This window comes from Tachypleus tridentatus, chromosome 8 (genome assembly GCF_004210375.1).
Source record: "Tachypleus tridentatus isolate NWPU-2018 chromosome 8, ASM421037v1, whole genome shotgun sequence".
Classification (NCBI taxonomy): Eukaryota; Metazoa; Arthropoda; class Merostomata; order Xiphosura; family Limulidae; genus Tachypleus; species Tachypleus tridentatus.
In genome coordinates, this window is record NC_134832.1 from 152880332 (window position 1) to 152941279 (window position 60948).

The 60948-nt window shown below is 31.9% G+C and overlaps 1 protein-coding gene across 2 annotated transcripts; it reads left to right on the top strand.

Annotated features, from left to right (window-relative positions):
• Nucleotides 1–26828: 26828 nt before the first annotated feature.
• LOC143223764 (BCL2/adenovirus E1B 19 kDa protein-interacting protein 3-like) lies at nucleotides 26829–60574 on the top strand. Of its 2 annotated transcripts, XM_076452167.1 has the most exons (6): nucleotides 26829–27054; nucleotides 32384–32558; nucleotides 36410–36479; nucleotides 38395–38477; nucleotides 47963–48106; nucleotides 58757–60574. In XM_076452167.1, exons 1-6 carry the CDS (start codon nucleotides 27012–27014, stop codon nucleotides 58827–58829), a joined length of 588 nt encoding a protein of 195 aa, XP_076308282.1. In that variant the 5' UTR covers nucleotides 26829–27011; the 3' UTR covers nucleotides 58830–60574. The 2 variants fall into 2 exon arrangements, with proteins under 2 accessions (XP_076308282.1, XP_076308283.1); XM_076452168.1 differs by lacking the exon at nucleotides 47963–48106 and having other exon boundaries at nucleotides 26854–27054.
• The last annotated feature ends 374 nt before the right edge of the window (nucleotides 60575–60948 follow it).

The following is a 60948-nucleotide window of genomic DNA, read 5'->3' on the forward strand; positions in this document are numbered from 1 at the left end:
GAAGTGATAGGGTTAGTTGTGAACCATGTTTAAATCAACTCATCACAATACAGAACCAGGATCTGTGCTACACATTGGTTAGCCCAATAACGTGTCACTAGTTTCAGAGCATCAAATTCTTTATTGGAAAGGCAACATGCCATAAACGATTAGCTAGTGCTTTGGTGGAGGTAACATCATTATATGCAGTATTGTCACAGCTTTGTTCTGCTTTACTTTTATACATTGTATTATATCAATTTAAAATCATCACCTTCTCTTCTATAAATTGCAGATCCATATTATCCTCTTACACTAACAACACTGCAGGGGTTGTGGTCATTTATCACATGTTCATTAACACTGCATGGAAAACTGAATGTGTAAACTGGCAATCCACACTTTGGTCCAGCTACCAATTCGACAACACTCTCAACATACAATCTTCGCTTTCAGGTAAATGGAAACCTAATCAACAGATATTTTGTTTGGTCGTAAACAGTAATTGTTTCAATCACTCTTTTGTACAATATTAGAAATAAGACTACCTGGAAACTGGCAAGTAACATATTTCGAAATAATTTGGTGACAATTTCTTCACATGTGATTTTATCCAATCACAGAAGCACCATTTACCCAAAGCAGTTGTTGAACATTTTGTTATACCTCTTTCAATTTCCTAATATTTCTAAGTAACAGTCAGTTGTTAACTTCTGATCCAGGCAAATAACTTTTACTTTGTGAAAAATTCCACTATATAGTTGACACATGATGGCGATAGTATGATGAAGATGGTAAAACAGAAATTGTTGATAACTGCTTGCAGCATGAACCTAGAACAGGTTCATTAATATGTAGCATTTGATTAAGATTGTTTCCTTTTTCTCACTTGGAGCATGTAGTGTCTGTATAGTATAGTCCTGATACACTTCTGCTTCCTCTTCTGACTATGGGTTCTCTGTCCTACAACTGTTCACAATATACCTCAACAGCATTCTTGGGTTCTCTGTCCTAAAGCTGCTCACAATATACTTTAACATCATACTTCTGTTCTCTGTCCTAAAGCTGCTTACAATGTACTTTAACATCATTCTAGGGTTCTATGTCCTAAAGCTGCTCACAATGTACTTCAACATCATTCTTGTGTTCTCTGTCTTAAAGCTGCTCACAATTCACTTCAACATCATTCTTGAGTTCTCTGTCCTAAAACTGCTCACAATGTACTTTAACATCATTCTAGGGTTCCATGTCCTAAAGCTGCTTCTAAAGCTGCTCACAACGTACTTCAACGTCGTTCTTGGGTTCTCTATCCTGAAGCTGTTCACAGTGTACTTCAACGTCATTCTTGAGTTCTCTGTCCTGAAGCTGCTCACAATGTACTTCAACATCATTCTAGTGTTCTATGTCATAAAGCTGCTCACAATGTACTTCAACATCACACTTGTGTTCTCTGTTCTAAAGCTGCTCACAACGTACTTCAACGCCATTCTTGAGTTCTCTGTCCTGAAGCTGCTCACAATGTACTTCAACATCATTCTAGTGTTCTATGTCATAAAGCTGCTCACAATGTACTTCAACATCATTCTAGTGTTCTATGTCATAAAGCTGCTGTACTTCAACATTCTTGAGTTCTCTGTCCTGAAGCTGCTCATCATTCTAGTGTTCTATGTCATAAAGCTGCTCACAATGTACTTCAACATCATTCTAGTGTTCTATGTCATAAAGCTGCTCACAATGTACTTCAACGTCATTCTTGAGTTCTCTGTCCTGAAGCTGCTCACAATGTACTTCAACATCATTCTAGTGTTCTATGTCATAAAGCTGTTCACAATGTACTTCAACATCACACTTGTGTTCTCTGTTCTAAAGCTGCTCACAACGTACTTCAACGTCGTTCTTGGGTTCTCTATCCTAAAGCTGCTCACGGTGTACTTCAACATCATTATAGGGTTCCATGTCCTAAAGCTGCTCACAATGTACTTCAACATGAATCTTCAGTTATCTGTCCTGAAGCTTCTCACAATGTACTTCAACATCATTCTTGTGTTCTGTCATAAAGCTGCTCACAATGTACTTCATCATCACACTTGTGTTCTCTGTTCTAAAGCTGCTCACAACGTACTTCAACATCATTCTAGGGTTCTATGTCCTGAAGCTGCTCACAATGTACTTCAACATGAATCTTGAGTTATCTGTCCCAAAGCTGCTCAAAGTGTACTTCAGCATCATTCTTGGGTTCTATGTCCTAAAGCTGCTCACAATGTACTTCAGCATCATTCTTGGATTCTATGTCCTAAAGCTGTTCACAATGTACTTCAGCATCATTCTTGGATTCTATGTCCTAAAGCTGTTCACAATGTACTTCAACATCATTCTTGGATTCTATGTCCTAAAGCTGTTCACAATATACTTCAACATCAATCCTGAACTATTACAATTTTAGTTTCATTAATATCAATGTTGGGTTATATGGTAACAAATCAGTTATTCTTTGGTCTAATTCTCAACCTGATATCGATGTTGGTAAATAATATTTTCATTGAACTGAATAATTTCTGTCGGCTTATGCATTTCAATTATATACTGCCATAGTACATTTTTACAACTGGGTATACTGCATTCTTTAGGTTCGTGTAGCCCTTTAAAAATATATTGCAAGAGCAAAGAGAAATGAATTTGAAACCTGCACCTTGTTAACCATGCGACTAGATGGTGGTAGTTTTCTGTCATCCTCATTTTGGTTAAAATCTGGAAGGTTTGTATCCTCTGAATCAATACCTTTTCATATTTATTCGGATGGACGGCTTCTGAAGGGAACAAGTCAAATGGTAAAGTATTTAACATTCAAAATGACAGAAGTATTCCTGCACGGTATCAGCCCTTCTGACACCATACAATATATTGATTATCTTCGTAAAGTTACGATAATGAGGCGCAAGGCAATGTAAAAATAGTATTTTAGAACCGCAAGCATTTGAATCAAGGTGTTACAGTCTGTTGTACTTCTGTTGATGTGGATCATGCATATCCGACAGTGTACAATCACTCATCTGCTGAAAACATTGCTTGGCTTCCAGTGAAGTACACTTACCAATGTTAGTGAATATGGTGCAAACATCCTCAGTTACTTAAGACATGAAAAATTTGCACAATTCACAATACATCCAAGTAGCAGCCCAACTCCCACAACCAACCATTGTTGTATAAAGGAACTTACTACAAAGAACATTCTCACCTGTTTCAAAGAAGCATTGAAGAAAAGTTTATGTTTCAAAAAATTGGTTGTATAACCTTTATTTTGTATTTCACTGCCAGAGATTACTTGACAGGCCTTGCAAAATGATGCCAATACCACATTCCTTACATTTTGAAATGTTTAAATGAATGCATGCTGGAAAGTCTCTAGACATTCCAAGGACAAATTTTTATCAAATATTGTTCAGTAAGATGTTTACCTGTAATGACATTTTTCTAACTAACTAAAATACATACTTGGAATATTATTCCGATTCAATGCTTGTCTAGCAGTTTTTTCACTTGATCTTATATATGTCTGTCTTTTCTTGCTTTTGAATCCTCACAGTCAGGTCTTAATGGTAGGCTCGCTTCATCCTAGCATGTGCAGAGTTATAAAGATCTGGGCCAGGATTACTCTTAATGTGCTGTATAAAGATCTGGGCCAGGATTACTCTTAATGTACTGTATAAATATTTGGGCCAGGGTTACTCTTAATGTACTGTATAAATATTTGGGCCAGGGTTACTCTTAATGTGCTGTATAAATATTTGAGCCAGGATTACTCTTAATGTGTTGTATAAAGATCTAGACCATGATTACTCTTAATGTACTGTATAAAGATCTGGACCAGGATTACTCTTAATGTACTGTATAAAGATCTGGACCAGGATTACTCTTGATGTGCTGTATAAAAATCTGGGCCAGGATTACTCTTAATGTACTGTATAAATATTTGGGCCAGGGTTACTCTTAATGTGCTGTATAAATATTTGGGCCAGGATTACTCTTAATGTGTTGTATAAAGATATAGACCATGATTACTCTTAATGTACTGTATAAAGATCTGGACCAGGATTACTCTTAATGTACTGTATAAAGATCTGGACCAGGATTACTCTTAATGTACTGTATAAATATTTGGGCCAGGGTTACTCATAATGTAGTGTATAAAGATCTGGACCAGGATTACTCTTAATGTGCTGTATAAAGATCTGGACCAGGATTACTCTTAATGTACTGTATAAATATTTGGGCCAAGATTACTCTTAATGTGCTGTATAAAGATCTGGGCCAGGATTACTCTTAATGTACTGTATAAATATTTGGGCCAGGATTACTCTTAATGTGCTGTATAAAGATCTGGACCAGGGTTACTCTTAATGTACTGTATAAATATTTGGGCCAGGGTTACTCTTAATGTAGTGTATAAAGATCTGGACCAGGATTACTCTTAATGTGCTGTATAAAGATCTGGACCAGGATTACTCTTAATGTACTGTATAAAGATCTGGACCAAGATTACTCTTAATGTGCTGTATAAAGATCTGGACCAGGATTACTCTTAATGTACTGTATAAATATTTGGGCCAGGATTACTCTTAATGTACTGTATAAATATTTGGGCCAGGGTTACTCTTAATGTGCTGTATAAATATTTGAGCCAGGATTACTCTTAATGTGTTGTATAAAGATCTAGACCATGATTACTCTTAATGTACTGTATAAAGATCTGGACCAGGATTACTCTTAATGTACTGTATAAAGATCTGGACCAGGATTACTCTTAATGTGCTGTATAAAAATCTGGGCCAGGATTACTCTTAATGTACTGTATAAATATTTGGGCCAGGGTTACTCTTAATGTGCTGTATAAATATTTGGGCCAGGATTACTCTTAATGTGTTGTATAAAGATATAGACCATGATTACTCTTAATGTACTGTATAAAGATCTGGACCAGGATTACTCTTAATGTACTGTATAAAGATCTGGACCAGGATTACTCTTAATGTACTGTATAAATATTTGGGCCAGGGTTACTCATAATGTAGTGTATAAAGATCTGGACCAGGATTACTCTTAATGTGCTGTATAAAGATCTGGACCAGGATTACTCTTAATGTACTGTATAAATATTTGGGCCAAGATTACTCTTAATGTGCTGTATAAAGATCTGGGCCAGGATTACTCTTAATGTACTGTATAAATATTTGGGCCAGGATTACTCTTAATGTGCTGTATAAAGATCTGGACCAGGGTTACTCTTAATGTACTGTATAAATATTTGGGCCAGGGTTACTCTTAATGTAGTGTATAAAGATCTGGACCAGGATTACTCTTAATGTACTGTATAAATATTTGGGCCAGGGTTACTCTTAATGTAGTGTATAAAGATCTGGACCAGGATTACTCTTAATGTACTGTATAAAGATCTGGACCAGGATTACTCATAATGTGCTGTATAAAGATCTGGGCCAGGATTACTCTTAATGTGCTGTATAAAGATCTGGGCCAGGATTACTCTTAATGTGCTGTATAAAGATCTGGGCCAGGATTACCCTTAATGTGCTGTATAAATATTTGGGCCAGGATTACTCTTAATGTACTGTATAAAGATCTGGGCCAGGATTACTCTTAATGTGCTGTATAAATATTTGGGCCAGGATTACTCTTGATGTACTGTATAAAGATCTGGACCAGGATTACTCTTAATGTGCTGTATAAAGATCTAGGCCAGGATTACTCTTAATGTGCTGTATAAAGATCTGGGCCAGGACTACTCTTAATGTGCTGTATAAAGATCTGGGCCAGGATTACTCTCAATGTGCTGTATAAAGATCTAGACCAGGATTACTACAAATGTAATGTATAAAGTGCTAGACCATGGTTACTATAAATGTACTGTATAAAAATCTAGGTTATGGTTACTCTTAACGTACTGTATAAAGATATGGGCCAGGATTACTCTAAATATACTATATAAAGACATAGATTAAGGTTACTCTTAATGTCCTCACAACAACGAAAAACACCATCAAAAATACTCACTACTATAATATCCCATGTGTATGGCATACAATAATCAACTGCTATACCATGATGGTTGCAAGTACAAAGTTTAAGGAAACTCTAAAGCTTCCAATAGTAGCCAGCCGTTACTCAATAAAATTTATACTCCCAGTATGTGATATCTGCAAATAAAAACAGCTAACTACACACGTATACCTTTGTTATACATGTATTTAACAACAAAAATATCCAAGCTAATGTTAGCACTGGACATAAACAATAAGTTAATACCACATTTCAACTGTAAGTAACGATCTAAAGTTAGACAATTCTAGCCAAAACCACTTACAAAACTTTTATATTAGTTGGACAGTAAACACATAGTGAATAATGAATAATACCGGAAGACAAGCAAGTCTTATGGTTACGTAGCTTGTGCCAGTGAAGTGAGCACAAGTAAATTGGCTTATCTATACGAAAAATAAACTAAAGAATTAATTTTACAAACAAATCTAGTAACTTGAATGACGAAGTAACGGTTGTCAACAAACAAGTATAACTCGTGAGTCTCACGTGTTTATACAAGAAGTCAGTCTAAATTCCACCCACTGGCGTGAGCTACTCTAAGTTTTATAAAGTATGGTACACGAGAAATAAGAAAATACTCGTTAGAACTCCACGAAATGTTCACAAACAACACTAATGGTGTTGTTTATTCAACGTGTTATTCTTTAACTATCTTTCTTAATCTCGTTGATCTAATTATTCTATAATTTAATTCCAATTTCTAAAAACTCCCCTACCACTGGGCAAGTATGCTTTAAACGTCTTTAACAGGTGTTTTAGGAGCTTCTCCAAACATCAGTTGAACTTGTCCCTGGTATGTGATTCATTCTTACCCTAAAACTATCACACAGATACAACGAATACACCTACTGCATTAAATATATTCCCGGTAACTCTAACCCTTAACTATGCTAAGTAATTAATCTCCGCATTCAGCGAGGCCCAGCATTCCCGAAAGGTTTGTTAGCCAGGAAACTATCTGTGCTGTACCACCATAAGTACTGAAACACAATTAGTGGTATGAGCCAATAAAGGACCTTCCTTAAACAGTTCCTTATAGTTTTAAATTAGTTCTCATCACTTACAACTTTCAACATCCTTCCCTCCAACACCCATTACAAAAAAAAAAAAATTATTATAGAAGTAACTTAACTGTTAGCATGTTGTCATGTCCTACATTTTAGTACCAGCAGATAAATTCTAGTCCTAGTCTTTCCTACTACAAATAACTATAATATCCTATATTTTCGTAAATGGTTGGTTAAATTATAGGTCTAGTCTTTCCTATTACAAATAAATATAATGTCCTATATTCTAATATCCGGAAGATAAATGCTAGGGCAATTTTTTCTTATTACAAATAACGTCCTATATTTTAGTACCTGACAGGTAAATTTTAGTCCTAGTTTTCCTATTACAAATAATATCCTATATTTTAGTAACCGGCAGGTAAATTCTAAGCCTAGTCTCTGCTGTTACAAATAAATTTATCAGTGTAGTTGTGCCCTTCGTTATATAAGCCTCTCAATCGTCTTTTTACTCGCGGTAAGAAACCGCAGTTTCAAATCTATTATGCTTGAACGCCTACCGAATCCGCTTCAATATTACAAACTTTATTTACACCATGTGCCCTATGTGCAATCTTTAACCTAATTTTCCCTATTTCCTGTTTTGTTTTTTCTTATTTTTCTTATCATTATAAAACAACCACCTATATGAAGTGTTGAAAACTTGACTAAGATCGTTATTTAGAAATATTTTATATCTTGCCTTTGATCGAAATAAATCGTCACGTATTTTATAAGATGACGGGTAATTTTGTCTAGATCTTCACGTAGTTTGTTAGATGACAGGTAGTTTTTCCAGAACGACAGCCTGACTCTAGTGCATTCTTAAAATATAGGTCAACATGTTTTACATGATTCATGTTAACCTCATTTCTTTTTACAGAGAACCTTTCATTTGGATAACCACAACTCTATCAAACATTTAAATTCAGGATAGTAGCCATAGATAATGAAGTTATATTTTGTTTATTATTAAGTTTGTTATTTCAAGTTTATTAACCTGATTTTTAATTTGGATTGCCATGAGCGTATCCAATCACATGGCTTATTTAACCACTGCAGCACATAAAACTGAAGAAATAAACAAACTTGTAACATATGTGAAAACATGGTAAGTTTATTTATGGCTACTATTTGGTTAGTTTCGCGCAAATCCATTCCAGATTTTTTATCCGCGCAAGACATCTCTAATTTTAATGATAAACTAGAGGTAAAGCAGCTAGTCAATACCACCCACCTACAATTCATGGAATACTCTAATTGCAAAAATGAGTTTAACCATCACTCTTATAACGCGCCCTCGGTCATAATTATTTAGTTTTTGGAGGTGACAGGGCAGCTCCAATCCCAAAGCTTCAGGTTCACAGTCCGGCACACTAACCGTTGCGTTATGGAATAACCGTCATTCTTCAAACAGTAACACTGTTCAAAGATAAACAGTCTGGATTGTCCAGATGGAGAATGGGGTTATTTTAGTCCCAAGCCCCAACTGTAAAGCTCCCACCCCTAAAAACTACTTATTGTTAAATAAAAAACTTGAAGAAGACAAATTTCAATGAAAAACAAAGAACATGAATCATATAAAATAGGGACCACTCGTACATATCTGTAAAGCTGTCTTGACAACTGGGATTAGACGAGGTGCCAGCTAGAGAGTACTTTTACCACAAATATTATAAACTGCCTCCCAATGACAAACCGCTGTGTCTGCGGATTTACAACACTAAAAACCGGACTTCGATACCCATGGTGGACAGAGTACAGATAGCCCATTGTGTAGCTTTGTACTTAAACTTCAAACAAACAAATATTATAAACTTATCTTTGCTGTTATGCAAAAACAAAAACAAAAACAAAACACAGCAGTTTAATTAATTAACTAATTTTCGTACACTAAATGTAAGACCCTATAAAGTGCACATATCACTTGTGTATAGACCCTCCATATTATAAGTAAGCCCTAGGCACCCTCTAACCTTTAAAGCAACCCTGTGTAGTGTAAATGTTAACTCACGCATAGAAATTATTAACTCGGGACTTATTTATTTTTATGATACAGCTTTCACTTTTTATATTCTGTACATGTGAAACATCTCTATATCACAGTTAAAATAAAACAAATAATTATACATTTGTATTACAAGCCCACCAACAGCCACAACCACCTTGATTTTTACCTTCGGCCACCCACATGTACAATTTAAACTCCACACGTCACAGTTCGCCCGTCTCCACCGTTTAATTACGCAGAATGAAATTGATTACCATTGTAGTGGTAATAACATGAAAACCTATATTTCTCCAAAGGTGGTTACCCAACCAGTTGTTAAATATAATGAAAAATTCACTACCCCTTCTAACTCTCAAAATGCAAGCGCTCGTAACATTGCTGTTAAAAAACATATTTTTTGGTGAAGGATCATCTTGTATTTTAGATATTTTATAAATATCTCCACAACAATATTAGGAGTATCTCATAAATATTATATTAAAACATTACTCCATGAGATAAAGGCGATTGTTCAAACTCATATTATAAATTTGTCTTATTTTAACTGGTAATTAAAATAATTTTCAACGTTAATATTTTCACAAAATCCAAGTACTTTGCTTTGTAACCATTCAACGAATAACACACATGGTGTACTAAACACATGTTCGCTAAATCTATTATACATACCGTTTGCTTATCTACATGTCTAACAATTTGTTCCTTTTTAATTTTGCGCAAAGTTACACGAGGGCTATCTGCGTTAGCCGTCCCTAATTTAGCAGTGATAGATTGAATAGAAGAGCGATAGCTCGTCATCACCACCCACCGCCAACTCTTGACCAACTCTTTCACCAACAATAGTGGAATCGACCGAACATCATAACGCTCCCACGGCTGAAAGGGCAAGCATGTTCGGTGTGACAGGAATTCGAACCCTCGACCCTCAGCTTGTGTGTTGAGTAACCTAGCCACCTGGTCATGCTGGACAATTAACAGACATCGTCTTACTGTAAGTGTTATTATTTAGAATACATGTACAACACTTATGATTTGAAATACTATTCAACAAACATTACTCATTGTTATCATAGGTGTTTGTCTTCTTATAGCAAAGCCACATCGGGCTCTCTGCTGTGTTATCATAGGTTTGATACAGTCGAGCACATTTAAGTTTGTTTTTCAAAACCTGTGGTGTATGTTGGAGGAATTTATTCAATATTTTGACAACATGGTAAAAACAATGTGATCTTTACTCTCCATATTTCGTCCTTTTAATGCAGTTCAATGTTTCATCATTGCAACTTCATCGGGGCTAATGTCCCTGATGAAGCCACAGCAGTAATAACTGACTGATTTTGTTTTGACATTATCATCTTCAGTAAAGGTCGATTTTGGTTTACTTTATTGCCGAAATGTTCAAACCTGTAGTGTTACGTCAACCTTTACGTCATATTGTTTTAAGTGTAGTTTCAAAACGTGGTGTTTGTTTTGTTTTGGAATGTCGAACATCACGTCATATACAATAAATGGAATGCTATACAGATGATGGAGGATTCAAAAGTAGCCTAGGTCCAACAAGGCCAAGCGTGTTAAGGCAGTCAACTCGTAACCTGAGGGTTACAATCAATCAAACAATCAAAAGTAGTCTGTTAATATATATCATATAAATGTATAGAAAGGAATATTATAAGTTCTTAATAGCACTCGTAAGTTGCACTTGGATTAACATTTGTTTGTTTTTTGAATTTCGCACAAAGCTACTCGAGGGCTATCTGTGTTAGCCGTCCCTAATTTAGCAGTGTAGGACTAGAGGGAAGGCAGCTAGTCATCACCACCCACCGCCAACTCTTGGGCTACTCTTTTACCAACGAAAATTGGGATTAACCGTCACATAATAACGCCCCACGGCTGAAAGGGCGAGCATGTTTGGAGTTGAACCCACGACATTCAGATTACGTGTCGCACGCCTTAACACGCTTGGCCATGCCGGGCATAAAAATAAAGTTGGATTAACATGCATGGTACTATTTTTATGTATCAAATATGGAAAATCCCAACAAAAGAACATTATGAATAACCATGATCTTTTAAACTCGAAGTCAGAATCCCATTATATATTGTATATCCCGTTTTTTCATTTATATGTATAAAACACCCAGGGAACTATCTACCTACACTCAACACGTCATAAGCTTCAGAAATTTGTCTAAATATGCGAGCACTGTTGGCGACATGATTTCTTTGTGGATGAAATTTTAGATCCAAATTCCTATACCTGAAATAATAAGGTATTATATGACACACAGTAATAGAACTAGCAGAAATCGTAAACTTAAAAGAGTTGTTTCATTAATATGAAGATTTGTAGCCAGAAATTTTCTAAGAATTATATTAATTACTTTAAATTGTTCACTACATACAGTGGCTTGTAACATAATTCTGGTGGAGGCATTTCGTATTGATTTGATACAAAAATGCATTTAAAATAACAAAAAGTACTATATTTCCATTTCACATAAAATATTCTTTCAACTTGCTTTATTTAATGCAATAAATTCAAGATTGTTTTTTGTTTCTTTTAACGTTCATGAAAGTTGCCGAACTGGCGAAGAATTAAAAACCTGTAGGCCTAACTTTCTAACAATGATCGCGTTAACGTTTAGTGTTCACATCCGTTAATTATTCAACTTAAGCTTTAAACATACGAAATACAAAACGTAGTCTCGTAAAGTTAATTTTGCAATATGATTCTCAACTTTTTGTCCCTTGTTTGAATAAATTTTATATAAGCTTTATTATATAAATATGGGTTCACTGTGGTGAATATAAAAGATCATATATATAATAAACAATTCACCAATATAAATAAACTAGTCCTGATTATTTCGAGTTGCCCTTGTAGAGGGAGGTAATATTTGTTGAAACAGTTAGAACTCAGTGACAAGTGGTGAATGGAATGAAAGATTTATATTTAGTAACATTTTGAGGCTGCCAACCTACAACATAACACCTACAGTCTGTCAGTACATAACCAGGTACACTGACTCTTTAACAGGTAAAGATAGAAACCTATTCTCAACAGAGGTTCCGCTCAAAATGTAGTGTGGTGTTTAAAGAGAATTCTGACCTGAGTGAATCGAAGAAATGGAATGGACAAGAAATTTAACAGAAAGACGAAATTACTCAATACATCTGCAAGAAAATAACCCACCTAAGTGACTTTACTAATTCATAGAACAAAGAACAGTAACCTTTCTTTCTTGAAGTGTTTGAAAGATCTATGATCTAGATAAGAATGAGATTATAAACTACAATGGTGAAATCTCTCAAAATACAGGGTTGCCCGTAAGTCCCTACCCATCCATATGTCATTATGTTATAATTGTTATAACAACGTTATAATACTAATGATGAGTTGAAGGTAGCTGTTACCGCGGCATTTGGAACAATAACCCCTGCTATGTTGAGGAAAATGTCTCACAGAACATGGCGTCGCATAATATTATGCAGCGAGAATGAGGGACAGCACACAGATACACTAGATACATAAGATATATGGATGGGTAGGGACTTACGAGCCACCCTGTACATTTGTTACCCACATCACCTGGTCACCCCATACAAAAAAGTAAGGAAAGCAGTCCTATGGTATTTCTAAATATCTACAGTGTTTTCACGACGGATGTTACTAGATAAGATAAATCTACGAAATTATCCAGTGTTATATTTCTTGTGAAAGTACATCCAACACTTGAATTGAAAACTAATAAAGGACATACACTCAGTAAATAAGAGGTACGTGAACTTGGTTTCAAAAACTTTTATCAATCATGAAACGGTTAAATGACGATACACGGAGCTACAACATACAGAATCTACGTGTTGATCAACAATCACTCAGTGAATTAACTATATCATGTGAATCAGTTTATTAATCGGTAGTAGAGAAATAAATGTTTATCTCTCTAAATTGCATTTTACTGTTGAAATTATTGCCTGAGAATTCCACTTGTTGATTTTATTTGTACCCCAGACTTTTACATAACCGCACATGCACGTAACATTGTAAAGTTAACTCACTATAACAATATGCACAACTAGCAATCTGTTCAGCAAGGGTATGCTAAATAACTTTCACAATATTAAAGCCAAGACCTCTGTTAATTAATGTTAAGTTTTCATTAATTAAGAATTTAAATGCAACACACTGCATATGTCAAATTTTTTAAAGAAAAAATCGCATATATGTGTTTAATAAAATACGATTCGAAATGTTAAGTGAATATGTTTGTTTTGGGACATTAGTATCCTAAACTAATATAAACGTCTGAATTAATTTCACATAAATAGTTAGGCCTACTGCGAGATCCTACTTAGCATCAAGTTAGTTATTCGAAACTTGTGTTTATTCTTGCACAATCTTAGGGGAAAAACGTTAACTTCTCGAGGCCTCTAAATTTATTATGTGGTTTTAATTTATTAAGACAAATTTTATATATTAGTTTGTTTGATTTTTGAGATAAACTCGTTCTCCTTATTAGTTTATCCATCTTTAATTGAATTCAAGTTTAGCCTAAATAAAATATGCTTAATTAAAATAAGTTCTATTTATTGTACCGTCATCGAGCACTTACACTTTTCGGGGGCTTTGTGGAAGGTTGAGCCCCCCAAATATTGTTACCTACATATATTCATAAAATATGAAAAACACAATTGTCGTTGTTCCTTAACAATTAACATCAAAGAGACATAAATCTGTAGAAGTCAACGTCTTCATTAAGACGGAAGTATGTGTCATGCATCCCATAGCAACGTACTGAATGCAGTGAAACTCATGCGCTGTATTGCCGCTCCCTGTGTAATGCCATTCTATCTTGAGCTTTGACGAAGATTCGACAACCACGTTGATTTCAAGTTACAACAGATTATCAGGGATTTTACTTGATAAACCAAAGGTTTCACAGGTATTTACCCATTAATTTCATTTGTATTTTATTAAAAAGTAAAACATAGCATGCATGTATAAGTGTATTGTGTATAGGTCAAAACTATGAAGCATTTAGCCGGTGTTGTGTCCTCTGTGAGATCATTTTGCATTGTGTATCAGCCATCTAATATTGTACTGATGATTGTGGCATACACTTAAAATTGTGATTTACAATCAAAATAATGTTATACTTAGATTAGATAATAACCTTACATGTTAACTGACCAAATAATATTTCTAAACAATTCATGAATGAATTTTGAAATTGTCATTGGACTATTTAGAAGTGCCTAATTTAATGTAATGTAGTAGTTACATTATTGTAACAGGTGCTTGTCACACTTATGATAATAAGAACAATATCACAGTTTGACCTGTATGAATAATGTGAAGAAACCAGCCTTTCTGTGAAGGTCGACTGAAATTTAGACATTTTGTTTTGGTGTTATTATGACCATTCAATATCCAGGCTGTGGGTTTGCTTTGTTCGAGTGAGCGATTCCCGCCTAGAACGCCTTAAACGTATGATCACCGAGCCGCTGACCATGGTGTACACTCTGCGTACGGCTAACGATCGGCTCAGCCCGATCGAGATCCAGATGCTAGCTGCACGTCACACACACACACACCTCCTGCTCACTCCCATTAGCTGACCACAGTTTTACAACATGCCCTATTTGTAATAATGAATTATTAATCAGAGTATGAGTTTCCAATGAAAACTGCATTGAAAATGCAGTTCAAAATAGCACATCTTTCTGAAATGTACCTTGGTATTTACATTATTATAATTTATCATCTATACTTCATATTGATGGAATTTTGGGAAGCCCCTTCACAGTTTGCCTCAGCTTCCCCAACGAATATATCCTGGCGCCGCCACTGACACTTTTTTAATATCACTATCTGTCGCTGCACGTGTTACTCCTAATATTCCATAATAATCTAATTCCATTTCATTAATCTTTGTCTTAATTCAACGTACAGGGTGGCTCATAAGTCCCTACCCATCCATATATGTTATGTATCCAGTGTATCTGTGTGGTGTCACCAGTATTCTTCCGCTCGTGTACGCACGTTCTTGTCACAATACGCTCTTCAAGTGTAAATGGGTTTACATTGGCCATATTTCTCTAAAAAAAAGAAACAAATTTATAATACATTCGTAATTGAATATAACATAATAACATATGGATGGGTAGGGACTTACGGGCCACCTTGTATATTATCTACAAATACGTTTTTAACAAGTATAAGCAAATTTCCACAATCGCCTAAATTTACCCTGAATTGGTCCAATCATGTTTATTACGTATAGTTGTGGCATTCTAAGCTTATGACGTCATTTGGTTACTGTTCGCTAAGATTTATTTATTTTATAAAAAATATAAAACAAATAAATATAAAATCTATATGATATAGGTAGAGGCCCAGATGATGGAAAAGGAGACGATATTTAGAGAAAAGCATTAAGGGATATTACGCACGTAATTAATAATCTTTCTGACCAAATCTATATCATTTTTTAAGATATAGCTTTCATAAAACTGTTGCAATTATTATAATTTTTCATTACACAAAAGAACAAGTACTGACTTATATCACGTCGCAAGACCCGGCATGGTCAGGTGGATTAAGACATACGACTCGTAATCTGAAGGTCGCGGGTTCGAATCCCCGTCGCACCAAACATGTTCGCCCTTTCAGCCGTGGGGACGTTATAAGTTGACGGACAATCCCACTATTCGTTGGTAAAAGAGTAGCCCAAGAGTTGGCTGTGGGTGGTGATGACTAGCTACCTTCCATCTAGTCTGACACTGCAGAATTAGGAACGGCTAGCGCAGATAGTCTTTGAGTAGCTTTCCATGAAATTCAAAACAAACACATATGATGTCACTTTATTCACTTATTAGTTTTTTATTTTTAAATAAGCTGAAAATTTTGAACAAACACAAGAGCTAAACCAGTTTTGTTACGTCAGTCAATACTTGATCAATGATTTGTAACCATTAGACCAGTTACCAGGTGTGAAAGTTTAAACGATATAATTACAATACAAAACTGACTGAGCTACTAATTCGATCTCTTATAAGTCTAATTCAAATGCATTTGAATATTTGCATATTTAACTTAAAAACTTATTGAACTACGTGCCCATACGTATGTTCAGATTATTAAGTACATTCTGCAAAACTAATATTCATAAGTTTGGACAAAGTCACCCTTATGTATTACAAACATGAATTAGAATACAATTAGTCACCAGTGCTCACCGCCTGAAGCAGCTACTTTTAACCGAACAGCGGGATTGACTGTCATCCTCTGTACACCTCCTGAATTCAACATTCGACCCTCCCTTGCTGTACATGTTGTTCTGGGGTTTGTCGATGTTTATTTTTTAGGGTGCTAGGTATGGATCTGAGAATCCAAAGATTGAGTTGCGATATGCTATTGAATATACTCTACACTTTCAGTTGTCGTAATCATGACACTTGTTCCCGCTATTTGGTTAAGAATATCTCTTTATTTGACAAACTCTAGAAATTAAACTTTTCTTTGGTTATAAAACAATTGTGGCTATATCTGAATGTTGAGATTTTTTATCTGGTCGTTCAGTCCATTTACTAGTGTGGTATAGATTTAAAATACCAACTACCTATTGTTTGTTATTTTTATAGGTTAAAAAAATTGCTTTTACGGGTGAAACGGGACTATGTGGTCAAAAGTAGATAAAGTTAAAGCCAAAGAAATTATATAAGTTAAACTGATCATCAGAAAAAGTTCCTATGCTAAATATATGTGTGTGACAAGCATAGAAAATTCACTATTTCATAATTCGTGATAGAGAACAGTGTAGTTTCTTTTAATTACCACACTTAGGGTCAAACGTCAGAAGTGTTAGGAAGGCCAGAAAGATCAAGTAAAACTTCAAGAGAATCCTTCCAATATATCAAATAATTGTGGTGCTGCTAAGTATAATTTCAATTATTTGAGAATAGGAAATATACTACTGGCCCTAATGCGAAAGTAAACATTCAATAAAAATACCTTCTTTGCAAAAAGAGACGCCCTGTTGTCCTTACATAAAAGTTTATTAATTTCCATAAAGTTTAAACTAACATTCTCTAACGAAATTGGCAATCTGCAGAAACCAGTTAATACATCCGAGATCATTTCAGCCAGAAACGTTTATCTACCATCTTCTGACGGCAATTAATAAAGCTTGGGGATCACGAACAAGAATTATATGTGTGGTCTGTGTGATTTGTGGTACTAGACTTGTTTCCTACCTTATGAAAGTAAGAGAGGAAACAGGTTCCTACCCCAGTCCATAGCTATTATAATGTTCGTATTTCTATAATTTGGATATGACAGATGATCTTCAACGTCAACATTATTTTAAAAAGTGAGAAATTCGTGTAGGATGAATAAACAATTAGAACAGTAAAATTAGGCCTATTACATTTGTAAACACTGCATTTTTATATTTAGCTCATTGTGGATTTTCATAAATTAGGGAAGTGTATCCAACCTTCTGAATTTTGAACATCCTTACGGGACTAGATAAAGACTAAATGCAGTGTTCAGAATATAATAGGCCTAATACTGATGTCTTATGACAATCAGGACACACGTGTCGTGCAGCTAAAATAATCTGCAGGACACACTATGTATTATTAACAGAAGTGATAATTTAGTATGTTATTAACAGTTATGATAATTTAATGATTTTCCACTTCCTACAGCTCGGACTGTGATTATCCAATCTTTCACATATTTTCTGTGGTTGTGTTTTATCGGATTACATTCCATTAAGTCACACATTCACTTCTTATTTGGTTGTACTTTTTTCTTTTCACACCTAAAGTGTTTTTGATTAAATCATAATCGCACTTGATCAGCTTGTAAAAGGTTCCACAATATAACAATTATAATAGTACAATGATCAAACACAAGTAACATAAACAATTACATTACATATTAAAATACGAACAGTGTAAACAATTACAACACTACATGTTAAAACACAAACAGCGTAAAGATTTACTACGTTACCAGTAAAATATTTCATCTTCAAACATAAGTATCGTACATAATTCCAACACTGTATACTAAAACACAAACACCAAACAATTAAGCTTGTGTTCAAACAGAAGCAGCATAAAGAATTATAATATTACCTATTTTACAATACTAATGCTGTAAACAATTATGACATTATCTATTACCACACTTGTACTGTAAAGAATTATAACATAACCTATTACAACACTAACGCTGTAAACAATTACAACATTACCTATTACAACACTAACGCTGTAAACAATTATAACATTACCTATTACAACACTAATACTGTAAACAATTATGACATGTTAATCGTAAGCTTGTGTAATATCCTATAAATCAAGAAAATCATGACAGTTAATACAAAGGCTTTCTTTTTAACATGGAATCATGAAAGGATATACAATTATATAATATTCTATGAACTACCAATTTAGGACAAGGAAAGATAAGAAGGCGTGGGACCCAAACGTTTAACCACAGAACACGGTATATAAAGATGTGATACTTAAAAGGCCAACCGGGTGGAAACTAGTCACAAATACCGGAAATTCACTGAAACGTTAACAGATATGTGAATTCTCTGTCAGATATGACCAACTAGTTTTAAATTCGTACACCACTACAATGCAACCCTTACAGTTAAACATTAATTATACAAACACTGAAGCTTTATATTTTCTGTAGATAAATTTTTACACCACTGACTCTCAGGGGTTGTCACACTTTCTTGACGTTCATAGTAACTAGAACTCTGTAAGACAACTTATGCGCTCTTCAGTACTTAATATTCAAAAAAATATTTAAAATGTTTGGAGGCCTTTATTAATTCAGAAGATTCATGTACGTTATCAAACCTCGTTCTAACCAGGTGCTTAGCTAACCATATCATCAAATTACTCCACTTATTTTGATTTCACTGTCGACAATATCAGGTGTTACTACTAGGCTTTAAATTATATAACTGACAGATTAACGTAATATTTCATATAGAAATTATATTTGCTGATTATAAACTTCCCTGGTTTGGGAATGAGGCTAACGTCGCCGTAAATTACGATAAGCTATTTTATTAAGCATAACTCTTAGCTTTTTAGGATTACCAATACAACATCCATTAAAAACCATACCCGGCGATACTTGTATAATGTATACCTTAATTAAAGTATGTCGCGATACCCAAGTTGCTTTTCTTGTTGTTTTTACTGTTTAGTTACGGAGCAAACTGTTTCTGCAAGGGAGTCAATCCCTCATTCCGTAGGTAGATTTGTAGCTGCATCATGGCGTCTCATAGAACTGACCTGAGTTTGTTTGTTTTACAGCTACATACTTTTAGCTTATGGTTTCGTCATCTCTTTAATGATTTGATATATAATTACAATTTTGAACCCAGAAGGTTAAAGCCTCTCTGTTAATGCATTTGACCACGCCTATGGTCTAATAGATTAATTTACTCTAATCCCACGGTCAATCCCGCTATTTGTTGGTAAAAGAGTAGCCCAAGAGTTGATGGTGGGTGGTGATGACTAGTTGCGTTCCCTCTAGTCTTACACTGCTAAATTAGGAACGGCTAGCGCAGACAACCCTTGAGTAGCTTTGCGTAAAATTCAAAAACAAACCTTTTTTACAACCAAATTCAAGATAATAGGTAAATACTTATTTTGTAGAGTTCAGTAACTGGTGTACATCTACTGAATGACTTGGCTAAACTTTCTTAATTTTTATTTTAATTATAGATTTGTTTGCCATATGTTACTTACAATAACGAACAAGTTTGTTTAGATCCATTCACGACTCAATGAAGTTTGTTTTTTTTCCCTCTGCTAAAGCGCGTAAAACTTAGAAGTCTAATATCATACTAAACATTTAGTCGTAAAATAAATTTTACCATATAAGTAAAATAAAACTTGCTCTCTGTCGGTGTTTCATTACACAAACCAAAACCTGAATACACTCTTCGACTTCCAACAAGTTGGTACACATACTATCATGAAATACAAACAAGGCATACTTACACATACAAATACTTGTTTTCCTTCACTATAGAAATTTATGTTGCACTGTTTACTAACAGGTTGTGCACTAGAGGGAGATCCCATCTTGTTTTCTGTGTCCCTTCAAGTTTATTTTATGAAGACTCAAATTAAGTGCTTAACAATTATTTAAGGAATAGTTTAATCACATCCACCATATTTACTCACATTTATTTCTGCTCTTCTGCCTTCTTGCTTTCACAAGATCCCCTAAAATACCCCATTGTGGATTTTGTGATAACTGAACGAGGCTGGTATTTTGGAGTTTATCAAACTCTCAACTCTGGTGCAGTTGTCAGCTTTTATTTTTCTTCTACTAGATTATTTTACCTTCAATTAAACTAGGACTTTTCCATAACCACAGACATATTTAAAGTTAAAGTACGGCTATATGAGAAACATGTTTTTCAGCGAGATATTTCTGGATATCTGTGTTACCTACACTAGAATATTAAGAATCTGTCCATTCTAAATTTAAGAGATATTCTTGTTTCTTTGGGAATATTCACGAAATATCCCTAATTCTGAACTGATAATGAAGAGATAAGGCAACTAGTCAACAGCACCCACCATCAACTCTTGTTTGACTGAATAGTGAGATATGAGTACCACCTTTACTCACTCACAACCCCAAAGTACAGTGTCAGTTGTCTCTGCAGTACGAGAATATGAATAGCAGACCTACAGTCTAAGCTCTAAGGACTATACCATGCTTAGCTTCCCATATCAGGATGAACATCAGTTTATCGTTTAGTGAACTATGTCTTCATGATGTCCAGCCCTCTAGTGGCACAATGGTTTGTATATGGAGTTACAACTATAGAAACAGATAGTTCATTGTGTAGCTTTGTACTTAACTTTAAAACAAACATACTTTACGTACTTCTTTCACATCAGAACTGGGTGTGTTATAATGTTTAGTAAATAGAGCCGAAAATCAAAGGGTCCGAGGTTGAAGATGTGATGTAGTCGAAAAACCTTTTGTTTTTAATTATGACCTTTGTAGTATTGGATAATGCTGACTGGTTTTATTTTGCTTTGGCCAGTACTTAATAACTAAGGATATCTATTGGATGATGCTGACTGGTTTTATTTTGCTTTGGTTGGTACTTAATAAACAGGGACAACTATTTTTCATCTTAGGAGTCTCTGGACTGTATGGTATTTTTTTCTCACGAATTTGCATCAGAATAGTAAGTTATAATCCGTTAACTGAAGGTTGAAGAGATATGGAGAATGGATCTGTTTATCTCTGAGTTCGTCAGGAAAAGCCCCCCGCTAGTACAACGGTAAGTCTACGGATTTAAAACACTAAAATCAGGGGTTCGATTCCTCCTAGTGAGCTCAGCAGAGAGCCCTATGTGACTTTGCTATAAGAAAAAGCACAAAGCACAAAAACTCGTCAGAAAAACAATGACAATTCACGGAAAGAACACACGATCTACTCTTATAACAACACAAATAAAACAGCAAAGAGCAAGAGGGTCTATGTTGAATCAGCAACAGGGAGAGAAAAGGAAAGTTAGACCTTTGTGGGCTTCTCTCTCTCACTAGTCCAGGGTGTGCCACCCTCTGCCCCACCTGTAAATTAAACTAGAATCATGTAATATTATATTAATCCCAAATTTAAGCTCAAGTAAAACAATGTATCTCACTATGAGTTGAAATAAAATTAGCTAAAAGAAAATAATAGTTATTACAAAAAATAAAATATTTATTTTCTGGATTTAAGAAAGAAACTTGTCTAAATGTCAATCAACATTCAAGGAGGTCTTGAAACAATCTCTCAAGAAGCAAAGTTGAGAGATTATGTACTTGAATAACTAATTTTCGTGTTTAAAACTCTGAACTGGACAAAAATATAGAAATTTAAAAAATCCTGTGCCACCCTTGTCTATTTAGCCTATTGCCATATAAAGTACCATTGACCTTGAATATTCCAATTACTTTACCTGACTCTTTAGCTAAATAGCTGAAAGATTCAAAACATGTGAGTTTACCAGAAATTAGTAAACACTTTTCATGTGTTTCTACATGTTACTTTTTTGCGTGATTAATTATGAGCAGCCACAATAATTACAAATATAAGTATATAATTTCTTTACTCTTCGACTTCATCATTTTCTTCAGTAACCAGTCAAATGAGTGCCATTGACCAGTATCTTATTTCATCTTTAACTCAGGTTGGTTATCTTCTATTCGGTAAGATCAGACTTACAGGACATGGCCTTCAATCTCTAAACTGTTCTTCCAATCAATCTTTAAGACACAGGATAGTAAGGAGCTGCCTTCGTCTTATCAAATAAAATACCTTCCACAACTCTTTGACAAAAGGCAGCCCACGAGATGCACATCACAGACATGAAAGATAAACACTGGGTCTCATGGTACTTTGAGCATCAAACTTAATGTGAAAGACATTATCATATGGAGGGATGAATCCCATGGTTTATTTCTCTTTCTTCATATCAGTAAGTCAGAGATTGGCTACAGTCTAAAAAAGATTTGACGTACAACTGTGGCTCATAATTGTGAAGAGTAATCCAGGGTAATAAAGTAGGCTTGGTCTTTCTTTCTCTGTTTAAGCTTTTGTCCACGGATAGTAGTTAAGGAAGTTATGAACCTTTTGTCATATTGTAATATTCTGAACAATTTCCTTAAGCACGAACATTTTTCATTTCCAAATTATGATCACCAATGGTTTCAGTCAAAGAAGTGTCCTTTAGTTATCTCAGAGCTTCTATTTAAATAACTGAACTGAAACATTTGGAGACATTCAACAGAAATTAAATATTGTTCATCTTTACTGAATGTATAACTGAACTTGAACGTTTGGATATATTTGACAGAAATTAAACACTATTCATCTTTACTAAACGAGCCAGTTAGTACTGTAAATGTTACCCATGATCATCATAAGTGCGAACATTCAGTTAGTACTGTAAATGTTACCCATGGTCATCATAAGTGGGAACATCCAGTTGATACTGTAAATGTTACCCATGACCCTCATAAGTGCGAACGTCCAGTTAGTACTGTAAATGTTACCCATGACCATCATAAGTGCGAACATCCAGTTAGTACTGTAAATGTTACCCATGATCATCATAAGTGTGAACAACCAGTTAGTACTGTAAATGTTACCCATGATCATCATAAGTGCGAACATCCAGTTAGTACTGTAAATGTTACCCATGATCCATAAGTGTGAACAACCAGTTAGTACTGTAAATGTTACCCATGACCCTCATAAGTGCGAACATCCAGTTAGTACTGTAAATGTTACCCATGACCCTCATAAGTGCGAACATCCAGTTAGTACTGTAAATGTTACCCATGATCATCATAAGTGCGAACATTCAGTTATTACTGTAAATGTTACCCATGATCATCATAAGTGCGAACATTCAGTTATTACTGTAAATGTTAACCATGGTCATCATAAGTGCGAACATTTGTATATCTTTGTAACTATAACGATAGAGGTTTCGTAATTTTTTCAGGCTTTAATTGTCTGTTATAATTTATAACGTGTAGCTTGAGATTTCGAAACTTTTCCAAACAGGACTGAATTAAAAGGGTGGTCAAATAAGTACAACCGCCCTGGATTGTTCGACTGTTTTGTTTGTTTTCCTAAATTTGCGCAAAACTACACGAGGGCTATCTGCACTAGCCGTCCCTCATTTAGCAGTGTAAGACTAGAGGGAAGGCAGCTATTCATCACCCATTGCCAACTCTTGGGTTACTCTTTTACCAACGAATAGTGGAATTGACCGTTACACTATAGCGCCCCCACGCTGAAAAGGCAAGCACGTTTGGTATGACGGGGATTTGAACCCGCAACCCTCAGATTACGAGTCGAGTGCCTGAACCACCTGGCTATGCCGGGGCCCGACCTGGATTAAAGAGGCCCTTTGATTAAGAAAACATATTAAAAAGATAATTAAAACTGGAAATCTTATTAAAACACATGTTTCCTATTGTTCATTATTATAACAGTAATCTTTGTCGTTTCTTACTGGATGCATTTTTTAAATTATTTGCAGTGCGTTTTACAATAGTGAATTTAGTTATTTCTCAGATAAACGTTTAGAGCAGGTTACGTTCACACAGATTGTAGACCTCAGTCCATAAAAGCGTTTGAACAGAAATTCTGATACCAATGGTACACTTAACTCACAATACAAATCAGCTGACATGTATAATTCCAAAAATATATAAGCATTTAATATGGACAACATCCACAGAAAGTGTAGGCCTAAATTCACACACACGCACACAAAACAAAAACGTTTGAACATAAACATCAAGACCTAACTTACAATACAAATTGATTATATCAAGTTTAACATGTGGCCTTTCACAACGCCTGCGTAATTTTGGAGTTCATCCCTTCTTTTGGGGCCCGGCATGGCCAGGTGGTTAAGGCAGTCAACTTGTAATCCGAGGATTGCGGGCTCGTATCCCCGTCACACCAAACATGCTCGCCCTTTCAGCCATGGGGGCGTTATAATGTGACGGTCAATTCTACTATTCGTTGATAAAAAAGTAGCCCAAGAGTTGGCGGTGGGTGGTGATGACTATCTTCCTTCCCTCTAGTTTTGCACTGCTAAATTAGAAACAGCTAGCGCAGATAGCCCTTGAGTAGCTTTGCGCGAAATTCAAAAACAAACAAATCATCTGTTTTTCTTTCTAATGTTTTACCTCTTTCTTCTTGGCCCTCTTTAGTTGTTTCATCTCTAATAAAGCTTCGATCTCGCTTCGTGATGAGGTTGTCATGTTAAAATTTGTCAAAGTTCTATTCCATTTTCACCGAAATAATCCATTTCTGTCATCAATGTTGTAATATAGTCTATCATTGGGCGGGTTTTTGAATAATTAGGTGAAAATAATACGAAGTCTAGGCCACACAATGATAACGAGTGTGTTCTTATAACAAAGCTACATCAGGCTATCTGCTGAGTCCACCGAGGAGAATCGAACCCCTGATTTTAGCGTTGTAAATCCGTATACTTACCGCTGTATTAGCGGGAGGCATTTGTAATGAAATTATTTATTTTTTCTATAATGTTTGCTACCTGCTGCATTAACGTTGATACAAATTGAAGGTCTAAGCTCCAAACAATATTTCAATAAAAATTCCTCGGTAATGTTACCTAACTTAATTATCTGTGATCGATAATCAAATAGACATAGCTGTCAACACTGAACCGAAATACTCAGTGATTTTCTATTAGTTATTAGTCACACTTATAATGTACCTATGTTTCTATGTAATTTATAGGTACTGAATAGTCACAAATATTCTACGTATTACATCATCATGATTTAGCAGGTCTCGAACCACTTATTTTAGCTTTATAAATATCCACAGACTTACCGCTGTACTAGTGGGGGATTCTCTCTTTATTAAATGAACACATAAACCAAAACACTAAAAATACTATATAATGTATAACGTTATTATAAATAGTATAATTATATTCTGTATAATCTATCCATCGCTGTTGTTTGCTCAAATTAAGTTAATAAACAGCATTAAATTGTGTATGAGATACTTATAGAATTCAGTTATGAGAAATCCCACCCCTAAACAAATTGTTCATCATTCAAGAGAACGCCAACTTATGGTATTATTCGACATTCAAATGTTTCTTACCCAACTTTCTCATGAGAAAACAATGGTAATTTCTCAGTCTTGTATATTATTCATTAAAGTTAAAAAATTTCTTTTTTTTCCTCTCTTCTGTCCCTGACGGGATATGTGTGTGTGCTTGAAATTAAGTGTTGTTTTTTCAAGTTGTTTGTCATTAGGTGCAAACCCACAAATTGATCTATCTTAGCTTTGCTAACAAGAATTCTTATTGTTATACATTATCAGACGTATCGTTCAGTTATTGTCACAGTTTGTCAAGGCCCGTCATGGCCAAGCGTGTTAAGGTGTGCGACTCGTAATCTGAGGATCGCGAGTTCGCATCCCCGTCGTGCTAAACATGCTCGCCCTTTCAGCCGTGGGGGCGTTATAATGTGACGGTCAACCCCCCTATTCGTTGGTAAAAGAGTAGCCCAAGAGTTGGCGGTGAGTGGTGATGACTAGCTGCCTTCCCTCTAGTCTTACCTTGCTAAATTATGGACGGCTAGCACAGATAGCCCTCGAGTAGCTTTGTGCGAAATTACAAAAAAAGCAAACAGTTCGTCAACGATCAACTTCGTGCAGTAAAACCCACACATCTACTACAATGTTTTGAGATTTAGTTTTCTCACCACATTTCAAAACATCATAACAATATAAAGTATAGATTTTAGTTTATCCATGACTACTGATGAAGTAATTTCCCCAGACTGGTATAACTCAATAACAAACGTAAAATCGAATAATATACGTGACTTCATACAGTTCAGTTAATTGATACAAAATAAAACTTTAAATATTATCTCCAACACACGACAATTCGTACACTGAAACGATGCGGCTATATTTACATCGGCTTGACTTACTACTTGGAAATAACTTTACCAAAAGGAATATCAAACTACTTTCTTTGCCTGAAAGGGTTGGGCAAGCTGGTGTTTACAACATATGATACATGACGTAACCATTAACTGCCAAATATACAAGAATCAGGCGAGCGCGTGTTTATGTCACGTGATAAGTGACGTAAACGTCAAAGATACGGAGGGAGAAAGAAGTAACTTGCATATTATTTTCCTGGTTTTAAATTAATGGACAGTGAAAATTTAACTTTGAATTTTGTAATTTATATTTCTTAATTTAATATTTCAAGTTCACCATGACTTCAACGCCAAGAAGTTTGGCAGAAGAATCACTGAATGGTAAGCAGTTACTACCTGCAATGATAGATATTAAGACATCGGAACCGTCAAAAGAATTGTAGATGCATAATGGCGACGTCGAAACATGGCATATTATACTTTTAACAACATTTGTATTTGGATATTTAGTTATTCTCTGAGTCATTATTTGTAACAGTTTTACGAAATTATAAATGATACTTGAATATTTAATATGATGTACATTAGTGTCAAAGAAAATGACAAATACCAACTAACAGTAGTAAACTCCATTTATCCTTGTACAATAAATATAATTACACAAGTATGTATGAGTACAATAATTATCCGTTTGTACAGTAACATATATTAATTTTAACAGATAATTTATTCTTTATAAGAAGCTTTCAAGTAAGGAGAAACATAGTTCTGTTAAGTGTACTTTGTGTGTTTTTTGAATTTCGCGCAAAGCTACTCGAGGGCTATCTGCGTTAGCCGTCTAATTTAGCAGTGTAAGACTAGTGGGAAGGCAGCTAGTCATCACCAAACATGCTCGCCCTTCAACAGTGGGGACGTTATTATGTTATGGTCAATCTCACTATTCGTTGGTAAATGAGTACCCCAACAGTTGGCAGTGGGTCGAGTGCTTTAACCACCTGGCCATGCCAGGACGGTACTTGAATTTAAACAACTTGTGTGAACTTACTGTCAAACCAAACTGAGTTCCTTTCAGTTTTACTTGTGTACAAGTTCTACATGGATTGATAGACTTCAGTGTTACCCAGAAGTATGATATTTCTGTATTGTTGCAGTACAGTAAATGGATATAATTTATTTATGCTGTTTACAAAATATGAACACACTCTAGATTATTTACTCTAGCTAATAAATTATAGCTAACTTAAAACATAAAATACTAGTATGATAATCTTGTAATAACAGTTTTGAACTGAAAATAGAAGGATATTTTTAGACTTGGGGTGTAGACTGTCAAGACATCCTTGATCGACCATGTTTCTGTACTGTCTCACAAGTTATAAACAAATTTTTTCTACTCTGCTACTATCACTATTAGCTCTTATTAAATAGCTAGTCCATTATCAAAGGTAATAATATTATACTTATTACTAACACTACTGTTATTATTATTAACTGATACTACTAGTAATAGTAATTTAGACCTAATTAGATTACTGAGTGTGGCACCATTTACAAAATCAATTACTTGTATACAATTGTGCCTTAGCTACCTATAGGTTATATCACCTTATCTAACTTAAAAAATACTTTGATTTACCCATATGTTTTTACAACTTTCAAGTTCTAATTAGTTACATTTGTATCTGTAATGTGAGAAGAAAAACACTGAAATAGTTAGGTGATATGGCTATTGGTTTAATGTGAGAAAAAAAACATCAAGATAGGTGATATAGTCATTGGTTTAATCATAAATGTGAGAAGGAAGATGTTAAGAAATTGCTAATCTGTCATAATTGTCACTAATTTTGTGTTTCTGTGTGCTTCTGTAATCTTTTTTTAATGAATCTTGTGACTTATCTCTGTTGTGTAAGTTAGTAATAAATTCAGCTTATGTAAGTGTTGTATATTGGAACAAGCCAGTTAACTTTGGTTTATGGTTCTTGCTGGCTTTATACCAGTAACTTTACTGCTCATCTTATACTCTTGCACTTAATTTATTCAGAATCTCTATCTTTTCTTGGTAACATAATAATTTTCCTTGTTTAACTATTTGTAGATGTTATAGTCTTATCAGTATATAGATAGTGTGATTTTGAAAGTTAATTTAATAAGACAACAAGGAACCATATAGTCCTTCAAACTTTTCCACATGCACTCACCTCTGGCAAGCAATAAAAAAATTAAACTATATTCGTTTTTGGGAAAACATTTCCATCTGTAAGCTTTACTAAAGAGCCAGTTTCAACTGCTGTCAATAGCATCTTGCAACACAACCACATCAAAAAATAAAGCTGTCTTAATTGGAGTCAAGCTTGGCTTACACAAACCTTAAACATGTGTCTTCTTTTGAGAGTGTATTATAAATAAATCAGAGGCATTTATTCACTCAAACACTCTAATAAAATTGTAAACTTTCATAAGAACATATCAAAAATAAAATAAATATATTTTAACCTTTTAATGTTATATAACTCTTCCATCTCATAATTATCCTATCAACCTTTCTCTGAACCATCTCTAATAAGTCAATATCCTAACTTAGATAAGACAAACTATATCCAGTATTCCAAGTAACTAGTGTTTTGTGTACAGATAAAATATCATATTTTATACTGATATGTATAGATAAATCCTAAAATTCTATTTACTTCAGTATTAACATTTTTAGCAGCTTGAATGATGTATGTGCAAGTACCACTATGTTACAGTCCTTTTCATCATATTTTAGTAATTTGAGTGACTTGCCTACCAGTACCATTATGTCACATTTCTTATCATTACATTTTAGTAGTTTGAGTGACTTGCCTACCAGTACCACTATGTTACAGTCCTTATCATTACATTTTAGTAATTTGAGTGACACCAGTACCACTATGTGTAGTTTGAGTGACTTGCCTACCAGTACCACTATGTCACAGTCCTTATCATTACTTGCCTACCAGTTTGTCACAGTCCTTATCATTACATTTTAGTAGTTTGAGTGACTTGCCTACCAGTACCACTCAGTCCTTATCATTACATTTTAGTAGTTTGAGTGACTTGCCTACCAGTACCACTATGTCACAGTCCTTATCATTACATTTTAGTAGTTTGACTTGCCTACCAGTACCACTATGTCATCCTTATCATTACATTTTAGTAATTTGAGTGATTGCCTACCAGTACCACTATGTATAGTTTGAGTGACTTGCCTACCAGTACCACTATGTCACAGTCCTTATCATCAGTGTATGTATGTTTACCACTATGTCACAGTCCTTATCACTTGCATCAGTGTGTGTATGTATAGTTTGACTGAGTTTGTCATCATCATTACATTTTAGTAGTTTGAGTGACTTGCCTACCAGTACCACTATGTCACAGTCCTTATCATTACATTTTAGTAGTTTGAGTGACTTGCTTACCAGTACCACTATGTCACAGTTCATCATTACATTTTAGTAGTTTGAGTGACTTGCCTACCAGTACCACTATGTCACAGTCCTTATCATTACATTTTAGTAGTTTGAGTGACTTGCCTACCAGTACCACTCACAGTCCTTATCATTATGTTATAGTTTGAGTGACTTGCCTACCAGTACCACTATGTCACAGTCCTTATCATCAGTGTGTTGCCTATGTATGTCACAGTCCTTACATTACATACATTTTAGAGTTTGTCATCAGTATATGTATAGTCCTTATCATTACATTTTAGTAGTTTGAGTGACTTGCCTACCAGTACCACTCAGTGTATGTATGTAGTTTGAGTGACTTGCCTACCAGTACAGTTTTAGTCATCAGTGTGTGTTTGAGTGTATGTTTGTCACTGAGTTTGTCATCAGTATATGTATATTTGCCTACCAGTACCACTATGTCACAGTCCTTATCATTACATTTTATAGTTTAGTGACTTGCTTTACCACTATGTCACAGTTCAGTAGCCATCAGTTATGTTTACTTACAGTTTGTCACTCATCAGTGTGTATATGTATGTTTACTGAGTTTGTCATCAGTATATGTGTATATTTTTTACAGTTTGTCATCAGTATATGTATATTTCAGCCAGTTTCATCAGTGTATGTATGTTTACTTACAGTTTCACTCATCAGTGTGTGTATGTATGTTTACTGAGTTTGTCATCAGTATATGTATATTTACACACAGTTTCAGCCATCAGTGTATGTATGTTTACTTACAGTTTTAGTCATCAGTGTGTGTATGTATGTTTACTGAGTTTGTCATCAGTATATGTATATTTACACACAGTTTCAGCCATCAGTGTATGTATGTTTACTTACAGTTTCACTCATCAGTGTGTGTATGTATGTTTACTGAGTTTGTCATCAGTATATGTATATTTACACACAGTTTCAGCCATCAGTGTATGTATGTTTACTTACAGTTTTAGTCATCAGTGGGCCCAGCATGGCCAGGTGGTTAAGGCACTCGACTTGTAATCTGAGGGTTGTGGGTTCAAACCCCCATTGCACCAAACATGCTCGCCCTTTTAGCCATGGGTGCATTATAATGTGACAATCAGTCCCACTATTCTTTGGTAAAAGAGTAGCCCAAGAGTTAGTAGTGGGTGGTGATGACTAGCTGCCTTCCCTCTAGTCTTACACTGCTAAGTTAGGGATGGCTAGTGCAGATAGCCCTCATGTAGCTTTGCACAAAATTCAAAATGAACCAAAACAATCATCAGTATATGTATGTTTACTTACAGTTTTAATCATCAGTGTATGTGTGTTTACTTAAAGCTTAAGTCATCAATGTATGTTTACTTATAGTTTCTCATCAGTATAGGTATGTATGTTTTCTTGTATAGTTTGTCATCAGCAATATATATGTTTACTTAACAGTTGTTTAATATAAACAGAGTTTAACCTTTTTTATTGGTGGATAAAATATAGCTTCATTATATTACATATAGTCACTATTATCTACTGGGATTTCTCTCTTATTTTGCATTGCTGCGTTTTTATCAGTTTAACCTTGAAGATGTTCATGTTTTTGCTTGAGTTATATAATAGTATTTACAATTTATTTCTCTCACTTTTGTCCTTAATTTGAAGTTTTATAACTTATGTATACAGTCTAATGTGATGTTACATAAAACACATGTAGTTATGCTTTGTTTTATTGAAACCATTAATTGTAGTTATGTAAAACATTTGTATTTGCTGTCACATGACTAGGTTTCATCAGTAGAGCTTTAACTTTTGTCTTTCCTGTACTTTAACAGATCATAACATTGTACATGCATGGAATTAGATATTCATTGTATCAACCTGAGAGAAATTGTAACATTTAAAGGAATATTTTCAAGTAAATATGAAGAAATGTAACAAGTAGTTTTGGATGAACTTGAGTTACACAGATGTTTATTTGTTTTTGAATATTGTCCACAAAGAAGTTGAAGTACTTATACCAATATTTAATATAGAGTCATGGGTGGTGAAGTAATTATACCCATATGTAATGTAGAGTCATGGGTTGTGAAGTAATTATACCCATATGCAATGTAGAGTCATGGGTGGTGAAATAATTATACCTGTATTTAACGTAGAGTCATGGGTGGTGAAATAATTATACCTGTATTTAATGTAGAGTCATGGGTGGTGAAATAATTATACCTATATTTAATGTTGAATCATGGGTGATGAAATAATTATACCTATATTTAATGCAGAGTCATGGGTGGAACTAAACTTAGCAAGTGGAGAATGCACCCATGCCCGTTCTACTCCTGTTCCTTTTGGAGGATCCATTTTGAATGGGAACATGGAGAATCTTCTATGGGAGGCACAACGAGAAAGTAATCGTTCCTCAGCTGTAGCAAGTGGAAAATCCTCTCATGGCAATAGGTACTATTGGTACAATAGTTACTGTTCTTGCATGTATATTCTTATTCCAAGTAGGTGAATGAGTTACTATTAATACTACTGTTGTTCTTATGTATTTATAGGTATAAATGCACAAAACTATTAAGCATCCATTTTTACATTCATTCAGTGAAGGTTTCCATAGTTAACAAATGCTGTTATTTAAATTAGATTTCTGTGGAAATATATACATATGTACATATATTCTGCATTGTGTAAACAGTGTTTTCTTGGATTAGAGTAATATATACAACGATCAAAATTGAAAATATGTTAAGTGCTGTAAGTTCTGTTTATCCAGATGTGCTTCAAAAATTAATTAGCAGACCTTATTAGGATAACATCTTTTTCTAGGAAAGAAATATGTGAACTTGTAATTTCATCCAAGATAATAGTTTTTATAATTATGGAATGAAATCAATTTAAACTAGACTTTGTATTTAATGATTTAGGTTTTAAAATGTATTACTTTGTTAAGAATGAGAGAAAATTGTGTTGTGTTTTAGGTTGAGAGATATAACTATGAAGTTACAGGTGTGGTGCTTGTATTCTTCACTTTTAACTTTCCAGCCTCAGCTGCTTGATCAATGTTACTTCTTGATGACCTTGAAAGTTTGAAAACCTAGGAATCTTGTTTGTGAAAAACTTGTAAAACTTGTAAACTTGTTTGTAAAAAAGACTAATGAAATAAGTGATAATTAGAAATAGCTATAAATTACAGCTCAGATTTAAGATAATTTTCAATATCTGTTATCATACTTTAGTTATTTAAGATAATCTAAAATTTAACTGTTGATATGAGATTATCTAAAGGAATGAGTTAACAACAACAGAGCATGTGTAAGAGACTATTTTGTGTCACTACTGTAGTAAATATTAATGTATATGTATCAGGGAATAACTTTTTGTGGAACTTTTGTTCCTGTCTCAAGTGGTAGGGCATTCCATTTTTTTTGTTTTTTGTATTGTGAATAAGTGTATATAAATCTCTTACAGAGTTTTCCAACACATTATTATGTATTGTTTGACGTTTTATTTATCTTTAAATGTTGAGCTACAGACTGTGATGACATGGGTGATGCTAAAGTAAACAAGTCACAGTTTACTAGTATAATAAACTTAACTATAATTGAAATACTTAGGTATCTTTGATATCTTATTCCTTTGACTACACTGTATGATAAGTCATTTAAAACCTTCTGTGCTAGGTAGTGCTAGTTCAGTTTAAACACATGTGAAACTTAATATGGTGGAAGTGATAGTGTATTGGCATTCTTTGAATACTGTACAGAAAAGTTTGTTTTTTTTCGTTTTCAGTTTACTTAATACTGTACATTGTCAGGCTTACTTAGTGTTCTGTACATTCTGTTTTCTAAAAATATAGCTGACATGTTCTTGTATGTTAATCACTCATCTCTCTTCACTTCATGTGCTGAAAACTACAATGTTCTCTATACCATAGTAGTATATTTTGTCACATTTTTTCTGCATATTTGTTTTTGTAAAATAATATGAATCATGTTTTGTTGAGCTTTTCTAATAAAAAAATATATTCTACCAGTAAAGGTAATTATTGTTTTTGAAATTATCTTTGTAGGTGTTGTTAATGAGAAATCACTTTATTGAATTTTCCACTCCACTTTAATTAGGGCCAGTTGTTTTAATTTTCAGAAAAACAACTTCACTGGACTTTTTTTCATGCCCATGTACCCGTAGTTACCATTAACAATGTTGAAATTTATTTATGTAATAAAACATTTTCTGTTGTAAGAAACAGCAGCTAGTAATAAAAATTATTTTGCAGTAAAAGTAAACTATTACTGAAACTACTTGAGTAAATTTTTCTGTTTTTGTTTCTCTTTAAAACAGTTTCCATCAGAAATAGAAGAAACTGACGTTTAAACATGTTAGATACTGAATATGTCTGGTACAGTTATTAAAAATCAGAATAAAAGTATTTTACTGTTTGTTCCATTAACTTTTTAAAAATCTCTAATGATATTAAATTTTATTGAATAATATTCCTATGAGTTGTTATAAGCTCTTGTTGCATCTCCACTTCTCTATTTTTAGAATTATTCTGAGATGTAATTTTCTCTGTAAACATACATAACTGTGTGTAACTGCTGGCTTTTTAGGACAAAGTTCTCTACACAAAATTCAAAACAAACAATTAGAGCAACATTAATTACTCTGTTGCCCCAAAACTGTTACAGGAATAACTTCAGCTTTAGGTTTCCATCACGTTTACAGTCTTTTGGTCCAGAACCATCACAGATTCATGTATATTATTCAGGAATAGCTTCAGCTTTAGGTTTTCATCATGTTTACAGTCTTTTGCTCCAGAACCATCACAGATTCATGTTTATTATACAGGAATAGCTTCAGCTTTAGGTTTTCATCACATTTACAGTCTTTTGCTCCAGAACCATCACAGATTCATGTGTATTATTCAGGAATAGCTTCAGCTTTAGGTTTTCATAATGTTTACAGTCTTTTGCTCCAGAACCATCATAGATTCATGTGTATTATTCAGAACCATCATAGATTCATGTGTATTATTCAGGAATAACTTCAACTTTGTTCCTTTACCAAGTACTTATAATCTCTTGTCCCCAAACTATCACAGTTATTTTATATATACTGCAAACCATGGTATCTGTCCTAATGTTCATCTTTCTCCTGTTTAAATAGCTGTGCACACAAAAAAAATCTGAAGATTCATGTTTGAAATAATGGGAGAACAGACATGAATAATGTTGATGCCAAATTCTATTTCACAAGCAGGATATTCTACATTATGTTGTTGGGAATTAATCACAATATCATTCACAATTCTAAATAACTTAAATAATAAAACTATAGATTCACAGTATGTTATTATTGAATGGCCCTCAGCATGACTGAAATGTCCAACAATTACTTTTCACAGTGAGTGGTATAAGTAGCTCAGAGCCTTAGTTCTCAGGGAAACCAAGAGTGTGACACAACTAACCTTTGTAAAGTCCACAAAATTATTTAAGTTGCTAGATTAACTTAAATTATTCTTATCAGTAAGATGGATATTTTTGCTTATACACGAACATTCTTCAGAAATAACATCAGCTTTAGTCCATCAGGTTCACAGTCTCTCTTGCCCTCAAACCCTCACAAATACATGTATATTCTTAAGGAATAGTTTCATTTTTAGACCTTCATCAGGTTCAAAATGTCAGCATTGCTGTAATTTAAATTTTCATGTATATTTTATTCAGAAGTTGTGTAGTAGTATAATTATTAAATATTTATATTAGCATTGTTTTTGGTGAGTCAAATTAGTAGCCTATTGAGAACCAGAATTAGTTTACTGCTGAAATATATTATTTTAAATTAACAAATCATAACTCAAAATGCTCTAATGTGTTTGAGAATAATTATTTTATGCTTTAATAATGCTGTGTTAGCTGTCTCTGTTTGTAGTCTAACTTATTAATAATACTTTTGTCAATGAGTCATTGTTGATTTATATATTACACAGCACTTTGGTTATACAGACTGTTTTGTTATATTTAGTTGTATCTCCTTGATGTAAGATTAAACTAGCAGTTTGATAATGTGTATATGTTTTTGAAGTTTTAAAAGCTAAGAAAATAACATTCTTTGTTTAAAATTATAAGTATCTTTTTATTCTCAGATGACCAGTGCACAACCTATCCAGTATATGTTTCTGTTCTCCTAAGAAAATTAAAAAAATATGGTTATTATGTGTCTCAAAAATGGTTATTTCACCTTTTTTTTTCTAATTTTTGGCTATATTAGATCTTTCAAAATGTTTTGTTCATATTTTTTTCTAGCCCAAAGAGCCCTCACAGTCCAGTGAGTGAACAACCATCTAATCCTCATGAATTACTGATCATTAATAGAGTAAGGTTTTGTTTTTGTGGACTTCTTTATAAAGTAATCTAACATTTTTCATGCATTTAATTCTTATAACATTATACGTATGATTGGTGTGTGTATTTTATTTATCTTCGTATGAACACATTGTTAGAACAGCTTAGTTCACATTTGATATTACTGTTTTTACAGAGAACAAACTTAAAGTAATGGGAAGTTGCTAAGATATATAAATTGTTCATGTTTAGTTTTCTTGTTTCCATTTGGAGAGACACTTGCCTTAGTTAATGATTAAAATGGTCAGTGTATACCTAGCTTAATATATATCACTAGCAAATTAATAAGAATAAAACATGTAGTTCACCCAGTCACTTGGGTAATGAAATATATGCAATATAATTGCCTAGTAGGCCATTTAAAACCATATTTTTTTCATTCTATGTGTTATTTCAGTAAGGAAGATTACATTGTATTTGTTTTTGAGCAAAAGAAACTGACTGCAGTGCATTGTTAGTAAACATTTTGGGGTTCAGCTGCAAAAGATAGTTCCATCGCAATAGAGTGCTTAGGTTTGCCAAATAATTGCAAAGGTGATTTTCTCCTGAATGCCACTGTTCCTTGTCATTTTAATGAGTGCAAGAAAAGACTGAAATTCTTCACAGTTGTCGCTTCTGTAAGAAGTGTCAAAGGGAAGATATTCAAATCAATTTATTCAACATGGTACAATAAAATCATGCATGTATGTTATACTGACATGAGAATGCTCTAATGAACTGAAGAACAATGAACCTATACTTAGAATTTATATGTTTGTGGTGTTCATACTCCCCTCTTTAAATATCTGTTTCATTTGGTCAGTGGACGAAGTCCTGTTTTTCCCCCATGAGTTTCCATCACAGAAAGTAACATTTTTGTTCTTAATAAGTTTTTTCTCAAATTGACAGTTCAGCATATATAAAGATTGACAAATTAATGTCAACAAAAAATTTTAGAAACAGAAAAGAACTGAGAAAGTGAACAATTTTCCTGTACTGTACTCTTGAAAAGAAATGTAATTTTTTCTAGTGTTAAATATTCAGACAGACATTTAGCTATTATATGTTTAAAACCTTATTTACTCTGCCTGTTCTTTAATTGGAAATGTTTAGTTACTGAAGGTGATATGTCATCTTTTTTTACAGTTTAAAGAGAGTAGAAGGTATGTGAAGCAAATGAAAATAGATTGTATAAAGTCAAACACACATGATTCTATTATCCTGCCACTAAAATTAACTGGTAGAGTTGATTTATTTACATTTTTAGAGCTGATAATATTAAACCACAATTGAAAGTGTAAGAAAAGTTCACTACATATATCAACTTCTACAAATTGTCATTTTGTGATAATGTTAATGCCATTCTTATAGTAGAAAGTGGTTGGACAGTATATTTTACATATTTTGATACAAACTCTTGTAGTTGTACCATTTAAGTTTAATTTTGATATAGTAATTTTTTATTTTTTTTTGCTTCACCTTATGCAGTTTCAAATACTTGAAAGTGGCTAGCCTCATGATTTATATTCAGGATATGTGTTTGTAGAACAGCATGGCCAGTTCATTGGGTTATGACAAGAACAGTACTCGAATAGCACAAGAGGATTAGACTCACTGACAGGTTCAAATTACAGAACATAAATTTTTTACAAAGGTCATAACTTCTGTTCTTGCCATGTTACTAATCCTCTATAGTGAATTTTCCTACCTTTAATGCTATAAAAATTATGGTTAAAAAGTTGTTGAAACTTTCAACATATTAGTGTAATATTATAATAAAACTAAATGTATAGTTAGTCTAATAAATGAAGCAATACATTCACAGACAAAAAGAGAGAGAGAATCAATTGACTCTGATAGAAAAACAACAAGAAATACCAATTATCACTGGTCATTTTGTGTTTTAGGAAGATCTGCTTGGTAAAGGAGGGCAAGCTGTTACTGACTGGATATGGGAGTGGAGTAGCAGACCCGATCAAAGACCTCCCAAGTTAGTTTTTCTATTCTATATATATCATAGAAAATTGAAACTGTGATTAATAATTATATTTATCATTAATTTAATTGTGGCTTTCCAATACTGATTCAAAGAAAATAAAATAATATATTAATTTCAGTAATAGTTTGTTTACTTGAAAGAAAAGTGTCTGTCTATGTAAGGAAAATAGAAACAATATGAATTTGGGTTTTGAACCAAGAACATATTGTGTTTAGTTAAAATGTGTTCAGTTGTATCATAGAAAAACCTTAAGTTGTAATGAATGAATTAAAAATGATTGGGTGCTGGAAGTTTGAACAAAATTACATAGATTTTTGTAAGGAGGAAAATAGACAATGTCCAAGTTATTACCAGCTAATATTATTTTACTTGTTAGGAAATATGTTTATAGAAATTCTACCAGGTCATTTAGAAAGGTATCATATTACTACAGATAGTTGGCATGTATTCAGAAAGGGGGACTAGTATTGTTATTTGATAACGTTTGTTTCCCCCTTGGTGTGGATTTCTGCATGTGGTGAGGAGACCTCACAGAAAAGGTTCTGTTCTTTTGGTTTACCTTCTCTGGTATCTAAACATCCACCCACGTGTTTGCTGTGGGTGGTAACTTGTGAAGGAAAGGAGAGTATCTTGATGTTCAACCCTAATACACCACTTTGGCCTTACATTCCTGTAGATGAGCAGTCTAGAGGTGACCCCCCTCCAGGGTCATTCAGCTGGTTCACTAGGACTAGAGTCAGCCAAGTACCAGTGTTGGTGTTTGGGTATAGTGCTCACGGAACCCTGGTGTTGCTGTAATGTTTGGCATTGCAGTGCATCCCCTTGTAGGGTTCCATGGTTGGACAGTGAGTACTGAAATGATTTTATTATGGATACCCCCATTCATAAACAATAAATAGATAAAACTTAGAAAAAAAAATGATAATTGATAAACAATCATAAATGAATGAATGTTCAACAATCACCATCACAGTCGGATCCTGTACCTAGATTTCTCTTTTGCATTTGTTATCTGGTAAATCCTTAGGGCAGATGTCTCCCTTTTCATTCAGAATGGATTAGAGAGGTTTATTGGATCCCACAAGTCAGTAAGGAAGCTGTATTTAGGAGACATTTTGGTGGAAACATCTTCACCAAACTTATCTTGAAGTCGAGGGCCATGGAGGATATACCCATCAAGATTACTCTCCATACAACTTTGAATTCTTTCAGGGGAGTTATAGTTGAGAAGGATTTAAAGAACGTTCCCTGGTTGGAGATCCTAGCTGATTTTTCCAGCTAAGGCGTTTTGCACTGTATCAAATCTCTGCTCACAAAGACGGAATTATGCTGTCTACTAATGTGCTGATTTTAATGCTTACATCACCACTTCTACCTGCCACCATCAAAGCAGGATATCTGAACTGTAAGGTACAGCCATATATTTTTAATCCTCTCACATGATTCTAGTGTCAGCAGTTCAGTCATTTGAATACATCATGTCGTGGATCTTTAACATATGCTCATTGTGGTGTCAAAGGCCATGACACCTGAATGTGAACTGGAATCACAATATATTGACTGTAGTAGTTCACAACCCTCTTACTTTCATTTTTGCTCTAGGTGGGTGAAGGAAAAAGAGGTACAGCATTTGAAAATGGTTCACAATATTTCTTAGAATAGTTTTCCAATTATGTGAAGAGTCTTTTACCCTCCTTGGTTGAGAGATGTGACAAGTAGACATCTACTTCCATCTTTGTCCCCACCACTCCTTCCAGTGACTCTTCATTTCCTTTGGCTCCAGGTTGTGGCATTTTCTTAGGTCAATCTTCTTTTCCAGCCCCTAGATGCAAAACAATAATCATTCACATCTTCGGTCACTGAAATTTTTGTCTACTGACAGAGACCTGCCCACTCGATCCAGGGCGGGATACATGGAAGTCGATAGATCTTCTTCCAATAAAGAAAAACACATGGTTGAAAACAGAAGGTTTCTCTGCCCAATTTTCCTCCACTTGAGTAAAAATGGGTACTTTGATACAGTGGAGCTGTTGAGGTATTCATTTGAATATAGACAACATCAAAGATTTGATTTATTCTTATCATCCTATGTATGTCTACTTACAAGAAACATTTCTTAAACTTGCTGATGCAGTCACCTTTTGCTCTCTCCTCTGGTCAGTCAATCCCACCATAACCTATTACCATCCCCAAATGTGACATTTCTCTGAGTCATCTGAGGAAAGTGGGTACTCCCGCTTGAAGTACCATCTTCTATTTGCTGAACATCTTTCGATCTATCCTTCCATTTCCGTTTATACAGATGGCTTAAAATCAAGTGACTCTGTGGGTTTTCCATGGTTTGTTGTAGTTTAGTGGTTGCACACAGGATTACCTCTACAGCTTCTGTGTTCACTGCTGAATTGTAAGCCATTTCTCTTGTCCTGGATCATGTAGAAGCTATGCAGTACAAGAACTGAACTATTAATACCAACTCGCTTATCTCTGTACTGGCTCTTGAATCATTACATGTTTATTCTCTTCCTGTTCTCGGTGATATTCAAAGCCGACTGGCCCATTTCTCTTTATCATCCATTTGTATCCAGTTCTTCTGGATACCAGCCCACATTGGTATTTGCAGGAATGAACTTGCTGACACCTCAGCTAAGTCTGTCTCCTCTGTTGCTGTCATGGCAGTGCCTGTCCCATACATGGACTACTGTCCTGTATTCAAGGCTTGGCTCCATACCAGTTGGAGTAAGCAATCTGATGACAAGCTTTTCCAGATCAAACCTTTTGTTACTTGTTGGCCATCTTCCTTCTGTAAAGATCAGAAGGAAATTTTTTCTGGCTAGGCTATGCATTGGTCACAAGTTTTTAAGTAATCATTTTCTTTTATCTGGGACTGATGCACCAATGTGTGGTCTGTGTGACACACAAGTCACAATATCCCACATTTTACTATTGTGCCATTGTTATGAGCATGAGCAATGGCACCCTTTTAGACATGTTTTACCATGGGTTCACCCTAATGCTGAACAGTGTCATTGGTAATGTTTTTAAATTTTTAAGGGCTATTTGGCCTTTTAATTCTGCTTAAGTTTTTAATTTGAAACCTGGCCTTTGTTTCAACATGATTCTTTCTTTACATATTTTAATAATTTTACTTTTATTTTTTATTTTTACCAGTTGTTTGGTGTAGATAGCCTAGTTGATTTATACCAATAAATGCCAAGCAACCAACCATTTGTTTCATTCTATCTAAACATGGGTAATGCAGTATATTTGAATATGTGGACATTTAGAAAGCTTTAATGGGATACTACTTAAAAGAATGTTTAAAATAGGTTATTTCTGTTGGGCAGGGGATAAATTAGTTATATGGTATAAGTGGAAGAAGAATCACAATGAATTGATGTTACAAATGATATACCACAGGAAGAATCACAATGAATTGATGTTACAAATGGTATACCATGGGAAGAATCACAATGAATTGATGTTACAAATGGTATACCATGGGAAGAATCACAATGAATTGATGTTACAAATGATATACCACAGGAAGAATCACAATGAATTGATGTTACAAATGATATACCACAGGAAGAATCACAATGAATTGATGTTACAAATGGTATACCATGGGAAGAATCACAATGAATTGATATTACAAATGATATACCACAGGAAGAATCACAATGAATTGATGTTACAAATGGTATACCACAGGAAGAATCACAATGAATTGATGTTACAAATGGTATACCACAGGAAGAATCACAATGAATTGATGTTACAAATGGTATACCACAGGAAGAATCACAATGAATTGATGTTACAAATGGTATACCACAGGAAGAATCACAATGAATTGATGTTACAAATGGTATACCACAGGAAGAATCACAATGAATTGATGTTACAAATGATATACCACAGGAAGGATCACAATGAATTGTTGTTACAAATGGTATACCACGGGAAGAATCACAATGAATTGATGTTACAAATGGTATACCATGGGAAGAATCACAATGAATTGATGTTACAAATGATATACCACAGGAAGAATCACAATGAATTGATGTTACAAATGATATACCACAGGAAGAATCACAATGAATTGATGTTACAAATGGTATACCATGGGAAGAATCACAATGAATTGATGTTACAAATGATATACCACAGGAAGAATCACAGTGAATTGATGTTACAAATGATATACCACAGGAAGAATCACAATGAATTGATGTTACAAATGGTATACCACAGGAAGAATCACAATGAATTGATGTTACAAATGGTATACCACAGGAAGAATCACAATGAATTGATGTTACAAATGGTATACCACAGGAAGAATCACAATGAATTGATGTTACAAATGGTATACCACAGGAAGAATCACAATGAATTGATGTTACAAATGGTATACCACAGGAAGAATCACAATGAATTGATGTTACAAATGGTATACCACAGGAAGAATCACAATGAATTGATGTTACAAATGATATACCACAGGAAGGATCACAATGAATTGTTGTTACAAATGGTATACCACGGGAAGAATCACAATGAATTGATGTTACAAATGGTATACCACAGGAAGAATCACAATGAATTGATGTTACAAATGGTATACCACAGGAAGAATCACAATGAATTGATGTTACAAATGGTATACCACAGGAAGAATCACAATGAATTGATGTTACAAATGATATACCACAGGAAGAATCACAATGAATTGATGTTACAAATAGTATACCACAGGATTCTATTCTAAAATTCTCACTATTTCTTATTTTAATCAAAGGCATTGATAATGGACTAAGCAGTGAATTTGCAAAAAATATTAAATTAATAGGTATTTCAGTCAAGATGCTGAATTTGTGCTGAAAGATTTGGACTCTTTGGTGAGCTGGACTAATACTGTCAGATTTCTTTAATGTTTTAATAAAAGAAGTTATGACAACATTAGTAAATAGGCTTGCAAATTTATACTTCATGAACGTTGTTTTGGTTTTAATAATGGAATCTCCATAATCCAGCTATGCAGATTTTGAAAATAATATTCAATTTTTTTTGTGTCATGTAAGGATTTTTACAAATTTGGAAGAAAAAGATCTCTTTCTTAGATCAAATTATTATTTTGTTCATTGCAACATTTTTTAGTATTATGTTTGTTAACAAAAATACAGACAAATGCAATAAAAGGGAAGAACATTGATGTCAAATAAACATTAATTCTCTTTGTGTTTTTGTTTTTTTTGTGAAATCTATGTATTGTGGTCTTTCCTTTATGTACTGCATCAAGAACATCTTGTTTGAATAACCATCAGTAATCAACCATCATGCTGATGTTCCACCTTCCCTGATGCCTTGATGAAATCTTTCCGCTTGTTCTTCAGGAAAATAATCAATATGTGAATGTCAGAGATAAGCTTTCAAGCTCTTATTACAATCAACTCTTTATTGAACATTTTATTGAAAATATTTGTCAATAAGTCAATTCACTCTTCTTATTCAGTTTTTCTCATTGACCTTTCAAAATTGTTTATCTGAAGTCTATTTCTAAGTTGTGGTTCATGAGACACTTCAGGTTGAAAACAATGTCTGTCATCATTTCTGTTGACATCAGGTTCAGAGCAGATTAAATTTTATCAATAAAGTGTGGTGAATTAGGTACAGGTACATCAGGTCCATGAGCAACAGGTCTTATAGGAGACTGAAGGTGAAGTAGGTACAGGTGCATCAGGTCTTATAGCAGACTGAAGGTTCAGATAAAAAAAATTCCTTTTTATTTTGAGTGTTGTATCCATGCATGTCATGTGAGCAAAAATAGTAGTCATCTCTTTGGAATTCCAAAAGGCATTTAGTCCATTGTCTCAACTCTTTGACACAAATGGTGCAAACTTTGTGTGGAGCCCATGATTTGTCTTTGGGCCCAAGTTTTATTTTCAAATGTGTGTAATTATGCTTTTTTGACAATTTCTGTAGTGTTTTGCCTTTGTTTCTTAACACCAGATTTACCCCAAATATAACATAATATGTTTGGGTTGTTCACGTAACTTCTTGTTACTGCAGCAGTAAACAAGTAATATAATGAAGAGAAAAATATAATGTAAAAGTATACAAACAAACAAATACCATCCAAAAATGATGCATCGTGTGGCCTATTAACTCTTGATATACTTGTAGTATGTTTCTAATGGGTTCTAGAACAATCAGTAAGATTCTCACATCATAATTGGTTTATAGAAATCTATAGCAACTGGTTGTCAGTTATTTAAGCATAACAAAATGTGACCTGATTTCAATGAAAATGATTCACTTATGTAAAAGTACATATGACAATTTTTGAAAAATTCATAGATGATGGAGAAAAATGGATATCATTTTTTGGAATTAGTGTACATGATTTACTATAGAACATATATAAATATCTAGAAAATAAAACTATTGCAGGCCTTCCGTATTATTGTGGGCTGGTCAAGGGAGCTCTTACATAGTATTAAAAAGGGAAAAAATCTGGTCTTCTTTTACTTTCTAAATCCTGCTACGTAACATGCATTTACTTAGAATAAAGCAAGTAGGATTTTTGATCATATAAGTAGATGTATTGAGTACAAGTCAACTTCTTGCTTACAGGTTAGGTATGCTTATCACAAGGTTTTGCAAACTATCTGAAAACATTTTAACACAGAAAATCTGATTTTTACAAAGTGTTTCTGCATCACCTACTAACCCTCTCTGAATCTTGTATGTCACAATGTATCTTGAATGCAGCTTTAGTTCATATTAAATATTTATGGTGTCCAAAAACAAATTCTGTAGTTTTGTATAAATTAGGAACTAAAATTATCAATATTGACAAGCTAGAGCATAAAGTAAGATTCTTCTACTGTTTCTGTTTTATGAGATATTAACATATTTATTGAATCAACCCAGGTGGCCCTGCCCAGCCTTTAAATTTATGAAAATACTTGCTTATGTAGACTGACTTTGCCTATTGATGTGTGTATAACAAATTGAAAGCTCAGTGTCCCCTAGTGGCAAACCCTTTTTTTTCCTGCTACATTCCAAGCAGTAAGGTATCAGTGAGTTTGAAATTTCATATTTTTTTAGACCAAGTACAGCTTAGTTGCTAAACCTGATCAATTACAGTGAAATTCTGTGGTATTTTTGTTATTTAAAAATGCATATGTATAAAAAACAAAATATTTTGTTTTGCATGAGAAATTTAACAAGGCTTAACAAATTACAGCTAATGAGTACAAAGTTAGTAAGTGGAAAAGATCATTGTTGTCTACTCTTCTTTATTTACTATTATTCTATGTTTTAAGAAGAATAACTAAAAGTTTAGAACTTATTTGTAAATAGTAGTAATGTATATACATATGTAATGTCTTATAACTGAAATTTAACTATATTTTATAAACTACTAGTCCACTAGAAGAAATATAAGACAAGTCATGTTGTAAAGGCCAGTTTTATATTCTTGGATATGATGAGTGCACATGAACTATATCATTCAACTTTTGTAATTTTAGTCAGACTGGCTGACAGGTCAATATAATAAAAATAATAAATTTTTATGTGTATAATGTTATAAGATTTAAGTTATTTAGGATAAACATTTATGGTTTTGTGTTGTTATATTTATTTTTAACCAAACTTGTACAGAGATACAGTAGTGAAAATAACAGGTAAAATATAAAGTGCTTTCAAAAGAAATGTTTCATGATTATCAGAAGGTTATGGATGTTTTCTGATTTATAAAAATATTTTTAATCTTAAAATCAAAACTACTTTATACTTTAGGTACTCACCATTTTAAAATTAAAAACCATGACAAAACATTAGTTTGAAATTTTAAAACATAATAAAGGAATCTGATATTTTGTGTATGAAAACCTTGTAATGTTTACTGGTAGTCTGCAAACTTTTGTGAAGGTACACATACATTTTAAAAATATACAGAATAACTGTTTTATAATTACTTTGGGGCTAGGTTGAATCATCCCCCCTTGCAGATTGGTGTAAAAATTCATCATCAAAAACGTTTTTTATTCTTATTGATGTTGCGTATTTTGTGTTATAGTGAATTGTAATAAACAACTTTGTGCTTTATATACTTGAAATTTCTCTCCTGTGATGGTGACTAAGAAATTTGTTATTATTATTTTTATAAATGGTGTACATCACACTTTCTTACTAGAACTATCCCAAACAGTTCTCTTTCTTCCAGTTGGTTAGTTGTAAGCTTATGGACTTAAAACATTATAATCTGAGATTGTTTTTTCCACATTAAACAAATAACTACAACCACTTTAGTGCCCTTTAGTCAAGTTTAGATATTCCATTCATGAAATTGGAAAATTCACATTCAAATATTAGACATTGATGATTCCATACTTTCAGTTCTCAGATCATAGTATATGTATGTGGCATTTAGTAAAAGGGGTAGATGATCCAAGTGTGGATCTGAGATTAATGATTTTATGCAGTATCTTAAGAACTGTCTTGAATAATATTATAGTGACACACCTGGTACAAGTTTCAGTAGCACATGGCACCTTAAATTACTTTATTATTAATAACTTAAATCTCTGTAATGAAATTTTTCCAAATCTAAAACAAATTGTATTTTTTACTACTTTTAATGAAAAAGCTAATTTGAGGAGAGTCCAAGAAATCATGAAAGGTTTCCTAATTTTGTTTAAAGTACTGCTAAAAGTGGTTTTTTAGATAACTATGAGATACTGGTAGCAAGTGTCTTGACATAGTATTGTGTGTATTATGTCTTACAGAAACAAAAAATGATGGAATCAATTGTTCCCTACATAATCCCATCTTTTCATTCTTATGTATTTAGTTAACCCTATTTTCTAATTTCATTAGATGATTACTATTAAATGTAAATGGTTGAACCATTAATTACAAATATTCCAATAAATGCATTTCTGTTAAGGGAGACTAATTAGGAAATATAATTCATATAAATTTGATCTGTGTTATATTGTAGAATTTCTTTCTGAATATTTGTATAGGTGTGTTTTAATTCAACTGGTCTAGATTCAACTGTATTTTCAACGGTAATCTGTAGTTCTACTTTTATTAGTTTTAATGCCATGTATACTTATTTTGTAATACCCTTCACTGATCTAAAGAAACTCATAGTGCATAATTTAAGTACAAATAATACCTCCATGTATGATAAAAACAATGGTGCACTTCTTATACAAAAATAAATTTTTTTCATTTCTTCAAGTTGTGAATCAAAACTTATGATGTAGAAAGTCTAAGCTGATGAAGTGAATTTCTTTATACTGGAATCATGGTGCTAATTTTAGTGTCGTCTTTAGACAGTTATGAGGTAGCTGTATATCAAAAGAGATTTGTCCTGTTTTTAATTTTCTTATAATTAATTAGTACTGTTTATGCTTGAGAGTGATTATTACAATGTAGTCTACCATATACATTAGAAAGTGGGCATTCAAGCACCCTCAAAGAACTGGCCTGAGTTTGAGACACACAAAAGTGGCAAAACGAGGACTGTTCTCTACTGAGGTTATCTCTGTATTAGTGTTCACTAATCTGCTGTCTCTCCTTTTGGGTGCTGGCATAGGGTAGGTACCATATTATTATTATGATATGGTAGATACTATATTATTATTGTAACAGGGTAGGTACAATATTATTCATGTCTTATGTGGTTCACACTTAGAACTTTAGTATGAAACTTATGTCTCCTATAATTCACCACCTGGTAGCACAGGGATACGTCTGTGGACTTGTAATGCTAGAAATCAAGTTTCATTACCTGCATTGAGCACAGTACAAATAGACCATTGTACATCTTTGTGCTTAGCTACAAACAGACCAATAATACAAAATCAACTGCCATTATTTTAGTATTATAAGGCACATGGTAACCACATTGACAAAATTATTTAAGAACATGTGTACTGTTTGTGTACATTGTTATCACTTGCTTAAATGATTGGATTTACACTAAAAGCTAAGCTATTGCACTGTTGTGATTAACAATTTACATTTCAGTGGTAGTATTAGATATGAATTTGTAACAGCTGACCAACATAAAATAAACCTTTAATTAAAAAACAAATAAGTTTATGATTTAATAACTTCATTAATATGGCTACTTACAGGTAAGTACATAGTAAATGAAACTGTTAGTACAAGGTTATATAGTGATACTAAGTTACCATTAAGCTTATTTAATGATAATTACATAGTAAATGAAACTGTTAGTACAAGATTGTATAGTGATAGTAAGTTACCAATAAGCTTATTTAATGATAATTACATAGTAAGTAAAACTGTTAGTACAAGATTATATAGTGATACTAAGTTACCATTAAGCTTATTTAATGATAATTACATAGTAAATGAAACTGTTAGTACAAGATTAGTACTAAAAGCTAAGCTATTGCACTGTTGTGATTAACAATTTACATTTCAGTGGTAGTATTAGATATGAATTTGTAACAGCTGACCATCATAAAATAAACCTTTAATTAAAAAACAAATAAGTTTATGATTTAATAACTTCATTAATATGGCTACTTACAGGTAAGTACATAGTAAATGAAACTGTTAGTACAAGGTTATATAGTGATACTAAGTTACCATTAAGCTTATTTAATGATAATTACATAGTAAGTAAAACTGTTAGTACAAGATTATATAGTGATACTAAGTTACCATTAACCTTATTTAATGATAATTACATAGTAAATGAAACTGTTAGTACAAGATTATATCATGATACTAAGTTACCATTAAGCTTATTTAATGATAATTACATAGTAAATGAAACTGTTAGTACAAGATTATATAGTGATACTAAGTTACCATTAAGCTTATTTAATGATAATTACATAGTAAGTGAAACTGTTAGTACAAGATTATATAGTGATACTAAGTTACCATTAACCTTATTTAATGATAATTACATAGTAAATGAAACTGTTAGTACAAGATTATATAGTGATACTAAGTTACCATTAACCTTATTTAATGATAATTACATAGTAAATGAAACTGTTAGTACAAGATTATATCATGATACTAAGTTACCATTAACCTTATTTAATGATAATTACATAGTAAGTGAAACTGTTAGTACAAGATTATATAGTGATACTAAGTTACCATTAACCTTATTTAATGATAATTACATAGTAAGTGAAGCTGTTAGTACAAGATTATATAGTGATACTAAGTTACCATTAACCTTATTTAATGATAATTACATAGTAAGTGAAACTGTTAGTACAAGATTATATAGTGATACTAAGTTACCATTAACCTTATTTAATGATAATTACATAGTAAATGAAACTGTTAGTACAAGATTATATCATGATACTAAGTTACCATTAACCTTATTTAATGATAATTACATATTAAGTGAAACTGTTAGTACAAGATTATATAGTGATACTAAGTTGCCATTAACCTTATTTAATGATAATTACATAGTAAGTGAAACTGTTAGTACAAGATTATATAGTGATACTAAGTTACCATTAACCTTATTTAATGATAATTACATAGTAAATGAAACTGTTAGTACAAGATTATATCATGATACTAAATTACCATTAACCTTATTTAATGATAATTACATAGTAAATGAAACTGTTAGTGCAAAATTATATAGTGATACTAAGTTACCATTAAGCTTATTTAATGATAATTACATAGTAAATGAAACTGTTAGTACAAGATTATATAGTGATACTAAGTTACCATTAAGCTTATTTAATGATAATTACATAGTAAGTGAAACTGTTAGTACAAGATTATATAGTGATACTAAGTTACCATTAACCTTATTTAATGATAATTACATAGTAAGTGAAACTGTTAGTACAAGATTATATAGTGATACTAAGTTACCATTAAGCTTATTTAATGATAATTACATAGTAAATGAAACTGTTAGTACAAGATTAGTACTAAAAGCTAAGCTATTGCACTGTTGTGATTAACAATTTACATTTCAGTGGTAGTATTAGATATGAATTTGTAACAGCTGACCAACATAAAATAAACCTTTAATTAAAAAACAAATAAGTTTATGATTTAATAACTTCATTAATATGGCTACTTACAGGTAAGTACATAGTAAAGAAACTGTTAGTACAAGGTTATATAGTGATACTAAGTTACCATTAAGCTTATTTAATGATAATTACATAGTAAATGAAACTGTTAGTACAAGATTATATAGTGATAGTAAGTTACCAATAAGCTTATTAAATGATAATTACATAGTAAGTAAAACTGTTAGTACAAGATTATATAGTGATACTAAGTTACCATTAAGCTTATTTAATGATAATTACATAGTAAATGAAACTGTTAGTACAAGATTAGTACTAAAAGCTAAGCTATTGCACTGTTGTGATTAACAATTTACATTTCAGTGGTAGTATTAGATATGAATTTGTAACAGCTGACCAACATAAAATAAACCTTTAATTAAAAAACAAATAAGTTTATGATTTAATAACTTCATTAATATGGCTACTTACAGGTAAGTACATAGTAAATGAAACTGTTAGTACAAGGTTATATAGTGATACTAAGTTACCATTAAGCTTATTTAATGATAATTACATAGTAAGTAAAACTGTTAGTACAAGATTATATAGTGATACTAAGTTACCATTAACCTTATTTAATGATAATTACATAGTAAATGAAACTGTTAGTACAAGATTATATCATGATACTAAGTTACCATTAAGCTTATTTAATGATAATTACATAGTAAATGAAACTGTTAGTACAAGATTATATAGTGATACTAAGTTACCATTAAGCTTATTTAATGATAATTACATAGTAAGTGAAACTGTTAGTACAAGATTATATAGTGATACTAAGTTACCATTAACCTTATTTAATGATAATTACATAGTAAATGAAACTGTTAGTACAAGATTATATAGTGATACTAAGTTACCATTAACCTTATTTAATGATAATTACATAGTAAATGAAACTGTTAGTACAAGATTATATCATGATACTAAGTTACCATTAACCTTATTTAATGATAATTACATAGTAAGTGAAACTGTTAGTACAAGATTATATAGTGATACTAAGTTACCATTAACCTTATTTAATGATAATTACATAGTAAGTGAAACTGTTAGTACAAGATTATATAGTGATACTAAGTTACCATTAACCTTATTTAATGATAATTACATAGTAAGTGAAACTGTTAGTACAAGATTATATAGTGATACTAAGTTACCATTAACCTTATTTAATGATAATTACATAGTAAATGAAACTGTTAGTACAAGATTATATCCTGATACTAAGTTACCATTAACCTTATTTAATGATAATTACATATTAAGTGAAACTGTTAGTACAAGATTATATAGTGATACTAAGTTGCCATTAACCTTATTTAATGATAATTACATAGTAAGTGAAACTGTTAGTACAAGATTATATAGTGATACTAAGTTACCATTAACCTTATTTAATGATAATTACATAGTAAATGAAACTGTTAGTACAAGATTATATCATGATACTAAGTTACCATTAACCTTATTTAATGATAATTACATAGTAAATGAAACTGTTAGTGCAAAATTATATAGTGATACTAAGTTACCATTAAGCTTATTTAATGATAATTACATAGTAAATGAAACTGTTAGTACAAGATTATATAGTGATACTAAGTTACCATTAACCTTATTTAATGATAATTACATAGTAAGTGAAACTGTTAGTACAAGATTATATAGTGATACTGAGTTACCATTAAGCTTATTTAATGATAATTACATAGTAAGTGAAACTGTTAGTACAAGATTATATAGTGATACTAAGTTGCCATTAACCTTATTTAATGATAATTACATAGTAAGTGAAACTGTTAGTACAAGATTATATAGTGATACTAAGTTGCCATTAACCTTATTTAATGATAATTACATAGTAAATGAAACTGTTAGTACAAGATTATATCATGATACTAAGTTACCATTAACCTTATTTAATGATAATTACATAGTAAATGAAACTGTTAGTACAAGATTATATAGTGATACTAAGTTACCATTAACCTTATTTAATGATAATTACATAGTAAATGAAACTGTTAGTACAAGATTATATAGTGATACTAAGTTACCATTAACCTTATTTAATGATAATTACATAGTAAATGAAACTGTTAGTGCAAAATTATATAGTGATACTAAGTTACCATTAAGCTTATTTAATGATAATTACATAGTAAATGAAACTGTTAGTACAAGATTATATAGTGATACTAAGTTACCATTAAGCTTATTTAATGATAATTACATAGTAAGTGAAACTGTTAGTACAAGATTATATAGTGATACTAAGTTGCCATTAACCTTATTTAATGATAATTACATAGTAAATGAAACTGTTAGTACAAGATTATATCATGATACTAAGTTACCATTAACCTTATTTAATGATAATTACATAGTAAATGAAACTGTTAGTACAAGATTATATAGTGATACTAAGTTACCATTAACCTTATTTAATGATAATTACATAGTAAATGAAACTGTTAGTACAAGATTATATCATGATACTAAGTTACCATTAACCTTATTTAATGATAATTACTTAGTAAATGAAACTGTTAGTGCAAAATTATATAGTGATACTAAGTTACCATTAAGCTTATTTAATGATAATTACATAGTAAATGAAACTGTTAGTACAAGATTATATAGTGATACTAAGTTACCATTAAGCTTATTTAATGATAATTACATAGTAAGTGAAACTGTTAGTACAAGATTATATAGTGATACTAAGTTACCATTAACCTTATTTAATGATAATTACATAGTAAATGAAACTGTTAGTACAAGATTATATAGTGATAGTAAGTTACCAATAAGCTTATTTAATGATAATTACATAGTAAGTAAAACTGTTAGTACAAGATTATATAGTGATACTAAGTTACCATTAAGCTTATTTAATGATAATTACATAGTAAATGAAACTGTTAGTACAAGATTAGTACTAAAAGCTAAGCTATTGCACTGTTGTGATTAACAATTTACATTTCAGTGGTAGTATTAGGTATGAATTTGTAACAGCTGACCAACATAAAATAAACCTTTAATTAAAAAACAAATAAGTTTATGATTTAATAACTTCATTAATATGGCTACTTACAGGTAAGTACATAGTAAATGAAACTGTTAGTACAAGGTTATATAGTGATACTAAGTTACCATTAAGCTTATTTAATGATAATTACATAGTAAGTAAAACTGTTAGTACAAGATTATATAGTGATACTAAGTTACCATTAACCTTATTTAATGATAATTACATAGTAAATGAAACTGTTAGTACAAGATTATATCATGATACTAAGTTAACCTTATTTAATGATAATTACATAGTAAATGAAACTGTTAGTACAAGATTATATCATGATACTAAGTTACCATTAAGCTTATTTAATGATAATTACATAGTAAATGAAACTGTTAGTACAAGATTATATAGTGATACTAAGTTACCATTAAGCTTATTTAATGATAATTACATAGTAAGTGAAACTGTTAGTACAAGATTATATAGTGATACTAAGTTACCATTAACCTTATTTAATGATAATTACATAGTAAATGAAACTGTTAGTACAAGATTATATAGTGATACTAAGTTACCATTAACCTTATTTAATGATAATTACATAGTAAATGAAACTGTTAGTACAAGATTATATCATGATACTAAGTTACCATTAACCTTATTTAATGATAATTACATAGTAAGTGAAACTGTTAGTACAAGATTATATAGTGATACTAAGTTGCCATTAACCTTATTTAATGATAATTACATAGTAAATGAAACTGTTAGTACAAGATTATATCATGATACTAAGTTACCATTAACCTTATTTAATGATAATTACATAGTAAATGAAACTGTTAGTACAAGATTATATAGTGATACTAAGTTACCATTAACCTTATTTAATGATAATTACATAGTAAATGAAACTGTTAGTACAAGATTATATCATGATACTAAGTTACCATTAACCTTATTTAATGATAATTACATAGTAAGTGAAACTGTTAGTACAAGATTATATAGTGATACTAAGTTGCCATTAACCTTATTTAATGATAATTACATAGTAAATGAAACTGTTAGTACAAGATTATATCATGATACTAAGTTACCATTAACCTTATTTAATGATAATTACATAGTAAATGAAACTGTTAGTACAAGATTATATAGTGATACTAAGTTACCATTAACCTTATTTAATGACAATTACATAGTAAATGAAACTGTTAGTACAAGATTATATCATGATACTAAGTTACCATTAACCTTATTTAATGATAATTACATAGTAAATGAAACTGTTAGTGCAAAATTATATAGTGATACTAAGTTACCATTAAGCTTATTTAATGATAATTACATAGTAAATGAAACTGTTAGTACAAGATTATATAGTGATACTAAGTTACCATTAAGCTTATTTAATGATAATTACATAGTAAGTGAAACTGTTAGTACAAGATTATATAGTGATACTAAGTTACCATTAACCTTATTTAATGATAATTACATAGTAAGTGAAACTGTTAGTACAAGATTATATAGTGATACTAAGTTACCATTAACCTTATTTAATGATAATTACATAGTAAATGAAACTGTTAATACAAGATTATATAGGGATACTAAGTTACCATTAACCTTATTTAATGATAATTACATATTAAATGAAACTGTTAGTACAAGATTATATCATGATACTAAGTTACCATTAACCTTATTTAATGATAATTACATAGTAAATGAAACTGTTAGTGCAAAATTATATAGTGATACTAAGTTACCATTAAGCTTATTTAATGATAATTACATAGTAAGTGAAACTGTTAGTACAAGATTATATAGTGATACTAAGTTACCATTAAGCTTATTTAATGATAATTACATAGTAAATGAAACTGTTAGTACGAGATTAGTACTAAAAGCTAAGCTATTGCACTGTTGTGATTAACAATTTACATTTCAGTGGTAGTATTAGATATGAATTTGTAACAGCTGACCAACATAAAATAAACCTTTAATTAAAAAACAAATAAGTTTATGATTTAATAACTTCATTAATATGGCTACTTACAGGTAAGTACATAGTAAAGAAACTGTTAGTACAAGGTTATATAGTGATACTAAGTTACCATTAAGCTTATTTAATGATAATTACATAGTAAGTAAAACTGTTAGTACAAGATTATATAGTGATACTAAGTTACCATTAACCTTATTTAATGATAATTACATAGTAAATGAAACTGTTAGTACAAGATTATATCATGATACTAAGTTAACCTTATTTAATGATAATTACATAGTAAATGAAACTGTTAGTACAAGATTATATCATGATACTAAGTTACCATTAAGCTTATTTAATGATAATTACATAGTAAATGAAACTGTTAGTACAAGATTATATAGTGATACTAAGTTACCATTAAGCTTATTTAATGATAATTACATAGTAAGTGAAACTGTTAGTACAAGATTATATAGTGATACTAAGTTACCATTAACCTTATTTAATGATAATTACATAGTAAATGAAACTGTTAGTACAAGATTATATAGTGATACTAAGTTACCATTAACCTTATTTAATGATAATTACATAGTAAATGAAACTGTTAGTACAAGATTATATCATGATACTAAGTTACCATTAACCTTATTTAATGATAATTACATAGTAAGTGAAACTGTTAGTACAAGATTATATAGTGATACTAAGTTGCCATTAACCTTATTTAATGATAATTACATAGTAAATGAAACTGTTAGTACAAGATTATATCATGATACTAAGTTACCATTAACCTTATTTAATGATAATTACATAGTAAATGAAACTGTTAGTACAAGATTATATAGTGATACTAAGTTACCATTAACCTTATTTAATGATAATTACATAGTAAATGAAACTGTTAGTACAAGATTATATCATGATACTAAGTTACCATTAACCTTATTTAATGATAATTACATAGTAAATGAAACTGTTAGTGCAAAATTATATAGTGATACTAAGTTACCATTAAGCTTATTTAATGATAATTACATAGTAAATGAAACTGTTAGTACAAGATTATATAGTGATACTAAGTTACCATTAAGCTTATTTAATGATAATTACATAGTAAGTGAAACTGTTAGTACAAGATTATATAGTGATACTAAGTTACTATTAACCTTATTTAATGATAATTACATAGTAAGTGAAACTGTTAGTACAAGATTATATAGTGATACTAAGTTACCATTAACCTTATTTAATGATAATTACATAGTAAATGAAACTGTTAATACAAGATTATATAGGGATACTAAGTTACCATTAAGCTTATTTAATGATAATTACATAGTAAGTGAAACTGTTAGTACAAGATTATATCATGATACTAAGTTACCATTAACCTTATTTAATGATAATTACATAGTAAATGAAACTGTTAGTACAAGATTATATAGTGATACTAAGTTACCATTAACCTTATTTAATGATAATTACATAGTAAATGAAACTGTTAGTACAAGATTATATCATGATACTAAGTTACCATTAACCTTATTTAATGATAATTACATAGTAAGTGAAACTGTTAGTACAAGATTATATAGTGATACTAAGTTGCCATTAACCTTATTTAATGATAATTACATAGTAAATGAAACTGTTAGTACAAGATTATATCATGATACTAAGTTACCATTAACCTTATTTAATGATAATTACATAGTAAATGAAACTGTTAGTACAAGATTATATAGTGATACTAAGTTACCATTAACCTTATTTAATGACAATTACATAGTAAATGAAACTGTTAGTACAAGATTATATCATGATACTAAGTTACCATTAACCTTATTTAATGATAATTACATAGTAAATGAAACTGTTAGTGCAAAATTATATAGTGATACTAAGTTACCATTAAGCTTATTTAATGATAATTACATAGTAAATGAAACTGTTAGTACAAGATTATATAGTGATACTAAGTTACCATTAAGCTTATTTAATGATAATTACATAGTAAGTGAAACTGTTAGTACAAGATTATATAGTGATACTAAGTTACCATTAACCTTATTTAATGATAATTACATAGTAAGTGAAACTGTTAGTACAAGATTATATAGTGATACTAAGTTACCATTAACCTTATTTAATGATAATTACATAGTAAATGAAACTGTTAATACAAGATTATATAGGGATACTAAGTTACCATTAACCTTATTTAATGATAATTACATATTAAATGAAACTGTTAGTACAAGATTATATCATGATACTAAGTTACCATTAACCTTATTTAATGATAATTACATAGTAAATGAAACTGTTAGTGCAAGATTATATAGTGATACTAAGTTACCATTAAGCTTATTTAATGATAATTACATAGTAAATGAAACTGTTAGTACAAGATTATATAGTGATACTAAGTTACCATTAAGCTTATTTAATGATAGTTAAGTCAGAAGGATATTAGATTTTCTAAATATAAAATCACATTTTACAGATCATCTCTCAGTTTTCATATTTCATGCCTCCTTTAAAACTTATAAAACCTTTATTTTTGCTCCTTATCTCCTTTATCTGTGCTTAGAATTGTTTAAGAAGAACTGAAAGAAAAAACCTGTGTTTTTAACCTAAGATATTTCTGGCAAACTTTCAGTACTATAGTAATGGAATTGTCATAGCTATATAATAAAACTGTTAAATATGAAGATTTTTCAACAATTGTTACACTGTGAGAATAATTCAAACACCATTATCAGAAATTACACAGTGGTATCTGTTGTCACATGCACAAATGGATTTTTTACATAACTTTTTTAGATGTGTATACAAGTTCTTGTTATTAGTCAAATATAAGTAGCTTGTATTTAACATTTTTGTGAAACAACAGTTTGCTTTTGTGTTTCTAGAAAACAAAAGAACCTAAAAAGCATATATTTTTGCATTGTCCCATTAGGAAACCTGCTGTTCTTTTATTACTAGATCTAATTTATAAGCATAAGGTTTCAAAGGATTAAAACTTCAGTATGTTTCCATAGTGATTTTAAAACTTAAATGTGCATCTCAAATTGACTTGTTCTTTTTCTTTCTTTCTTAGGCTATTCATTGGATGTCGTATTGGAAACACCATATCAGGAACAGCCACAGATGTTTTAAAGTGTCAGAAATAAGTTGAGTTGCCTGAAGTTGTTGACTGACTAGAGCTGATATATGACAATTTTTACTTCGATTCACAAACTAGTTATACTCTAAAAAAAATTAACCTCACACACTTTATTTTGATTTGCTTAGATTGTGAACCAGGAATGATGACATAGTACAAGATAAAACCTATTATTATTTGTATGTTGCATATAATCTACCTTTACTGTAATAATTTAAAGTAAGTTAAGATGATTTTAGTTGAGGAGAAGTGAATGTTTCTACTCTCTGTTATCAGTTTCTATTATATTTTTTAAATTGACCAGTCATGATAGGAATGTTGTTTAATATGTGCTCAAGTGATCAGAAGAATCCATGCACAATATTATGAAGACACCTGGAGCTGTATTTGTTGTCCTTTACTCACCACATGTAACCTCAGTAAGATGTGACACATTCTACAAGTTGAATGAGTCTCTTGTATCATTTTCACCAAACTTTGTGGGAAAGAAAATCAGACCCAAGAGTCAGTGTATGTTAAGGTTTTTAAACAACTTCTGTATGAGACACCTTTAATTGTTCAGTATGCACAGTTGAAATGTTTTGTAACTTGTGAATGATAAGTGTTGCTTTCAGCTCACTGTCTCATATTTATGTAATAATCTCATTATTATATTCTTTGTACTGCTTGAAACCTATATGTTGTCTTTAGTTTGTTTGTTTTCTTGAATTTCACTCAGTTTTTAGTTGTAAATGTGCATGTTGAAAGGAGATTTTTAATTTTAGTAAAACCCTGATATTATTCCTTCCTCCCATTTTAAAGGGTATATTCACCAAATTTTTACACTATTTGTTAGAATTTACCAGACATAATATGTGAGGAAGTACAAACTCATTTTGACAGACTGTATCTTGACAAACTAAGTATATGGTTAGATAGAAATGTGTGTGAGACTACATCCCTTCGTGCTGTAAATGTGAAATTGAAATAGACTTCATCTTCTTGTATGTTATCGTAAAGCTTGTATTTTTGAAATGTGTATAACTAACTTTACAGCTTACACATAATACACTGATTATGTATTTTATCAGTCATTGAACCTTGGGGAAAGAGATTGCATTTGATATTAGAATATAGCTTAAAAAAATATATTTGATAACTCTTGTGTTTCAATACCTGTAGTTAGTAGTACTAGATGTTATGAACTGCACTTCTAAAATGATTGGTAAAATCAAAGTATTTATAAAGAGCATACTGATTCTTTATAGCTGTTTCATTGTTTTTGTTTTTGAGGGAGAAATTATAAACTTTTCTAGGAAAAATTATTTTGTAAATTAAAAAAAACTTTTGTACAACATAACTTAAGTTGTAACTGTCTTGTAAATCTTTGATTAGGAATATACATTTATAATTATTGAATGTATTTTCCTAACAGAACACTGGTCAGTTTATTGAGAAGAATAACTGTAGCTTTTAAGACTATCAGCATAATGGTTATAATAATTATTGATTATATGTGCCAACTAGCACTAAAGTAAAATAATACGTATCAGAAATGTTACAAATACTACATGATACCAAAATACCAGGGATGTTACTGACATTTTTTTATGCTAAAAGTTATAGAGTAAGATTTTCAAGAAAGTATTTATTTTAGCTTTATACACCCATCTATATCTAAAGTTCTTTTACAATGTTATGTTCACCACTTGCTTTTATTGGCTTTATACTATGTACTGTTAGGTATTAAAATAAAAGGTACACTTTCAATCAGTTACTGAGTCCATGTTGAACCAGTTAAATCTCAAACACTAACCTTGATATCTTTATTGGGAAAGCTTTTGTATGCAGTACTCTACTGGTGAATAAACCCCATTCACACACACACAAATTTTTATATATTTATCTAACACAATTATGAACACCTAAGATCCTTATTTCAACTTTGTAAACACTTTTAAATGTGTTGGGATTTTTCTCCTTTATTTAAATAAAGTGAAAAAATTAGAATAAATGTAAGTAATTGTTTTAAATTTTTATAGTACAAAAAAGCACCAAAAGAAAAGTCAAACTATTCTCATATGTGAATTTTTTACAACCTAATCATCACATACACTTTATTTTATTGAGTGTTCTGTTATTTTCAG

What these genes read in the sequence shown, in the direction of transcription:
- LOC143223764 (XM_076452167.1), top strand. Translation starts at nt 27,012, where the DNA reads ATGACTTCAACGCCAAGAAGTTTGGCAGAAGAATCACTGAATG. An exon ending in AAATCCTCTCATGGCAATAG is followed by an intron (nt 32,559 to 36,409) that starts GTACTATTGGTA and finishes ATTTTTTTCTAG; the next exon opens with CCCAAAGAGCCCTCACAGTC. An exon ending in CCCGATCAAAGACCTCCCAA is followed by an intron (nt 38,478 to 47,962) that starts GTTAGTTTTTCT and finishes CATATACATTAG; the next exon opens with AAAGTGGGCATTCAAGCACC.